At 45.2% G+C, this 72,089-nt stretch overlaps 3 protein-coding genes across 5 annotated transcripts; 2 read left to right on the top strand and 1 right to left on the bottom strand.

Moving 5' to 3' along the window:
• The first annotated feature begins 11,042 nt into the window (after positions 1 to 11,042).
• Positions 11,043 to 11,591, top strand: LOC147979777 (uncharacterized). Its single transcript, XM_087515341.1, has one exon. It carries the CDS (start codon positions 11,043 to 11,045, stop codon positions 11,589 to 11,591), a length of 549 nt encoding a protein of 182 aa, XP_087371467.1.
• An 879-nt stretch (positions 11,592 to 12,470) lies between these two features.
• Positions 12,471 to 14,615, top strand: LOC147979776 (uncharacterized). The gene is made up of 4 exons (XM_087515340.1): positions 12,471 to 13,148; positions 13,229 to 13,528; positions 13,599 to 13,781; positions 13,917 to 14,615. Exons 1-4 carry the CDS (start codon positions 12,471 to 12,473, stop codon positions 14,613 to 14,615), a joined length of 1,860 nt encoding a protein of 619 aa, XP_087371466.1.
• Positions 14,616 to 18,990: 4,375 nt separating this feature from the next.
• LOC125544087 (zinc finger FYVE domain protein) lies at positions 18,991 to 49,191 on the bottom strand. 3 transcript variants are annotated; one of them, XM_048707648.2, is made up of 36 exons: positions 48,287 to 49,191; positions 47,533 to 47,677; positions 46,703 to 46,975; positions 46,416 to 46,583; positions 46,118 to 46,330; positions 45,837 to 45,931; positions 45,074 to 45,248; positions 44,550 to 44,953; positions 44,154 to 44,277; positions 43,487 to 43,582; positions 43,327 to 43,398; positions 42,283 to 42,420; positions 41,760 to 41,910; positions 41,317 to 41,678; positions 36,876 to 37,339; positions 36,500 to 36,802; positions 36,143 to 36,367; positions 35,869 to 35,959; positions 35,321 to 35,398; positions 34,873 to 35,163; positions 34,594 to 34,791; positions 33,956 to 34,435; positions 31,804 to 31,965; positions 31,398 to 31,727; positions 31,231 to 31,313; positions 30,513 to 30,617; positions 29,948 to 30,179; positions 29,322 to 29,666; positions 29,129 to 29,230; positions 25,608 to 25,751; positions 25,323 to 25,411; positions 24,838 to 24,920; positions 24,090 to 24,205; positions 21,317 to 21,402; positions 20,218 to 20,317; positions 18,991 to 19,589 (listed from the first exon to the last, which is right to left on the bottom strand). In XM_048707648.2, the coding sequence occupies exons 1-36, from the start codon at positions 48,988 to 48,990 to the stop codon at positions 19,524 to 19,526; spliced, it is 7,293 nt and encodes a 2,430-aa protein (XP_048563605.2). In that variant the 5' UTR covers positions 48,991 to 49,191; the 3' UTR covers positions 18,991 to 19,523. The 3 variants fall into 3 exon arrangements, with proteins under 3 accessions (XP_048563605.2, XP_048563604.2, XP_087403296.1); XM_048707647.2 differs by having other exon boundaries at positions 41,317 to 41,910; XM_087547170.1 differs by lacking the exon at positions 33,956 to 34,435.
• Between the last annotated feature and the right edge of the window lie 22,898 nt (positions 49,192 to 72,089).

The following is a 72,089-nucleotide window of genomic DNA, read 5'->3' as shown; positions in this document are numbered from 1 at the left end:
TCGCATCATATAGATTTGTTGTTGTCGAGAGGATGAACCCCGGGCAGGCAACGGAACCCGGATCCTTTTCAAAACATCGGGGCCAGCATCGCCCTTCAATCCGGATTGTCCTTGGTCGAGTTCCTCAACCTGGCCAAGTCCCGCAACACGGCCGGGCCCGCTGGCGCATGCCAGCCGACACCGCCAAGTCAATACTTCTTCAACAAGTGAGCACCCTCATAGGACGCTCCTCAACTCGGCCACGGGTCAGCTCCCATCCCATCCAAGGCGTACGGCGGAACAAGTTCCCATGAAGAGATGAGCAATGCAACAGTGGCCCACCAACCCCGCTGACCGGAGCAAGCGTGGCAATAGTGGCCCACCTACTCCACTGACCAGGGCCGGCATGGTACAGTGCATCCCTCGTCCTGCTGATGCAAGCCGACAGTGACTAGGCGACACGCCACTGTAGCCGAGCCGGCACAACCACTCTGTGACGTACGACAAGATGGGGAACAGTGCCCCCTAGCGCACGGGGCCTGCGCCCGGAGAACCCGGCGGGCCCTAGTGTCGGCTTCTCATACACAGACATCCTGGCCCCACGGCCATGTAGCTTTACCATTGTAACCCTGAGGTGTCGACCTATAAAATCCCCCAGGAGCCCTCCATGTACACGGGAAAACACTAGAGAGAGAGAGATCCAATAGAACACAAACACAAGGAGAAGGAGCAGCCTATGCTTTGGCCCGTCTTCCTTCCTCCCCGAAACAGCTCTAGGAGCAAGCTTGTAACATCGCATATAAACCACACTCGGCAGGACTAGGGGTATTATCTCTCCAGAGAGCCCCGAACCTGGGTATGTCTTGCGTCCCCCACTCGCTCATGCCAACCTTGTCTCTGGAGCCCACCAGTGCCCTCGAGCATGTCCCTCTCTTTAGCCATCCTTTGGCATCTGTCGTGCGCCCACCACGACAGTTGGCGCCCACCGTGGGGTGATACATCTCCAACGTATCTATAATTTTTGATCGTTCCATGCTATTATATTATCAATCTTGGATGTTTTATATGCTATTTTATATGATTTTTGGGACTAACCTATTAACCTAGAGCCTAGTCTCAGCTTCTGTTTTTTCCTTGTTTTTGAGTTTTACAGAAAAGACATACCAAACGGAGTCCAATTGACGTGCCAATTTTTGATGATTTTTTATGGACCAAAAGAAGCCCCCGGAGTAAAAGAGTTGGGAAAGAAGAGTCCCGAGCCATCTACGAGGGTGGAGGGCGCGCCCTACCCCCCTAGGCGTGTCCCCCTATCTCATGGACGACTTGGAGACCCCCCCTGACGTGAGACCTACACCAAAAATTCCTATAAATACAGAAACCCTCGAAAAGAAACCTAGATCGGGAGTTCCGCCGTCGCAAGCCTATGTAGCCACCAAAAACCAATCGGGACCCTGTTCCGGCACCCTGCCGGAGGGGGATCCATCACCGGTGGCCATCTTCATCATCCTGGCGCTCTCCATGACGAGGAGGGAGTAGTTCACCCTCGGGGTGAGGGTATGTACCAGTAGCTATGTGTTTGATCTCTCTCTCTCTCTTGTTCTTGATATGGCACAATCTTGATGTACCGCGAGCTTTGCTATTATAGTTGGATCTTATGATGTTTCTCCCTCTCTATCTCTTTGTGATGAATTGAGTTTTCCCTTTGAAGTTATCTTATCGGATTAAGTCTTTAAGGATTTGAGAACACTTGATATATGTCTTGCATGTGCTTATCTGTGGTGACAATGGGATATTCACGTGATCCACTTGATGTATGTTTTGGTGATCAGCTTGCGAGCTCTGTGACCTTGTGAACTTATGCATAGGGGTTGGCACACGTTTTTGTCTTGACTCTCCAGTAGAAACTTTGGGGCACTCTTTGAAGTTCTTTGTGTTGGTTGAATAGATAAAACTGAGATTGTGTGATGCATATCGTATAATCATACCCACGGATACTTGAGGTGACATTGGAGTATCTAGGGGACATTAGGGTTTTGGCTAATTTGTGTCTTAAGGTGTTATTCTAGTATGAACTCTAGGATAGATCGAACGAAAGAATAGCTTCGTGTTATTTTACTACGGACTCTTGAATAGATCGATCAGAAATGATAACTTTGTGGTGGTTTCGTACCCTACAATAATCTCTTTGTTTGTTCTCCGCTATTAGTGACTTTGGAGTGACTCTTTGTTGCATGTTGAGGGATAGTTATATGATCCAATTATGTTATTATTGTTGAGAGAACTTGCACTAGTGAAAGTATGAACCCTAGGCCTTGTTTCAACACATTGCAATACCATTTTCGCTCACTTTTATCATTAGTTACCTTGCTGTTTTTATATTTTCAGATTACAAAAACCTACATCTACCATCCATATTGCACTTGTATCACCATCTCCTCGCCGAACTAGTGCACCTATACAATTTACCATTGTATTGGGTGTGTTGGGGACACAAGAGACTCTTTGTTATTTGGTTGTAGAGTTGTTTGAGAGAGACCATCTTCATCCTACGCCTCCCACGGATTGATAAACCTTAGGTCATCCACTTGAGGGAAATTTGCTACTGTCCTACAAACCTCTGCACTTGGAGGCCCAACAACGTCTACAAGAAGAAGGTTGTGTAGTAGACATCAAGCTCTTTTATGGCGCCGTTGCCGGGGAGGTTAGCGCTTGAAGGTATATCTTTAGATCTTGCAATCGAATCTTTTAGTTTCTTGTTTTATCACTAGTTTAGTCTATAGAAGAAAACTACAAAAATGGAATTAAGGTTGCCTCATATGCTTCATCTTTTTAATGTCTTTCATGAAAATAAGGATTCCGATAATTGCGCCAAAGTGTTAGAAGAAGAATGTATTAAAATGTTTGGATGATGAGCATGATTGCAATGTTGTTAGTATGAATTCTTTGAAAATCCATGATGCTAATGATATGCAAAGCCACAAGCTTGGGGATGCTATGTTTGATGAAGATGATATTTTTCCCCCAAGTTTTGATGAGCAAATTTATTATGATGAAAGCATCCCTCCTATCTATGATGATTATTATGATGACACGTATGCTATAAAGAATAATGATATCTAGGAAACTTATCATCATGATTTTAACTTTCAATTGGATTATGCCTCACATGATAGTTATTTTGTTGAATTTGCTCCCACTATTCCGAATGAGAAGAATTTTGCTTGTGTGGAGAGTAGTAAATTTTCTATGCTTATGAATCATGAAAAGAATGCTTTACTTGATGGTTATATTGTTGAATTCATTCATGATGGCACTGAAAATTATTATGAGAGAGGAACATATGCTTTTACATATTGCAATAATATCAAGTTTCCTCTCTATGTGTTGAAAATCTTGAAGTTATCCTTGTTTTACCTTCCTACGCAAGTTGATTCTTGTTCCCATAAGTTGTTTGCTCACAAAATCCCTATGCATAGGAAGTGGGTGAGACTTAAATGTGCTTGTTTGTCATATGCTTCATGATGCTCCCGTTATGTTTCAATTCTTATCTTTTATGTGAGAATCATTGAAATTATCATGCCTAGCTAGAAAGGCATTAAAGAAAAGTGCTTGTTGGGAGACAACCCAACACCTTTACCTACTGTTTTTGTGTGTTCACATGATTAAGCTACTGTAGTAATCATCTTTTATAGATTTTGTTTCAATAAAGTGCCAAGTAAGACCTTTGGGATGATCTATGGTGATAGTTGATTTGAAGTTGATTTGATCTTGCCGAAAAACACAAACTTTTGCGCTTAGGAAAACAATTCTCATTTTTAACAGAAGCGTGATAAAATACTATTCTTTTGCAGAATATTAATGAACAAATTGCTCAGGTTTTCCTAATTTTTAAGAATTTTTGGAGTTACAGAAGTATTCTAGAGTTACAGATTACTACAGACTGTTCTGTTTTGACAGATTCTGTTTTCGATGCATAGTTTGCTTGTTTTCTAGTTTCTATGGCTTGTATTGCTTAATATAAATTGTAGAAATGGTATGGTACAGTAGGCATCATGTGAGAAAAGTTATGAACCTTGTCTTGACAGTACCTAAGTGGTGATTTGCTTTCTTATACTAACGGAGCTTACGAGTTTTCTGTTAAGTTTTCTGTTGTGAAGTTTTCAAGTTTTGGGTAAAGATTTGATGGACTATGGAATAAGGAGTGGCAAGAACCTAAGCTTGGGGATGCCCAACGCACCCCAAGGTAATATTCAAGGACAACCAAGAGCCTAAGCTTGGGGATGCCCCGGAAGGCATCCCCTCTTTCGTCTTCGTTCATCGGTAACCTTACTTGGAGCTATTTTTTTATTCGCCACATGATATGTGTTTTGCTTGGAGCGTCATTTTATTTTATTAGGATTTTCTTGCTGTTATTTAGAGTAATATTTTGCATCTTTTACTTCAATAAAAAGGTCAAGTATAGCCTTTACCATGCTTATTTTGCAAGTCCCTATGTTGCTGTTTTAAAAACAGAAAGCTTGTTGTTATGTTTTGAATATTTGTGAATAGTCAGAACATGATAAAATCTTGAAATTTTTACACAATGAGTAACAACAAATTATCTAAAGTGTGGTAATTCTTCAGAATTTTTGGAGTTAAAGAAGTATGATTCCTCTTGCATTCTTTACAGACTGTCCTGTTTAGACAGATTGATGTTATGTTTGCATATGTTTGCCTGTTTGATGATTCTATTTGAGGATAGGAGTGTTAAATATGCAGAGGAAATTAGTAGGCAATGTTAAATAATAAATTTTAGTGATTTGCTACAATAGAGAATGATAAGGTTTAGCATGGATTTATACTAACTTATCTCACGAGTTCTTGTTGAGTTTTGTGTGGATGAAGTTTTTAAGATTTAGAGAAACCGCGGTATGAAAGGAATTAAGGAGACACAAAAGCTCAAGCTTGGGGATGCCCAAGGCATCCCTAATTAATATTTCAAGAAGTCTCAAGCATGTAAGCTTGGGGATGCCCTGGTAGGCATCCCACCTTTCTTCTTCAACAACTATTGGTCAGTTTTGGTTGAGCCTAAGTTTTTGCTTCTTCACATGATATGTGCTATCCTTGCAATGTCATTTTATTTTGTTTTTCTTGCTGTTTGAATAAAGTACTTAAGATCTGAAATTTTATTTATGCGAAGGAGTCTTCACATGGTTACATAATTATTCAACTACTCATTATGCTTCGCTTACATCTTTTGGAGTAGTTTGTCGTTTGCTCTAGTGCTTCACTTATATCTTTTTAGAGCACGACGGTGGTTTTATTTTGAAGAAATAGATGAACTCTAATGATTCACTTATATTATTTTAAGATTCTTTTAGAAAGCATGGTAATTTGCTTTGGTTATGAATTTAGTCCTAATATGATAGGCATCCAAGAGGGATATAATAAAAACTTTCATATAAAGTGCGTTGAATACTATGAGAAGTTTGATGCTTGATGATTGTTTTGAAACACGAGGATGGTGATATTAGAGTCATGCTAGTAAATTAATTGTGAATTTGAGAAATACTTGTGTTGAGGTTTGCAAGTCTCGTAGAATGCACGTATGGTAACCGTTGTGTAACAAATTTGAAGCATGAGGTATTTCTTTGATTGTCTACCTTATGAGTGGCGGTCGGGGACGAGCGATGGTATTTTCCTACCAATCTATCCCCCTAGGAGCATGCGCCTAGTGCTTGGTTTTTGATGACTTGCAGATATTTGCAATAAGTATGTGAGTTCTTTATGACTAATGTTGAGTCCATGGATTATACGCACTCTCACCCTTCCACCATTGCTAGCCTCTCTAGTACCGCGCAACTTCGCCGGTACCATAAACCCACCATTTACCTTCCTCAAAACAGCCACCATACCTACCTATCATGGCATTTCCATAGCCATTCCGAGATATATTGCCATGCAATCTTCCACCGTTGCGTTTATTATGACACGCTCCATCATTGTCATGTTGCTTTGCATGATCATGCAGTTGACATCGTATTTGTGGCAAAGCCACCATTCATAATTCTTTCATACATGTCACTCTTGATTCATTGCACATCCCGGTACACCGCCGGAGGCACGCATATAGAGTCATATTTTTGTTCTAAGTATCGAGTTGTAATCTTTGAGTTGTAAATAAATAGAAGTGTGATGATCATCATTATTAGAGCATTGTCCCATGTGAGGAAACAAAAAAAGAGAGAAAATGAGGTCAAAGAAGCAAACAAAATAGAGAGAGAGAAAGAGAGAAGGACAATGCTACTATCCTTTTACCATACTTGTGCTTCAAAGTAGCACCATGATCTTCATGATAGAGAGTCTCCTATGTTCTCACTTTCATATACTAGTGGGAAATTTTTATTATAGAACTTGGCTTGTATATTCCAACAATGGGCTTCCTCAAATGCCCTAGGTCTTTCTGAGCAAGCAAGTTGGATGCACACCCACTTAGTTTCTTTTGTTGGGCTTTCATACATTTATAGCTCTAGTGCATCCATTGCATGGCAATCCCTACTCACTCACATTGATATCTATTGATGGGCATCTCCATAGCGCACCGATACGCCTAGTTGATGTGAGACCATCTTCCTCCTTTTTGTCTTCTTCACAACCATCGCTCTATTACACCTATAGTGCTATGTCCATGGCTCACGCTCATGTATTGCGTGAAAGTTGAAAAAGTTTGAGAATGCTAAAATATGAAACAATTGTTTGGCTTGTCATCGGGGTTGTGCATGATTTGAATACTTTGTGTGACGAAGATGGAGCATAACCAAACTATATGATTTTGTAGGGATGAACCTTCTTTGGCCATATTATTTTGGGAAGACATGATTACTTTATTAGTACGCTTGAAGCATTAGTTTTTATGTCAATATTAAACTTTTGTCTTGAATCTTGCGGATCTGAACATTCATGCGACAATAAAAGAAATTACATTGATAATTATGTTAGGTAGCATTCCACATCAAAAATTCTTTTTTTATCATTTATCTACTCGAGGACGAGCAGGAATTAAGCTTGGGGATGCTTGATACGTCTCCAACGTATCTATAATTTTTTATTGTTCCATGCTATTATATTATCAATCTTTGATGTTTTATATGCTATTTTAAATGATTTTTGGGACTAACCAATTAACCTAGAGCCCAGTGCTAGTTTCTATTTTTTTCCTTGTTTTTGAGTTTTACAGAAAAGGAATACCAAACGGAGTCCAATTAACGTGCCAATTTTTGATGATTTTTTATGGACCAAAAGATGCCCCGGAGTAAAAGAGTTGGGCCAAAAGAGTCCCGAGCCATCCACGAGGGTGGAGGGCGCGCCCTACCCCCTGGGCGCATCCCCCTATCTCGTGGATGACTCGGAGACCCCCCCTGATGTGAGACCTACGCCAAAAATTCCTATAAATACAGAAACCCCCGAAAAGAAACCAAAATCGGGAGTTCCGCCACCGCAAGCCTCTGTAGCCACCAAAAACTAATCGGGACCCTATTCCGTCACCCTGCCAGAGGGGGGATCCATCATCGATGGCCATCTTCATCATCCCGGTGCTCTCCATGACGAGGAGGGAGTAATTCACCCTTGGGGCTGAGGGTATGTACCAGTAGCTATGTGTTTGATCTCTCTCTCTCTCTTGTTCTTGATATGGCACGATCTTGATGTACCGCGAGCTTTGCTATTATAGTTGGATCTTATGATGTTTCTCCCCCTCTATCTCCTTGTGATGAATTGAGTTTTCCCTCTAAAGTTATCTTATCGAATTGAGTCTTTAAGGATTTGAGAACACTTGATGTACGTCTTGCATGTGCTTATCTGTGGTGACAATGGTTCACGTGATCCACTTGATGTATGTTTTGGTGATCAACTTGCGAGTCTGTGACCTTGTGAACTTATGCATAGGGGTTGGCACACGTTTTCGTCTTGACTCTCCGGTAGAAACTTTGGGGCACTCTTTGAAGTTCTTTGTGTTGGTTGAATAGATGAATCTGAGATTGTGTTATGCATATCGTATAATCATACCCACAGATACTTGAGGTGACATTGGAGTATCTAGGTGACATTAGGGTTTTGGTTGATTTGTGTCTTAAGGTGTTATTCTAGTACGAACTCTAGGATAGATCGAATGGAAAGAATAGCTTCGTGTTATTTTACTACGGACTCTTGAATAGATCGATCAGAACGGATAACTTTGAGGTGGTTTCGTACCCTACAATAATCTCTTCGTTTGTTCTCCGCTATTAGTGACTTTGGAGTGACTCTTTGTTGCATGTTAAGGGATAGTTATATGATCCAATTATGTTATTATTGTTGAGAGAACTTGCACTAGTGAAAGTATGAACCCTAGGCCTTGTTTCAACGCATTGCATTACCATTTTCGCTCACTTTTATCATTAGTTACCTTGCTGTTTTTATATTTTCAGATTACAAAAACCTATATCTATCATCCATATTGCACTTGTATCACCATCTCCTCGCCGAACTAGTGCACCTATACAATTTACCATTGTACTGGGTGTGTTGGGGACACAAGAGACTCTTTGTTATTTGGTTGCGGGGTTGCTTGAGAGAGACCATCTTCATCCTACGCCTCCCACGGATTCATAAACCTTAGGTCATCGGCTTGAGGGAAATTTGCTACTGTCCTACAAACCTCTGCACTTGGAGGCCCAGCAACAGCCACAAGAAGAAGGTTGTGTAGTAGACATCATGGGGCAGCTCGAGGTCCCAGCCGGAGACATGTTCCAGACGGGCCCCTTCATCGACTCCGGTGAGCACGCCACGCCCCGCGTGTTCCTCGCGCCCGGCACACCGATGGCCGACGACATCTACTCGCTCATCACCCTCTTTGGCGCGTTGTGCATCTCCGACGCGCCCATGGCCGATGAGTACCCCAGCGGGGTGCTTGACGTCTCTGATTGGCCTGTCCCTCTCGGCGACGACATCTCCGCCGAGGTGGCGGATCTCTGTGTCTGGGTGGAGGTGTTCGCCATCGACTCCGGCTCCACTTCATGTAGCGCTCCGAAGAAGGCCGCTGCCACCAGGGCCGCAGCGGAGCGCGCCAGCACGCCCGACCTGCTGCGCGCCATGATGCAGGAACTCAGCGTTCCCATCACCATCGACATCAATGCCACCAACGCCGCAGAGGCCCTGGCCCAGCTCGAGGAGGGTCGTAAGCGCCTGTTGGACAAGGCCGCGACGCTCGTTGCTATGCAGCTCCGGTTGGAGTCCGCCTAGCGGGAGCGCGATGCTGCGTACGGCTTCACGCCGGTCACGGCCGAGCCCAGCCGGGTGACTGAGGTACGGAACCGCGGCGCCGCCATCGGCCGCACCCTCGGCTCGGTCTCAGCCATCTACGACACCCCCGTCAAGAACATGCGCGTTGCGCAGGCGACAATTGTCGGCCTGAAACAGCTGTTGGGCGAGGAGCTGTAGGAGCGTCTGCAGCGCATGAACGAGCTCCTCGGTGCCATGAACATGCAGCAGGACCGCCTTGACCGTCCCACAGAATCTGACTCACGCCCCACCAAGGACCCCGAACGGGCGAACACGGCGTCCTCCCCGCCGCCCATGGAAGCTCATTCCGGCCGTACCCGAACCCAGTGCAACCGTGCCCTGACGGCTGGAGATGGTTGGGCGACGAGTTGGCTCCTGAAGACCAGCGCCAACCGGACCCTCCAGCGCGATCCAGCCGACGTGCCCGTCCGGCTTCATCCGACCCGGCTCCTTGCGGCACGGTCGCAAGCTGGCTGGGCCGCGCGCCATCGACAACACCGACGCTCGCCACCGCATCGAGCAGCTCTCCATCTCCCTCGAGCTCGAGGAGGACAACACCGTCGGACCGGCTTGTTTCGGCCCGCACATCCATGGTGAGCCCTTCCACAAAGGGTTCACGTTGCCCGGTGATACCCCCAAGTACAACGGCACCGTCAAGCCGGAGGACTGGCTCATCGACTACACCACCGCCATCGGCATCGCGGGCTGTAATCGCCGTCTTGCTGTGTGCTACGCCCGCTCATGCTCCAGGGGTCGGCCCGCATGTGGTTGAACAGTCTGCCGGCCGGCAGCATCAACGCATGGGTCGACTTCGAGCAAGCCTTCATCCTCAACTTCACCGGCACCTACAAGCATCCCGGTCATCCCAGCCAGCTCGCCATGTGCATGCAGGGACCGAACGAGACCGGTCGCGAGTACCTTGCGCCCTGGACTGAGCTCCAGAACAACCGCGGGGGTGTCCATGAAGTCCAGGCCATCCAGTACTTTGTGACCGGCTGCCGGGATGGTACTCTCCTCAAGCACAAGCTTCTACGCTCCGAGCCGACCACCATGTCCATGCTCATGGTCACGGCGGACAAATACGCCACGGCTGATGCCGCCATGAAGATCCAAGTAGTGCTGAATGAAGCCGGCATGGCGTTGCCGGCTCCACCCGCAGGGCCGACCAGCAGGCCCACCGCTACAATAACCGCCTCATCACGGCTGCCGAGCAGGCGCCCGCAATTGAGCCGGCCGGCAAGCCGGAAAGACGCCATGGCAACCCGCCATGAGCATCGAGGAGATGCTCGACGCTCCCTACAAGCACCACATCGGTGCAAGGCTGTCCACGCACACGCTCTGGCTGTGCGCCATCACCAAGTGCATCATGGAGCGGCGACATCCCGCCGCCTCCGGCTCCAACTCCGGGTGCGGGGCAGCCGACTCCGCCTCCTCCACCCTCGCCCCCAGCAAATCGCGTGATGCATGATGAAGTCTACCCCAACCAGAACGCAAGCTACGTCGTCTTCACTAGCCTTGGCGACAAGAGCAGCGAGTGCCTGCTCCGGCAGGAGGTGAACATCGTCGTCCCGGCCAAGCCGGAGTACATGCACTGGTCGAAACGCCCGGTCAACTGGACCTGGGATGACCACCCGGCCGTCATGCCGAACCCGGGTGGCTACGCCCTCGTCCTTGATCCCACCATAGTCGCCACCAGGCGCACCTGCAAGTTCTCATGAATCCTCATTGACGGCGGTGGTAGCATCAACATCCTCTACCGCAACACCATGACCAAGCTCGGCCTCGAGGCCAAGGACCTGGAGCCATCCCAAACAGTGTTCCACGGCATCGTGTCGGGTCTCTCCTGCTCCCCCATCGGCCGGATTCAGCTCAACGTCCTCTTCGGCACGAGCAACCATTTCCGACGCGAGCCGATCTTGTTTGAGGTGGTGGACTTGTCCAGCACGTACCACACACTGTTGGGCCGGCCTGTGCTCGCCAAGTTCATGGAGGTCCCCCACTACGCCTACCTGAAGATGAAGATGCCGGGTCCCAAGGGCCTCATCACTGTCATCGGCGACTACAGGAAATATCTAGAGTGTGCTCAAGCCGTTGCCAGGTTGGCCGAGTCGCTGGTCATAGCCGAGGAGCGGCGCCAGCTCGATCGGATCATCGCACTAGCCAACGAGACGCCGGCTGTGCCGTTTTCAGCCAAGGAGTCAGCCGGCGAGGCCTTGTTCCAACCATCCATGAAGACCAAGAGGGTCAAGCTGAACCTGGAAGACCCGAGTTGCAGCAAGTACGTCATCGTGGGCACCCGCCTCGATGACAAATAGGAAGGCGAGAATCAGGATATCTTTGCATGGTCCTCAAAGGACATGCCGGGAATTTCGAGGGAGTACTCCGAGCACAAACTCCACGTCTGCAAGGACGCCAAGCCTGTCCGTCAACCATTATGTCGCTTTTTAGAAGAGAAGAGAAGAACTATCGGTGAAGAGGTCGCGAAGCTACTCGCGGCCGGTTTCATCATGGAAGTCTTTCAGCCCGAGTGGCTGGCCAACCCAGTCCTCGTCCTGAAGAAGAATAACACCTGTCGCATGTGCATAGACTACACCAGCCTGAACAAGGCCTGCCCCAAGGATCCTTTCGCCCTCCCACGGATAGATCAAGTCATCGACTCCACCGCTGGATGCGAGTTCCTATCCTTCCTGGATTCTTACTCCGGCTATCATCAGATCAAGTTGAACTCGGCCGACGCCCTGAAGACGTCCTTCATCACACCCTTTAGTGTGTACTACTACATCATCATGTCGTTCGGCTTGAAGAATGTCGGCGCCACCTTCCAACGCTGCATGCAGAAATGCCTGCTGACGCAACTCGGCCACAATATCCACGTCTATGTGGACGACATCATGGTGAAGACCAAGCAGCACCTCACGCTCCTTAACGACCTGAAGGAGACCTTTGCCAATCTGCGCGAGTACCAGATCAAGCTCAACCCGGAGAAGTGCGTTTTTGGCGTGCCGGCCGGGAAGCTGATCGGTTTCCTCATCTTAGAGCGTGGCATTAAGGCGAACCCGGAGAAGATCAGGGCCATCGAGCGCATGCGCAAGCCAACCCGTCTGCAGGATGTCTAGAAGTTCACCAGTTGCTTGGCCTCGGTTAGCCGGTTTCTCAGCCGGCTGGGCGAGAAGGCCTTGCCCCTGTATCAGCTGATGAAGAAGATGTCGCCATTCAAATGGAATGACCAGGCGGATGAAGCGTTCCGGGATCTTAAGCGCATGCTCTCCACCGCACCTGTCCTGGCTGTGCCGGCTGACAAGGAGCCGTTGTTGCTATACATCGTCGCCACCTCACGGTTGGTCAACATGGTGCTGGTGGTCAAGCGGACAGAGAAGGGCAAGATTCAGTCTGTCCAGCGCCCGGTCTACTACTTGAGCGATGTGCTTTCCGCCTCCAAACAGAACTACCGGCACTACCAGAAGATGTGTTACGGCGTGTACTTTACGGCCAACAAGCTGAAGCAGTACTTTCAAGAGCATGTCATCACCGTGGTCAGCACGGCTCCCATCGGTGAGATCATGGGCTGCCGGGATGCCTCTGGTCGGGTTGCCAAGTGGGCCATAGAGCTAAACGGCCACATCATCCTCTACGAGCCCCGCACCACGATCAGGTCCCAGGCCCTGGCCGACTTCCTCGTCGACTGGACGGAGACCCAGTACCTACCACCTCCACCGGATTCAACGCATTGGCACATGCACTTTGATGGCTCCAAGATGCGCTTCGGCTTGGGAGTCGGCATCATGTTGTCTTCCTCGAAGGGCGACCGGCTACGGTACGCGCTCCAGATCCACTTCGACGGCTCCAACAACGGCGCCGAGTACGGAGCCATTGTGCACGGCCTCCAGCTTGCCAAAGAACTCGGCGTCCCACGCATTCTGTGCTATGGCAACTCGGATCTGGTGGTCAACAGTGTTCCGGCGAGTGGGACGCCCGGGATGCCAACATGGCCAGCTACCGTTTCCGGGTCCAGCAACTCTCCGGCACCTTCGATGGCTGTGACTTCCTCCACATCCCGCGCGTAGAAAATGAAGCCGCAGACACGCTAGCCAAGATTGGCTCATCCCGGCAGGCCATACCATCTGGCGTCTCCCTCGAGTACTTGTGCAAGCCATCTGTCAAGCCGTCTCCGAATTCCGAGTCCATCTTCATCCCGGACGACCCCGCGGCGCCCCTCCCCAACCCGGACCCAGGGGCTGCCATCGCCAACCTGGTCCCGGGGGCTGCAGAACCCGGCCCAGGGACTGCTGATTCTGGCCCGGGGGCTGCTGAACCCGACCCAGAGGGCCGCCGTGCTCAACCCGGCCGCCATTGTCCTTAACCCGAGGGCTGCCGCCTTCGGCTCGGGGGCTGCCACCCCTGAACCCGTCTTGGTGGCCGTCTTCACCATGGTGATGGCTCCGTCATGGGCCCAGCCAACCCTAGCCTTCCTGGAGAGTGGTGCGCTCCCCATGGACGAGACCGAGGCATGACAAATGCAACGTCGGGCGTCTGCCTACAGCATCATCAACAACGAGCTCGTCAAGCGCAGCGCGACGGGCGTGTTCCAACGATGCAACGAGCAAGACAAGGGCGTGGAGATCCTCCTCGACATACATTAGGGCGAGTGTGGGCACGACGCCGCCTCTAGGCCCCTGGTGGCCAAGGCTTTTCACCATGGTTTCTACTGGCCCACGGCCCTCAAAGATGCTGAGTCATTCATCCTCAAGTGCGAGGGTTGCCAACGCTTCAGCAAGCGCATCCACCAGCCGACTTCAGCCCTGCAAACCATCCCGATCACCTGGCCCTTCGCGGTCTGGGGGCTCAACATGGTGGGACCCTTCAAGACCGCTCGGGGCGGCATGACGCACTTGCTGGTGGCGGTCGACAAGTTCACCAAGTGGATCGAGGCACGGCCGATCAAGAAGCTGGACGGGCCAACGGCCGCTCGGTTCATCAAAGACATCGTGCTGCGCTACGGCGTCCCGCACAGCATCATCACGGACAATGGCACCAACTTTACCAAGGGCGCTCTGGCGCAATATTGCTCCATCTCCAGCATCCGGCTTGACCTGGCCTCCGTAGCCCATCCTCAGTCCAACGGCCAGGTCCAGCGGTCCAACGACGTCATCCTATCCAGCATCAAACCACGGCTCGTCGAGCCCCTCATTCGTTCACCCGGTAGCTGGCTTGACGAACTGTCGGCCGTCCTCTGGAGTCTCCAAACAACGTCAAACCGGTCGAACAGGTTCACCCTGTTCTTCCTCGTCTATGGAGCAGAAGCCGTCATCCTGACCAACATCGAATTCGACTCACCGTGAGTCGCATTGTATACAGAAGCCCAAGCCAATGAAGCCCGCGAAGGCGGAGTCGACCTACACGAAGAAGCACGCCTTTTGGCCCTCAGCCGATCCGCCATCTATCAGCAAGGCATGAGGCATTACCACAGCAAAAGATCAAGCCCCTCGCATTCCGCGAAGGAGACCTCGTCCTCCGGCTTGTCCAGCAGCAAGCCGGCCAACACAAGTTGGCCTCCCCATGGGAGGGCCCCTGCATCGTCAGCAAGGCCTTTTGTGACCGCAACGCCCACTACCTCATCGACGCTTGCAAGCCAAACAAGCGCAAGAGAGATACCGCCGGCGAAGAGACAAGTTGGCCCTGGAACGCAGAGCTCCTCCGCCCGTTTTACAGTTAGCTATATGCACGTATGTATCGCTGCCTTTTGTAATTTTATGAAAGACAATGGGACCCCCGAACGGCACTCGGGGGCTACCTTTTCCTACCAAGCTATTGTGTTTTACACTTCCTTGTGAAATTTTCTTAAGAATTTCCGCCGCCGGGTTGGCCCGTCCAACCTGGGGGCTCCGGGCTGGCCGGCTTGACCGCCACCCGCTGTCCTCCTTGGCACATCCCGGCATGCTTAAGTTGCCAAGGCCTTCCACATCGCCCTACGCCACAGTTCGGCTTCGGCTGTCTATCGGCAGGAACTATGGGCCAAAGCACCTACACGCCGGGAAATACTAAGTTGGATTCACCAGATCGGCTAACCCGGCCTCACCGCACTAAGTTGCTACACGACCGGCTGCTCGCCAGCCGGCCCAGTGGGTGTTCCGCTCGCGCTCAACGTTTGAAGGGCCTAAGTACTGCAAGGACCAAACTCCTTGTCACAGACCGGAACCCGGCTATTCGACTCGCGGGGGGGGGGAGGCCCAAAGAAGGGGCAAGCAAGAAAAAAGGTTTAGAGAACAAAGAGCAAAGGCGTAAACACTCGCAAGAATATTTACATTACTGAAATATGGGCCCAAGGCGAGAGTTCATTACATTCACTGATACACCCCAGTGGGTGGGTGGACCTGCTACTTAACAAAATTATGAAAATAGATAAGCAGGACGGCTTCAGATGGCTCTCGCGTCGGGTCGCGCAACCGTCGGCTCCTCCTTAGTAGCCTCTGGGTTCATCGAGGCGCCGGTATCGGCCAACTCGGCGTCCTCGTCCGCAAATGGGACTGACTCTTCGGAGCTGCCCAACGGGTCGTCAAGCAGCAAGTCGAAGTTGTCAGGCGGCACCACACCGCCGTCTTCAGTCTGCTCTACCTGGAACTCATCATGCAACGTAAATGAGGCCAGGTAGCTGGCCCGTGTGGCGATCCGGCCCGCCTCCGCTTACAGCTGGGCTCCGCGCCGACTCATTGGGCTGCCATCTAGTCCAGCGCCAGATCGGGATACCAGGACATGACAAACCTTAGTGCCAGGTCGGCACCGGCACGGGCGGCAGAAACACGCCATGCGTGAAGCCGCGTTGCCCCGGCTTCCAACCACCGCGCCAGCCGTGTGAAGCTGTTGGGCGCAACGGCACCAGGGCTTCGGCACCAGGGCCGCCGTCATCCCCATGTCGGCTTCGGATACCTGCGCCATCTGCTCGGCCAGGACCTGCAGCCGGGCCTCGGCGTCATGCATGATCTCCAAGAAACTCCAGGCAAGGTTCGGGTCAAGCCCAGCACCCGCGTCCGCCTGGGGCAACCGGTGAACACGCATGGCCTCCTCCGCCGTCTCCTGCGTCTTCGGGAAGTGCTTTGTCAAGAAGAGAAACAAGACGGCCAGCAACAAAAATAAACCAGCTGGCTCTCAACCCCGCGAAATCAGCAAAGGAACACTTACTGGCGAAGGCCTCATCCAAGTGATGCGTTTTTTCTCGAGCAACGTACCATGCCGCTCCAAGTCCCCGACACGGTTGCGCGCTTCGAGTGCCTTCTCCAGCTCGGCGCGCTTGTCGACAGCCGCCTTCAGCTCGTCGTCCTTAGCGGCGGCCGCCTTCTCATTCTCCACCTTGAGGTGGAGGAGCTCCGCCTGGTGGGCCTCCACCGCCTTGGTGGCCTCTGCCTTCAAGCGCTCCACCTCCGCCTGGAGCTAGCTCTTGTCATCGGCAATAGTGGCCCACCTACTCCGCTGATCAGGGCCAGCATGGCTATAGTGCATCCCTTGTCCTGCTGACGCAAGCCGACGGCGACCAGGTGACGCGCCACTGTAGCCGAGCCAGCCCAACCACTCCATGACGCACGACAAGATGGGGAATAGTGCCCCCTGGCGCATGGGGCCTGCGCCCGAAGAACCCAGCGTACCCTGGTACCCGGCGGGCCCTAGCGCCGGCTTCCCAGACGCTGACATCTCAGCCCCATGGCCATGCAGCTCTACCATTGTAACCCTGGGGGGTTGACCTATAAAACCCCCCAGGAGCCCTCCATGTACATGGGCGAACACGGGAGAGAGAAAGATCCAGTAGAACACACACACACAAGGAGAAGGAGCGGCCTATGCTTTGGCCCGTCTTCCTTCCTCCCCGAAACAGCTCTAGAGGCAAGCTTATAACATCCGCATATAAACCATACTTGGCAGGACTAGGGATATTATCTCCCCGGAGAGCCTCGAACCTGGGTATGTCTTGCGTCCCCCGCTCGCTCATGCCGACCTCGCCTCTGGAGCCCACCGGTGCCCTCGAGCCTGCCCCTCTTTTTAGCCATCCTTTGGCATCTGCCGTGCGCCCACCACAACAGTTGTGGTAAATATTTATATTATTTTCTGTAAACTTGATCAAAGTTTACGAAGTTCGACTTCAGTCAACTCTAATATGCAGAATAAATAAAAACGGAGGGAGTAATTTGGATTTTATTTGGTGAGAGTAGAGAGAGGATACACAAAGTTTGGAGCCTAGGCAAGGCCGGTTGCAGACAAAGAGGAAGCGGCGAGACACGATGTCCAGTACCACGTCAAACCACACTATGCTGCTCTGTTTTCATGCGGCCGGCCGTCGGTACGATGCGGCCGCGCGGGCACGGTAAAGAAAAATCGCTTTCTGCTGCTGTGCTCGTTCTAGAAGGCCATATTTGAACGCCTTAGTGATGCTAGAACCGGCTCTTGTTTTCCGTGTTTAGTCTTTTGAGACGAATAGACCAAAGCAGCTTTGCCTTTGCGTTTGCGTTGCGCCGTGGTGATGAGTGCGGTCGCATGGCAGTGAGTGGGTGGCGCACCCACTCTAGCGGCAGGCAAATGGCACCACCCAACGAAACCGCGCTTTTGGCCGTCGCTTGGCACACGCATCAGGTCTCTCCGTCGCTTCCAGAATTCCGTCGGCTCCTTTTGGGGCACGCACGCGCGTCGCACCCCAAATGGAACGCACGCTTGCTTCTTTCCAGCCCAGCCCAGGCCCATGTTCCACAGGCCACAAATACAAGCCGTTGCATGTACAACCATGCCGCAGATGACCTGTGTAAGAGGCATCTCGGGTGCCTTTTTTTCTACTACCTATGTACGAAAATAAAATAAATTTTGGCAGTTTAGGGGCTGTTCGGTAATCCTCCCACTGTGAAATCTCAGGATCTGCCGAGCGCCTCCTTCCCCATTCCGCGAATTTGAACTGCCGCTCCTCCAGCTCCGGAGCGGAGTTGTGGAGAGGGAATCCAAACGGGGCCTTTAATTTAAGCTGAAAAAACGTCCTACATTTTTTTGCAAAGGGATTATATTTCTAGAGAGAGAATTAAGGTATAACCTATTTGAAGTACTCCTAGATTTTGCATTTTTATAAACCCGCTTTGAGAATTCATAGAATAATGAGAGGGAAACGACTAGTTGGGGGTTATACCCCTTGTGGGATGTCCCAACAGACAGTTTTCTGAGCACAGGACGCTCTGATGGTATCCCGGCGACTAGGGGGTCTCTCACCACGTCGATGGTGGGTCAGAATATAAAGATGTGCCTAAACAATTGCTAGTCAAATATGCAATCATATATGATGAACGCAAAGCAAGTGACCAAAGTAAACCGCAAATAGGAGTAGGGTTAGTGATAACTGAAGACGTCGATGTATTCCAATGTACAAGTTAATCACCATTTGCAGGACAGGTGTCATCACAAAGGCACACTAATAACATGAAAGATCACCTTATTCTCCTTGGGATTTCACAGCGAATGTGGTTCCCAATGGTATACCCTGAGGCAGCCTCCAAACCTTCACTCTTTTGGGGTAAATCACAAGTTGATTCTAAGACCTCCTGCCGCATCTCGAACCTCCAAGAGACTGTTCTTAGAGATGCTCTTACTAACTTTCACAAGATACAAGGAACGCGAGTGGCTCCAACCAGAAACAAAACCATCGACAGTACCACCAAACATAATAATACTCCAATTGCACAGGGGAAGCACTAGATGAAAGACTGACCTTTTTCTTCTCATGAGCTAAAAATCAAGAGTTCAAAGCTGCTACTTAAAAAGTGCATGCTGCATGTACAACTACTTTGCTATACAAATGTGCATCTCAAAAAGAGAAACCACAAGATCAGGAATCAAGATCAGCCAAAACTTCTCATAGAAACATTGACTAAAGTAGGCACTAGCATTTCTGAGTTTTGCATCCCTCATGGTAGAATTATCCATCACTGGTGATGGAGGCAATGGAACTGCAAAATTTACAGCACACATCACGCATGCATGCACTCCCCTGTGCAAATGCATCAACACCCAAAAACATGTACACACGGGCATGCACATATGGCACACATGCGAGGAAGGACTGTACGCCTTGGCCTTTTCTTTGGGGGGGGGGGGGGGGGGTCTTGTTCTGAACTTGATCTCTGCATTAACCCGCTTGGCCCAGAGAAGAATTCTGCTCATTGGTGCAAAACCCCTTTTTTTGTACTAATTTAAATTCTCCCTCGGCAGAGTCAGAACACTTACAGTTACATGTACTGGGCCAGCCATTGCTTGCACATATCAAGAACCGGCAATGCATTTGCATGTAATGCCTGTGAAAGGAGAATATGTTAGTCAGAAAAGAGAACAAAACAAATTGCAGATAAGGGGGGCACAGGGCACCGGTTTCACTTCCCTTGATGCATTTATGCATCAGTTATATGTGTGAGATGTCTTCAAAATCAGTCCCTCAAATTTGAGGTAACACCTGCTAAGTGTCATAACTTTCCAAGTATACTATTCGACTTGAAGACAGGTCCAAATCAATACTTCTAAACAGCAGCCAACCGATAGGCCTCGCCTCACTTGCCAATGACTGAGATTTAACAAATCGATGCACTTTTGGAAGTGACTAATGGTACCATTATTAATGTTAATGGACCAAATAACTACATAAGTACTCCCTCCGTTCCAAAATAAGTGTTGTGGTTTTAGTTCAAATTTGATGTACTTATTTTGGAACGGAGGGAGTAACACTGAAAAGTTCAGGGACCAAAACATATCTGACCCAAACATAACATAAAGGAACCAAATCAGTACATTTTTGTTTATTTACTAGAACTAATTTTGGTGCGCATTACATGGCCCCTTGTTGTAATGGATGCAGGTAAAACGGAAAACACATAAATTCATTTGATCATTAAGTGCCAACCATATGTAGATCTGTGGAAGATGGCTGACCTGATGGGCAACATATTGAACATCAGCTACACTTCCACTTCGTGAGGCTATCTGGAATGCACTTTTTAGACGGCCGCAAACAACGCAAGCAAGTACTTTCCTGTAGAAATTAGGAAAAATTCAGAAAGGTGAGAAAGAGGGTGCGGCAAAATGACTCCCTGAAGCATGTGCTCCTGGGACAAACAGTAAATTCTCGCCAAATACTTAGAAGTTCATGCATGTACATGTTAAAGTTTCTATCTGATGGTGGTTTTCATGGGGAAAAAGAGCAACATTTTTGCCAATGAGCAAATTATCTTAATTCAGTGCTCTAATAAAGCAAAATTTTCAAGCACTAAACTTCATTTTTAATACATGACACAAAGCTGATCTTTTTCCATGAAAATGTATGGACACATGTAAATTTTTCCAAACTTTTTGACATTTGCTAAATCTATTTTTCACCCAGGAAGGCGTGCTCTCAGGTGCCTGCCTTCGTATTATCTGGAAACAACTTCCAAGTATAAAGTTAACAAACACATGATGCATAATCATGTGCTTCCATGTCTGAGGTAACACTTAAAGGTGCCCACTGTGCTGCTTGGTGGCAGTGTCTAACAATTCTGGGAATGCAGGTTCAGTGTACAAACTAGCTACAATGACTTTTGGGGATGATTACAGTGGAATAGGTATAATGTGAAGGCATGATATAAAAGTGATCGCACCTATGAACTTCGATCGCTCCTTTTTTCTTTGCATATAAACATATCACTTCTGTAACTATAGAAGTTTCAGTTTGCTGACATGATCCTAAGTTTACAGTGCAAGAAATCCAAACTAAAGAATGTTGTTTGAACCTCCCTTACTGTATCAATTAACTGCCCTACTTGAGGAGCAAATTACATGATAATGCCCAAGAAAGCAAGAAAAGGTAACCAATCACTGATAAGCAATGCATTCACAGTTTAACACTTAAATATAATTTAAAAAAAACACCACGTCACAGGTACCATAAAGAAATTTATAGCACTTTAGCAAGAAAGGCTGAAGTAAAGAGTTATCTTCCACATGAAATGCAGTGGCACAATTGAGTAGTTCTTTTGCTATGAATAAGCGATACCTGTGATTGCTGATTAGCATGTCAATAAGTCGATCTGGCCTTTCTTTATGCTTGTTAGCATAAACATTTATAGCAGCACCCAGAACCTATTAAAAAAAGTGAACAAAAAGATCAGCAGAGCGTTTCACCAAGATCATTCCCATACAGTAATCAACCAAACAAGGATCTTATGTTGAGGCTGCCTTTGGTTTACAGGAATTTCATAGGAATCTTGTAGGATAGGATTGTTGTAAGAAAAAAATCCTTTGAAGGCCTTTGGTTTACAGGAATTGAATTCTATTCCCGTATGGGATTTGTTCCTTTCCTTCAGATTTCACAGGATCAGAAACATTAGGTCCGAGCTGATGGAAAATTTCCTATGGCGAACGACATGCGCGCGGATAACTGTTCCCTGCTTTTTTCGCTCACTCCCGTACAGACAAGGATGGGAAAAGAAATAAAAAAGTTGAATCAAATCTGTGTCCAGTCCTCCCTCCTCGCACAGAACGGCACAGCTCGCCGGGAGCGACGCCGGCGGGCGAGGGACGCGGCCACATCCAGTAGACGGGCAACGACCACCGGCAAGCTGGAAAGCATCTACCGTCGACCGGCAAGCCTACAGTCTCCAGCAGCGCCCTCCGTCTGCCGCAAATTTCTTCAGGTTTGACTCCATCTTGCCTTCTCTCCCTCGATCCATCATAGTATGCTATTGTGTATTTAGACTCCATGCACTAGCAGCCAATTTGTATTTTAATTGCCTGCACTAGCCCGTGTGATGAGTTGATGATTGCCTGCACTAGTTGCTCAGTTCATACTCCAGTTACATGACAATATACTATGCTGGCAGGGTCTATATTTGCACTTTGTATATACTCCCTCCGTAAAGAAATATAAGAGCGTTTCACATTATTAACCATAAACCAAATGACATTATTTCTTTATGTTTCCTATGTGTGTTCCTTGGGCTTTGCTCCTGGAGGAAGTCGCCTCTAGGGACATTGTGTTGTGTGTTATTTGTGGCTTTCCTTGAGCTATTGTACGTCGGGTGTGTCCTTCTTGGGGCTTGTAATGACTCTTCTATGCAATGAAAAGCAAAGCTTTTGTGTTTTCTCAAAAAAAAAGATACAGCATGTCCATTTTTCTACTGCAAAAGAAAATATGGAGCATCATCTACACATTTTGTACTGTGATACTTGAATTTCCTGAATGCCCGATGAAACATGCGGGAACATAGAAATATAACTGGATATACAATGACATTTATAGAGTACTAGCAATAACTCAGATATGACAAAAAATCAGTTTGGTTTCATGCCTGGGAGGTCAACCATGGAAGCCATTTTCTTGGTACGACAACTTATGGAGAGATACAGGGAGCAAAAGAAGGACTTGCATATGGTGTTCATTGACTTGGAGAAGGCCTATGATAAGATACCGCTGAATGTCATGTGATGGGCCTTGGAGAAACACAAAGTCCCAGCAAAGTACATCACCCTCATCAAGGACATGTACGATAATGTTGTGACAAGTGTTCGAACAAGTGATGTTGACACTGACGACTTCCCGATTAAGGTAGGACTGCATCAAGGGTCAGCTTTGGGCCCTTATCTTTTTGCCTTGGTGATGGATGAGGTCACAAGGGATATACAAGGAGATATCTCATCGTGTATTCTCTTTGCGGATGATGTGGTGCTAGTTGACGATAGTCGGACAGGGGTAAATAGGAAGTTAGAGTTATGAAGACAAACCTTGGAATCGAAAGGGTTTAGGCTTAGTAGAACTAAAACCGAGTACATGATGTGCGGTTTCAGTACTAGTAGGTGTGAGGAGGAGGAGGTTAGCCTTGATGGGCAGGTGGTGCCTCAGAAGGACACCTTTTGATATTTGGGGTCAATGCTGCAGGGGGATGGGGGTATTGATGAAGATGTGAACCATCGAATCAAAGCCGGATGGATGAAGTGGCGCCAAGCTTCTGGCATTCTCTGTGATAAGAGAGTGCCACAAAAGCTAAAAGGCAAGTTCTACAGGACGGCAGTTCAACCCGCAATGTTGTATGGCGCTGAGTGTTGGCCGACTAAAAGGCGACATGTTCAACAGTTAGGTGTGGCGGAGATGCGTATGTTGAGATGGATGTGTGGCCACACGAGGAAGGATCGAGTCCGGAATGATGATATACGAGATGGAGTTGGGGTAGCACCAATTGAAGAGAAGCTTGTCCAACATCGTCTGAGATGGTTTGGGCATATTCAGCGCAGGCCTCCAGAAGCTCCAGTGCATAGCGGACGGGTAAAACGTGCGGAGAATGTCAAGAAAGGTCGGGGTAGACCGAATTTGACATGGGAGGAGTCCGTTAAGAGAGACCTGAAGGATTGGAGTATCACCAAAGAACTAGCTATGGACAGGGGTGCGTGGAAGCTTGCTATCCATGTGCAAGAGCCATGAGTTGGTAGCGAGATCTTATGGGTTTCACCTCTAGCCTACCCAACTTGTTTGGGACTAAAGGCTTTGTTGTTGTTGTTGTTGTTGTTGTAGCAATAATTCGGATATGTGACTCTTTGGAAGTTGTGAACTCCAGACACAAATAATGTCATATGACATCGTGTATATCTACATAGGCTACACATTAGTTCCGCATCTGATGAGGTAATTAACAACAAAGCAGAACTCAAACTTCCAAAAGATCCTCCCATGAACAATACAATCTACTACAAGAATATATTATTATTTCTGAGATTGATACCCTATAACTATAAGCAGAGCTGAAGGCTGCACACAAAAAAACAGTACACATCACCTGATCCCATTCATCATCTTCTATGGTTCCTCTAATGTTTTTCAAGAACTCCGTTAACTGGCCACCTTTTTTCCTCTCTGCGAGGGATGCTGCTACACCGGCATAAACATCCACAACTGAAAAGAATTGGTCTGTCAGTAACTCTGAGTATATAGATGCCTACTTCCAAACATTGTTCCCAAATAAGCATCAATTTTTAACATTAATTCTGCAAAATTAAGAGTATAAACTAGATGATACCCCGTGTGTTGCGGTGGGAATTTGTTGCAATATATTTCATTAAGATTTGGTTATATCAAACATTTGGATTAATAATATATGAAAAAAACTAAAGATACATATTATATATTGGATTGGATTATTGTATAGTTGAAAAAAAATATTGAATATAGGTAGTACTCCCTCCGTTCCGAATTACTTGTCTTGGATTTGTCTAGATACGGATGTATCTAGACTCATTTTAGTGCTACATACCTCCGTATCTAGACAAATCTAAGACAAGTAATTCGGAACGGAGGGAGTATAACATAATGGAATTTTTTTCCCATGCATACTGGGTGGGCCTTTGAAGAGGTGATATGTGTGCATGTTGAAATAAAAATAATTAGTGGGGATCAACTAATAATGAAAAATAGTTCTCATGCATGTTGTGGTGGGCCTTTGATGAGGTGGCATGTGTTGCATGTTGAGATAATAGAGATAGTGGGGATGAGCTATTTAGGTATATAGGTTGTGGAATATAAGTAACCTGGAAGATCAAACTCATGAAGCATTCTAAAAGCTAAATCAAAATGTTTTTCAGCCAGAGTTTCAACAACCATGCACCTTCGCCTGCAAATAATATGAGCTTATGTTAAACAAATAAGCACACCAGGCAATAAAAGATGGACTAGTCAAAGTACTGGTGCATAAGGAAAAGCGAAGATCGGTAATGATACCGATCATAAAGATAATAAATTTAAGAGTTATCCCTGCAAGTGTCAGCAAAACTTTCATCTGAATACAACAAGATGGTTATTTATAGTAGATAATTCTTCATTGGCACTTAAAACAGCTCAATAAAGGAAATTTAAAGCTAAATCATGATGCGAAAATGTGAACTGGACATGACCATGCAATAATAGGAATCGTCCAGGAGGGGTGTATCTTTCAGATAACATGTGTAGGAGTGTACCCTCCTTCAAGAGCAGTTAAAAAATATTTAACCTTAAAAAGCAAAGCAGTAGCACAAACCTCAGAGTTTCAGGATCAGTTGGATTTCCAAACAGGGAGGTCTTCCACTGAGGCCCATCTACACTGTTGAGGGCCTTCACAACATCCATCTATGTTTTCAACATATGCAACTCGATTAGCATACCTAGGTCTAAAACTGGGCACCAAATGAGTGCAGAGCTAGAAAAAACTACATGCGCGTCGGTGGGTCCCAGAGAAACAGTCTCAAACATGCACAAAAAAAATTATAGAAGGGAAATAAGCCATGTTCGCCCAGTAATTTATCTTCCTTGACAATTTCCTCACCTGATAGGAAACTCTGGTAGAAAATTTCATTATCATCTCTCGAGTTAGTTTTTCCGATGCACTCTTATTGCGAGCAGTCCGTGATACCAATTTTGTAGCCTCAATTGTTCTATCTCGTACAGATAAGGCTTCCTCAAAATGTGTCTGCACTCATAAGAAGCTGAGTATAAGAAACACACCAAACCATTATTGATTAATTATTATGACGCCACTGTTCAAAATTACAATGTAAGTATGCATAGCCAGGTCCAAAATAACCCAAAAACTTTCTATTTTATAAGTATTTTTTTAATGATTAGACTTGCTTAAATAACATCCACAGTAGTCAAATGTAACACTGTTGGCACTAAAGATGAGGCAAATCAAACTGCATGTATGTCATGGGAATATTTCATTGAAAGTTAGTTGATGCAAGTTGTGCAAAGATATCCAGGAACAATTATTTTTCTAGAGAGCATGGGATTTTTTTACAATGTTTTCTACTATTTAGATTCCTTATGCAGCAGTGCAGACCACATTTAGTCTCCCTGAGATTTACTCTATGAAAAGTAGTTTTGCATAATGTTACTAAATCAGTGCATTAGAAAGCAGCTTTGCTGTCAAATGACTGCAACAGTACAGGGTTCCACCATTCACCTGTAAGTTTACATTTCTATGTGCGGCCTAAGAATATTGCACAAAAAGAAAAACTGCATGTTGTACAAAATCTAGAACTGACTGCTAACGTTTCTAGACCCTCATATGACTAAAGCTGCTGGCTCGGATTGTTACGACAAGATACATAACCCTAGGTCCAAGAAGTGCTTCTTCAAGGTGGCACACTGGAGGTTGAACTATGCATTAAATTAAAGAGTCTAATTTGAGCATAACACTTAAGTACCAAGTTTTTGTTATAGAAAAGAGTCACAAGTAGTATAACTGGATGGTGTCATACTAGTTGACACTTACACCCCATTATTCAAAACCACTTTATGAGTTTCCGTATAATGCTACACAAATTAGTGGATGCAAGCCATGCTATATCATCTGCAGTGTGCCCCTGCAAAGGTTTACAAAAAAATAAGACCTCTTGTGACCTGTACGAAAAAGACAAATTCGTAGATCGGCCCTAAAATTTTATCTACTTTTTACTAGGTCACAAATGGTAAAACTATTTGATGCTCTTTTTGTAAGTGCAAGTGCTTTAGCATGACCTGTATCCATGATTTCTTTTTCAGATTTTGCGAGAACAGGCAACTAGTTGCCAAATTTACTCTCTGTGTAACTGAGTTACTTTTACAGGAATGCTGATTTACAGGGATCCTGTTCAGCTAAGTGGGCTGGATATTATACATGCCCAAAGTCCTAATACGAACAAGAAAAACAAGCCAAACCGGTCAACTCAATTTGATTGTTTTTGGTACTGTATGGAGAAATGTGTATTTTTATGCTTCCACTCTTTTTGGTAAAAAGGAGGAAAAAATTAGTAACAGACAAACTAGCCAGAAAAAAATAACCACTCCAGAGACTCCTGATCAGACCTAGCCCACTACCAAACTGGCGTAGTGCCTCCGAACCTGCTCCTCCACATGCTACACCAACAGCCTAGTTATCCAACCACAGCATTAGCAGCCAAGGTCTGTTCCTTCTGCTGTCCCCTCTGTGACACCGCCTCCGCTTCTCTAGAAGCTCTGCGCCAGACACCTCCCCTCGACATCCCCGTCACGCCCCCGCTTCCGCATCTCTAGAAGCTCTGCGCTAGGTGGCTCCTCTCAATATCCCCGTCATGCCCCCGCAGGCTCCTCTCGCCTTCCAGCCACCTGCACGTGCTGCTCCTCCCTTTGCTGTCTCCAGTGCACATGCTTCTGCTAGCAGGACATCCCCTTCCCACGCCATCGCCGTCAACTCCATACGCTCCGCCTCGCTTCACAGACGATATCCGTATGAGGCTTATCACAACGCTGCACGTGTCCTATGTCAGGTGTTTAATGGAATGATGTGCATGATGTGGTCCTATGAAATCTTTGCTGCTCGCTTTGTACTACTTTCAAGTTAGCTGCTTAGCTGGTTCTGTCGACAGTTGGTTAGTTGTTTGTCTGCGGTTCCAAGCTGGTTGCTGTTCTGTTATAGGCCGAGTATATGAGTGTTTGAGTTGTATATATGTTACCCGTGTAGTATCCCCCTACTGTATAAGGTGATTTCTGCATATTTACCACATGGTATCAGAGCCTTAAAACAATGTAGTACCAATGACCCCCTTTCGTCTTTCCAGGCGAAGGGAGCTGGACCCCAAACAGCTCAATGGGGATATTACATGGCTAACATATATCAACAACACTGAGTTTGGAGAGGTAAAAGCCATGTTGTGCCCTAGTTTGGTAAATGGGGATATTGCACTGTTAACATATCTAGACATGTTTTAGTGTTAGATACATCTCTATCTAGACAAATCTAAGACAAGTAGTTTGGGACGGAGGGAGTACAACTCTAACAATGAGGACTGGAACCATAGATCAAAATTTTCGTTGTCAACTGCCCCTGATAGCTAATGGTGAACATTTAATTAAAATCTACTGGTCAAGCACTGGCAATACATATCGTAGTGTCTATTCTCAGTTTGCAATAGCACGCGACCCACCAATAAACTTGTCATAATTTTTTTTAATATCAAGGATGTCTGACAATACAATGGTAGGTAAAAGCAGAACAAGATAAAAGTTAATCCGTAATAAAAAAAACGCCAGAATTAAGGGGGGAAATCACATTGAATATGTGTGCAGAAGTACATAATGTTAGCAGAATCATTTTGAAGTGGCAACAATTACAAAAAAAATATTGGAGGTACTTCATTTTATAGCATACAAATTCGTCCAAAAATATGATCAGCTGTAAGCTACAAACAGAACAAGAGTTAAGTGAACAATATTGTAGTTAGTGTGTTTAATTTTTATTTTATTTGTGCGGGTCAAATATGATCATAGTTTTGGTTGAAATTTTACAGGTTCATGGGTTATACTATGTGGCAGACCTACACTTCTTTCATAATTTCATAAAATTTTGCTTCTCGCCTCAATTTAGCTTAGTGAATTGAGCCCATCCTTTATTTTCATCCTGGATTCGCCACTGGTGCACTCGATAATTGATGATTCGGTGGTGCTCAAGAAGCCTATTTCTTCGAGAAACCATGATTCAGTGGTTCGTGACTGTTCTCGAGAATTATTTCCTAGTTATCTCACTTGGTTCAGTTGGCACAGCACTAGGCTGGTTGCTGTGTACCATGTATGTGATAGCAGTGTTCTATGTTTAATTCATGACTTCATGTAAATATGTACTCATGTCAAGTGACCTTTTCTAGAGTGGAGATTAGAAGTTGTTGCAATATTAAATTTGGTAAATATGGCAGTTATAGAAACCGTAAGCGAACACTTTGATATTTATCGAGACTGAACTATATTGTCAAAGTGCCATATGTAACGGAGCTGCATAGAGACCAACTAATGAATTATAAGTTTGTAACACATTGATAATGAAAATCATAATACCTTGGCATGTCCCAAATGCTTCAGAGATTCCTCTTGGGACATTGAATTCATGAATAACTGAATACAGCAAAGGCCAGAAGCCACATGGTCACCTTTTAGAACCTGATACACCATGTTTCAATGTAAAAATTAATTAGCGCGAAAGCAGTGGACTCCAAAGGAAGTGACGCAAAGGAAAAATTGATGATAGTACCAGAAAATTGTAAAGATAATTATAGTGCCGATGCATTTCACAGTAGTTACAAATGCGGGTGAGAACAGTGTTCATGTACTGAATCACAGTTGTGTCATGATATGTCGTGGATTGAGTTATTGCTAATATTGTATCCTCCAATACAGACATAGCACCATATCCAAGACATAGATCACACAGGTCATCAATTGTCCCATAATCAGTTGTTAAAGGATCACTCCGAGGAACTGAAGACAAAGATGTTTCCCCTTCTGTGGTTGGTTCACTGGATGGAAAGAATAGAGAGCATGCTTCTGCATAATGGCCATGCCTGAACATGAAAGCCAGCATTTGTGGGCGAGCATACTGCAAGTATCCGAAAGAAACCATTAATCACAAATTCAAAAGGACTTGGCAAACCATACAATCTAGTGGCTGAAATAAATTCAGAAGGACTTGGGCAAACCAAAACCTGAACAGGGTTCAAGTGTGTGGCTTTAATTGCCACTGTAAGAAATGGTCATCACAGTGATTACAAGTACGCAGAGTCTAGAAAGTGTAAAGAAAACTCTAGGGTAAACCTTGTATGCCAAAGTTTGAGCTAATAAAGAAAAATAGGAACACCTTTGAAGGAGGACAAATCTTACTTCCTGCAAGTAATGAATACACTCTGCATATCGGACGCTATCAAGATTGCTGCGAGGACCATCTTCAAGGTATGAGCTAGCAGACGAAAATTGGTTATCTAGAGAATCTCTGGATTGCCTGGACCTCTCAGATCGTGGGAATGTGGATGGCATATATAGAACATTAAGATAAGAATCAGCAGAAAGGGAATCATCGAAGATGGTTGCTGCACTTTTTGCTACATGTTCATACCTGCAATGCCAGTTTGATAGCAGTTACTTAAGAAGAGGAAAACCACATATCTCTTGATTGAAATTAATAATGCCAGGGAACTGGTAAATAAGTTTTCAGTTCAGGGGCACTACTACCAACCAGTTCTTAACCTCAAGCACTAATACCAGAACTAGAGAAAGAAACAATTCTACCAAAAAAAGGTTAACTGCTGAGTTAATAAATACGAAATATACATCATAAATATGATGATTCATTGACCAGAATAACTTGGGCAATTTTACTTTGCTCCGTGCAAAGAACATTTTGTTAGAAGTTTCAAAAGATGAAACACAATTGATGTTAATCCCTTACATAGAGCGAACAGAAGAAACATCAACAGGAGGACCTCCTTCAATTGTGTTAATGATATCAAGGACAACAGGAGGCGCATCACCTTTGAACTGTTGAAGAGCTTGCCTGGAAAAGAAATGCAATAAAAATGAAGATTTGTACAACAGAAAGTATCACCATGGTTAACAAGTTCAAGGATGGAGTCATTGACCAAGCTAAGATAAAGCGGAGACTCAGAGTGCCCAAGGTCAGCTATTGCAACCTCATATCTGACAGTCTGGATGTAAGCAATACCAATTCCTACAAAATTTTCCAATGCTCCATCTGTAGGCAACAATTTTAGACTGCTTATCGCTGTGACAAATTGACGACAATCAACCTATTTCACCATATTTCTAACGAATAATGATAAAAGGACGATTGCAGAAAATAAACGTGCAATTTTATGCAAGAAATTTTACTTTAACCATTAGGTTTCCCATATCCTTAGACAGCTATACTAAGAGAGCATACCACTACATCTGCAACCCTATACACATTTAGCAACCAGTGCGAGATCACTACACATTTAGCAACCAGTTCATCATCCTCTGATGTCTTCTTTTTCCTGAAGGCAGTGTTTTTTTTATCTGTTTGTTTCCTTGATTTCTTTTGTATTTGTAACTAAATCTTCAATTTCTTCTGCAGGCAGGCGCTTATAAGAGAAAGTGAGAAACAACAAAGAAGAGTTTTCTCTTACTTAAATTTCACACGGGCTTGAGCGTAGTGTTCCATTCGAACTAGAGCATGGCCCCAAGCAACCCACACTGGAAAAGCATCAATCTGAAATTGATCACGTCATTAAATTACCTTATCACTGTCATGGAAAAATATGAAGTATAGACAGAAACAAGTTGTAACATTCACCTTGCACTTCTTAGAAGTATATACAGCCATGCTGTATCGCTCATCACTGACCAGCCTGTCACGTAGACTAGTTGAAGACTCTTTGCCAGCAATATCATCAAGTGATGCAATAATACCTGATCCCAGCAGGCTTTGAAGAAGCTCAGCACGCCCTAGCCACATATCTGCTTGAGCAAGGAGATCAGACAGCTCATCTTGATGTTGGACCCCAGTGCTTGAACTGCCAGCGTCCACAGAAACAGCATCAGCATCTCTACTTCTTTCAGAGCCACTTGACAAATCACTACTCCCGGTGAGCTTTTTTAGTAGATTTTTTGCATAAGAGATTGCCTGATGAAATGTCATTGATGTTAATCTACCAAGTTATGATACTCAAAATTACCATGCTGCTAGTTCTTTTTCATACCTGCACATAAGTTTCCGTTGCATGATAAGCCCGGGCAACATTGTCCATAGATGCATTGAGAGGCAACTGTAGGGAGCTTAGTACAACCTTCATCTGAGTAACACATAGTTCAAGTGCACCTTTTCCGGCTACTGACTCATCGGTGCACAGTGAAAGCAATGCCTAGAATTTGGTTCACAAAGAATTACACAAATAGATGACAAAAAATTGACACTATCACTTACGTACACTTCAGAAGTTGCTTCATATTGACACTTCATTCTTTTTTTCAATAATACTAGTAAGATGCCCGTGCTGCGCTTCGGAACCACGAGAAATGAGACACAATATAATTTAATCTAGCTATATATCAAATTAATTCACTTTAATAACTCTGATTATATATTGACCATGGCCCGAAGGCTTATTGGTGTAATTGTATTACATGAAAGGTGATATGTACTGTCTACAGACATGACAAACCTTGGTACTCTAGAGTCTGGAGATATTGGACTAAAAAAGGTCTGCTTGAGCTCATGGGCTTAAATGAGTTTTGTTATGAACAGGTCGACAAATGGAACATACAAGGGTTTTTTTCAAAGCAATGTGGCAGCAAATGGACTCACATAAATACTGGAGAATAAATATAAGGCAGGTTTCTTTTTCGAAACACGTGTTGTCTATTAAAAAAGGATGCGTTTCTCATGTTCTAGAAGAGTCCTACTATTACTATATAAAAATGGATGAATTTCTCATGTTGAAGGAGAAGAGTCCTATAATATACAAGTTATATATTTTTTTAGCGGCGAAAATTTGGGCAACCCACTTGGTCAACATGTGATGATAGTCTGGTAAAAAAATTATTCACATCGAAAGTATCTTCCAATTGTAAACCTTGTACCGTAAGTTCTATGATGACTGTTTTGAAAATTGTTCCTTGGAACATATACAGTTATTTTTGTAAAACCTCGAGTGGTGCAGCATAAAAAAAAAGATTTTTCATGTCCGCTTTGAAATCTGAATTTCCCAACCCAATTTCTGATCACATGTGTACTAACCGTTGGCAGGAAGCCCTAATTTCTCTGTTCTGTAGATAAAACCATACTGTCTAGAACACACCGAACGCAACAAAACTAGTTTTTTGAGCTCTCAAGCAACCAGGAAAGACCTATATGTGTCTGTGCTGCATGCATTAGGTAGAGAACGTCCAAGAAATTCAAACATCGTGCAAGGAAGAGTCACGTGCATACATATTCCACTGCAGCAACAAACTGCAATTGATTAAGCTATAATCTAATGGGTTCAGGAACCAATTAGGCGAATGGGTGTGATTAGACAAGGTATACTTTGTCAAGATGTAAAGGAAGCAGGGAAGAGAAAACTGAAGATGCGGTGCTGCACCTAGATTGCAGCAAACATAGAGGGGCATAGCCCGACCCTCATGAGGAAGGGAGCAGTTCTTGCGCGAGTGCGTCCAACGAGTGTGGGCAAGTAGATTAGCAAGGGGTACTGCCTCCACGCTATGCTCGTGGCGAGTGGGCGCATTGGTCGGGCGTACTACACCTCGGCATTGTTCCGATGACAGCGAGCAAGCGTTGGCAGTGGAGACTGAGCGTGACGGGAAGCCGATGACAAGAACGATACATAAATGAGGGGAATAATCGGCTGAACAAGATTAGAAAGTACTAATAGTGACAGTGCAGATGGATATGGATCGGGAAAGTATGTGGCAGAAGAAAGGAGATTGGGGAAGGCCATGCGGTGCAGACATGCAGCAGCAGGACAGAGAGGATGAGTGAAGGGGGTGTTTTTTAATACAGTATTTTTTAATCCACCTACCTGCCTGCTAGGTCTCTATGCATGGTCCACTTGACAGAGCTGAGAGGAAGAGGTGGGACATAGGAGTGAACGGACGGCCACCAACTGTAAACTTTATAAGTAGGAAAGAGAATTAATCTAAAATCAAGTTCAATTTAGCAGTATTTCCAACTTAACCGCTAAAAAAATGGCACATCAGGAAATAATGTTAGGTCAATAATTCAAAGCTACCAACTAGCTGCCCTTGATGCATAATACGGAAAAGGGGGGACTGCGGATAAGCCAGAATAATGCAGGATAAGAACTTATAAATCAGTAGCATTCGAAGAAAGATAAGCCTGATAAGCAAACACACCTTGAATAGTGCGATATCTGGAGAGGATTCATATCTATGACATGAACGAGTTGTGTTATCCCTATCAGGCTCTCCGGTAAGCACCCACTCCTCAGGAGCAGAAACAAAAGGAAGTCTATCTTGTCCTTCGGAAGGGTAAACAGGTGTCTGCTCCTCCTGTACACCAGGCATCGCTTCCCAAGAGGATCTATCACCTGAGCCTGAACTCTTTCTTTTCCGAGGGATATCTTTCGGGGGGGTTTTGGTGCCACCGTCGCGGGGCACCCATGAGAATGCTTTACGTGCCTCTCTCTGAAAGTTGCCAAAACTCTGCACAAAATTTGTTTTAGCTGGTATGGCAGCCTTTTTTTGTTTTTCTCTTGCCGCAGAGATGGTTTGTCGAGGTTCCCTAAGAGTAGAATCAATATTGACAGAGATTGCTTTCTTAGCGTAAGCAATGATTAACTTGTCATCCCTCAGGGATGGAAATTCTTTCAAAACCTGAAGTCATAAAGAAGAAATCTTCCATTAGCACAGTAGGTTGACATGTTCCTAGTATAGCAGCAGGCCAGCAGCTCCAAGGAGAGAATCATTTCTGTTGTCCCAAAAAGTTCCAAGGATGAGAGTTGACATGCAAAAAATTAGTTGAAACGGAATACCAGAGATGCAGACTCGAGTTGCTTCATCATCAATAGTACTTCCAGAATCAACTGAGGATGTTCATGCAGAGAAGAGCAACGCTGTTGTGATGGCAATGGCAATAAGGAAAGAACACGAAGACCCAGCGCCCATGAATTAAGTCGAGCAATCTCAGCATCTGACAAATTCCCAACTGTACGTTTGAGAAAAAAATGCACCTGAAACAATTAATCAGTATTATTTTAATCCTTGTCAGAAAAGTTTAGTACAATTAACTCTTGTCAGATTTGGCAACATACGAGAAGCTGCTTTGAGCGCAAGTCAGGTAATAACTTCATGGCACCAATGGCAACAGGAAGAGCATCATTGGAATCTCGTAAGGTCGATAGAAATCGTGATGCCGCAGCTGGGCCTCCACCATTAAGTGGATCAGTGGTAAGAAGTTTGACAAGCTGGCGACCTTGCAGTTCCCTCCGCAAATCAATTGACAGAGAGGCACTTTCGGCGACCTGTAAAGCAGCAGATACAGCTCCTTTGGCGGCAAGCCTAAGTGCTAACCCCTCTGGATCATCTTCACAATCAACTTCGACCTAGTAATTTGAATGTCAGTCAAGTTTAAACATGGAAAACTTTGATACAAAAAATGACACATACTTTTAAGGAACAATTCTGAAGCCTATGTTGTCACAAAATTTAAAATAGTGGGACGGAAGATCAAAATCATATGACATTCATTGATTGGCTTACCTCTTGCCATCTGGTGTAATGGTCATCAGCACTCATAATATAACCATACCGCTGCAGAGATTGCTTCATGTGTAGCACCTGTTACAAAATGACACGGAAAATTATAAAAAAATGATGGATACATAGAAGGACCTAGGTATCAATATAATTAAGAATAATAGGCGCCCTAAATTTGAGTTGAAGATGGCCAGGAATGAGTGGTGGGATTGTACAATAACAAACAAGAAATGCTAGACCAGGTCGTAAAAGCTAAATTTTGAGAAACTGAACCTGTTGCGTCAAACTAAACAGGTTGTGTCATAGAATGACACGATCACAGTCAAGCACATATTGTTACGTTTTAAAGTTAGATAGCAAGACAAACCAACAAGAGCTACTTAGTGTTGGCTTGGACAGGAATATCTGTTAGGTGATATGCATAAATGAAATCACAGTTTTTTTAGACTAAGTAAAGCCATGACTTGACCAGGCACACAACAACATATGTCCATATGACCTTTCAAGATAATGTGTGAACTTGAAATGTAAATAAATGCAAATCAAGCTACCTTACTCCGCATAGGATCATTCTCAGGTAATTGGCAGATGCACATAGTTAGAACATTGGTTGCAGCGTCAAGGTTCCAACTGTGCAGGTACCTAGAAATGAAAGTATGCACTCAGTAACTCAATATGCCTATCTGGAGAACAAAAATATAGCAACGGTGATGCATTCAAAATGGACATCTATCAAATATACTAAAACTGAAAGAATGCCTTCACTACACAAAATCAAAAGGTTTATTGTACTAATAAGGCTGGAACGAAAATGACATGACGTACTGAAGAGCAAGCTGAGCTGCAAGTTTTTTATCCCTCAGTCTCAAACAATACTGCCAAGTATTGCTCCCCAAGTTACGGGAACCATATGGGCGGAATTGTCCTGTGCCTAGACTTCTTTCTTCCCTTTGATCAATGAGCAATCGAAGTAATTTATCAGACGCTCCATTGCGCAAACAACGGTCGGATACAGCAAGAGCATCAGTTAGTTTTCCTTCATTAATTAGCCTACAGAGACAAAGCAAGTTTAATTGTCACATAGAAATTATCACAACAAGCAATGGCCAAGTGCAAGTGAGAAACTCTCATTGTGTGTAGAGCAAAAGGCGTGGCCAAGAAAAACTTGTAAAATCCTGCTACCTCTCAACGGCTTTCTCATATGGTCCTTCGTTCTCCCAGTCAAAAGAAATAAATGCTGTTGGCTCTAGTTTAGCATCATCATATTTAGGGGATTCTAGTGTACTTGAAGCGGCATTTCCATTTATGACGACATCGTCAAGCTCTGATTCAGCATCACTGTCAGGTTCACGAGCTCGCTTAATAGAAATTTTTCCTTTTGATTGATGCACGGTGACTTCATTTTCAGTTTTAACTGCCACGGCAGACTCAGATACCCGGTGAAGGTTAGACTGCATCTGTATCCACCGGTTCAAAGTTGGATATCTGCAAGTAACTTAGATACTTACAAAGTGAAAAGTTGATTGGGACATGATGGCATAAAATGACTATTCATTACCTCTCTGATTGTTCAAGAGCGAATTCATAGAATGACCTCTCAACTTCAGTGGTTTGCATTGCATCCTTCACATAAGTAGGAGATGATTCACTGTCACCAGATAGTATGCTACTTCCAAACACACATGCCAGAACTGCTCTTACTGATGATAATTGGGCTAAATGCTTCACTAAATTTAACTGAAGAGGATACAGCGGATCCCGGCGAGAAGACAACAATGAATCATGTGGACTCCATCCTTGATCAGGGGGGAGGGACTTTGGAACTGTTGAACTGTTTTCAGAAATAATATTGGAAACTGTGGTTAAAATAGGAATGCAAGCCCATCCTTGTCCTGTTCGTGGAGGAAGAACTGGTGGCACACAAGCTGATATTATCTCATGCACAAAATCCACACCCATTGTGTCAGCTACCTTCGCAGCTGCGTCAGTGCTTCCATGCTCAAAAACTAAACGAGTTAAAAGCTGCATGGCAAACGAACATTATATTAGTCCAAAATAATTCTCGAACCACTTTGGACTACAATAAAGCAAGACAAAAGAAATTGAATGTAAACAATATTCCATCGTAGTTTCACATTAAAAAATGAATAAGGACACTGAACAGTAATTACCCTGTGTTTCTTAAAAGGCGTTTACTTCATACAAATGACGTTGCACTTTATGTCTTCACCAATATAATGTGTCAGTTAGTCTTTTCTCATTCTTTTTAGGCAATATTTTTAAGGATGTTGAATTAGAAGAGTATACGGCATGATAATTGATATGTATTGTGGTTTGATGCATAGAATTTCAGGTTGGACTCGAAATCATCAAGAATGGAGATCATCCAGGAGGACTGCATGTATGTATATTAAGATAGAAAAGGTTTTACAAAGCCAACGAAACATGGTCTGTAGCGAGCTCGCCTCCGATACCCCCCCCCCCCCTGATACGTATCCATGGAGTATCCATGAATAAATGATTTAAAACAATCCCGATACTTTGCCAATACGTTTTGGGCACGGCCCAGCCCATTTAAGAGCCCACTCAGCCCAGTAAAGAGGGTATCAAACCATTCAATGCGCTATCTCCATCCTCTCATTCATCTCTATACCAGAACAATTAATTAGGCCCAGCCCTTCTATCATCGGCCTTGTTGAACTAATTACTTTCGTCTTTGTGCCACCTCAAAGAAGACATTTGATCTTATAATGCCGGATGAAGCAAGTTACAGCATTGGTTCTTTCGTGATTCCCCCGATGACCCCCATCCATTCCCTCCCAGTTTCTTTCCTCCCTCCCAAGCTCACACCAGGCGGCGCCTCACCCAGCACCAGCGGCGGCGACGGCTACCTGGCGACGAGCTCCTCCTCCTCACCAATGCCCCCTCCCTGCCCAGCCAAGCTCATCTCCTATTCTTTCTCCTCCGAAGATCTCATATTCATCTCCTCCAGATGGCTCCTCCTGCTGAACCTCGTGCTGTACCTGCGAATCTAAGGGCACCATTGTGGAGCCATGTCACGATTATAGAGAAATCACCTGGAGGGGAACACTAAATGGAAATGTAACTAGTGTGGTCATGTTGCTTTGAGTAGCTACTCTAGAGTTTCTGCTCATTTGCTGAAGGCAGAGAGCCATGGAATCCATGCATGTACAAAGGTCACAATTGACATTCTGAATGCACTTATATACTTTATTTTTGAATTAAAAAATAGTAAAACATATCCCCGTATTGGCATTTTTTTCAAAATGGCGAATTTACGTATCCGTATCGGCCCGATACCGATACTTGTATCCGTATCGGTGCTTAGCGCGTGACTGAATAAACATGAAAAAATCAAAGATCTAAAGGTGATACAACGCAACAACCACTGCCATGTGAAGGCCTGAAGCTCCTTCGCTCCAACCATACTCCACATTATGAATGTTGCCTTGCACTGATTGGTGAGGGTCTCTACGCAGTATTAATGTTGTTGAAGAAATTCACATTGAATAGAGCTGACCATTGCCAAGCTAGACTAACGTGGGTTGCAAATATTTTACTACATAAGAGAATCTCTAAACATTCCCCTATATAGGTTAGAGGAGGATAGATTCTGTTTTCCTCCTCTAACTGGCACCTAACCGATCCCTTATAACGGTTAGAGGAGGGTAATTTATCCTCCGTGGCCTCCCCGAGGAGTAAAGATACTCGTCCGCCCACCCGTGGAGTAAAATATTTTTGCCTCCATTCTCGCCCACCGCTCTGCCCTGCTCGGCCGCATCCACTCCAGCGCCGCCCTCCTTGCCTCCGTCGGCCACCGCCGACACCCCGCAGCCCCGTCGACCTTCCGCTGATCTTTTTTTCTTTATTTTTTGTCCTTTCCATCGTCTCCGACCACGGAGACGCGCCTCCTCGTTGTCCCTAGCCCGGCGGTGCTCCTCCCGTAGTCGGAGCCGGCGAAGCCACAGTGGAGGAGGTTGTGTGCGATCTTGTCCCTGGCCTTGGCAGCGGCATCCACGGTCACGGCCACCTACCGGACACACCGGAGCTGGCCTTGACGGCGGCGGCTGCGGCGGATTCACAGTCCGGCCACCGGAGGAAGCGGGGCATGAGGATGGAGCGGATGGCCCCTCCGGGTACCCCAGGCTGCTCCACCACTCGGGCGGCTCGGCGTCCACCCGGGGAGCACAAGCAGCGCGTGCGGCAGTGAGCAACAACACGATGAGGCGGGCAACGTGCGATGTGTGTGATGCGTTCGGCAGCGGACGAGGACTCATGACTCCAGCGTGGTCACCATCGTCGCCGCTCGCCGCGAAGGCGCATAACAACTGTTTGACGAAATGTATGAGCCAAATGTAAGTTTTACTAATCTAAGTTTAGGGGGGCGGTTAGAAACGACACTTTTTTAGAAGAGCAAATGTACTCCTCTAAAGGATACTCGGCCGTTTATTTCTCTAAATTATAGGGGATCGATTAGAGATGCTCTAAGCTCATAGACAAAATCCCACGAATACCTACAGGTGATAACTAATATTTATTTATTATTTGTTCAGCCATGAGGTTCCACGTTCACAGCGGCCAAAGATATATCAAAATACTAGAAGCCATGGGAACTTATTCATCCACTTATGGCTCCCCCATGCTGTAAAAAAAATCTTAAACTGCCCCTAAGTAGTACGTGGACTTATGAATTTGACCACTAAATTCTTATGTATGGCCCCCCTCAATGCTTTAGATGTTTCACTGGCCCCCCTCAAATAAAATTCCTAGCTCTGTCCCTGGTTGAGACCTTGGGTGCAAATCCCCACTCTTGAAGTTAAATATAGGTAGTTCTTCCTGCCAATCCTCCCCTTTTCAATAATATGGGAATATATCTAAATAGCTAGCCCCCACTACTAGGAATTCTCTTGCTTCTTCTTAAGCCACATCACTCAAATTAATTTAGCCATTGGATGTACTAGATGAGTCCACAATAGGCATCCGATCATTAAGAGCTGTTGGACCAATCGCATGTACTAACTGCAACCTAAATAGTGTTTAATCAAAAAATTGACGCATGCATGCACCTGATACTCTAGTAATATATGAAAGGAAAGTGACGCATACATGCACATTTTCTTTTGTTTTCGTCGAATTTTGAACTTATATATAGAGATATACATTTATTAGTAAAATATTGATTAAAAAATTATCTTGCTACAGGAGAAACCGTAAAGACAATACCTAGGTTAATTAGTTCAGCGCAGTTTTTATTTTATACAAACTCCCGCAGCAATGCGCGGGGCATTCGACTAGTGTAAGTGAATTATAGGGTAACTGAATTAATAAACATGTAGGTGGAGGAATCTTCTATATCTAAATAGCTAGCCTCCACTAGCCTATTTCTCTGAACATGCAAGTATGCCACCTCATCATTCAACATGCATGGAGAATGGTCCACCACAACATGCAATCATGCATAATAAAAAGCCACCTCAACATGCAAACATGCATGAGAATTTACATTCTATTATGTTATTTACATTATACAACAATCAAACACCACAAATCATATATTTTTCCCAGCTTTAGTACTCATATTATTATTCTAAATATTCGTGTTTCATACAACGAATTCTAACTGAATATATTGCAAAACGTTCCCGCAACAACGTGCAAGGTATCACCTAGTTTCTTAATAAGTACTCCCTCCATCCCGAATTAGTTGTCTTAGATTTGTCTAGATACGAATGTATCAAGACACATTTTAGTGTTAGATACACCCGTATCTAGACAATCTAAGACAACTAATTTGGGAAGGAGGTGTTAGTTATTTGTTTTAGGTGATTACAAATACAACCAGCATTCCGTTTCCAGTTATTAGTAGTAAATGTCATTCTAAAGAGGACAATTTGCTATGGTCTTTCATGTAATTTTTGGAAGAAGTAAAAGAGAAGGACAAACGGTACATTTTTTACCCAGCGTGTGAAGGAGCTTACATCTTTTGGTCGTTCGTACACCAATGAGAAGTAGTTGAAATCATGAGTCGTGTCAGTTCCATCAACTATGTCACCAATGGTTGCAATATATATTATGAAGTTTGATAAGTATGTCGACGGCTTGGTAGATACATGACCCAAGTATCTGTTTGTAGAACCTTTGTGGTCTGAACTGCTTTCAGGAACACTTGAAGCTGTTGGGTCAGTCTTAGATGCTTGCTTCAGGATTCTAAGTCCATGACCAAGGACTGTACCTTTTTCAGATATCAAAGCATCTTTTTTTTCTGACTTGGTACCGTCTTTCGAGTAAGTTTTATCCGAATCTTCATCAACAATAGCTCTTGCAACATTGTGAAGTTTACCTGAAATAGAAAAGTTCAGAAATGCCTCTAGAACATAATCGCAACAACAATTACAGTTCAACTGAATAAAGTAGGCATTACCATTCAAGAACTGACGCTTTCCTCTGAAGGCATCATCAATCATCTGATGCAGGAGTCCAAGTGGACGTTGCTTTTGTCCAACTCTGCTAGATTCAGTTGACAAAGAGGCACTCACTTCGGTAAAGACTACTTGAAGATATGGACGACCTTCCTAGATGACACCAAAAAGTATGCATTAGGTATTAAAAAAATAACTACATAGTCAAGTCGCTTTGTTAAACATGGGACAGTAGGGCATCATAATCACAGATATCTTTCTTTGGTATGATAATTAAAATCAAAGCCATAAAAATAATCAAATACTGTTTTATAAAGAAAAGGGTACGGCATTAGATTATGCTACTGAACATGTAATGAACTGAGAGAGGCCTTTGATACATCCTCCAATGCTGAAATTGCACGTTAAGACTCGCAAACATCTTGCTCAAGTAAATAAACAAATGGTACACAAGAGGAAGAAAATCAATAATGAAAATGAACCATGCATGATTTACTGATAGGCACAAGAAAATAAAAAACTCACCAGATCTAAAATGCCACTCAGGCGCTGAAGGATGCGCTTTATCACTAATATGATAGCAACTTCTTGAATCTGATCCCAATAAGTTGGACCTATTTTGGGGGAGGTTCCTGGAAATATTTCAGATAACAAACTTGTAGCCTGTACATGAGAAGAAGAAAACGTCAGGTTATACACTTTCTTTACAAGATTGACAGTCTACACACACTATGGCACTATGCTAAAAGCAATATGGTTACCTAACTGATCTTGGCTAGCTTGTGCAACTAGAATTGACATAGATGGCATAAGATAGCATACACACTTTCTTGTAGCAAAAACAGATGCCAAATTAAACAAGACAAAACACAGAGATAGGCAAAGTACGTTCTGGTTAGTCACCAGATACCCAGGTCTGGGAATGGCGTCATGAGGCGTGGGTGGTGGGTAGCTAGGAATGTGGACCAGACGGGTAGTGTTCTTACGGGCACTAGTACAGAATGCAGGACGAGACTCAATCCATGTTTATGACCCAATCAATCACTAAGAAATCCAAAAAATTCAAATTTGGAAGATTGCAACATAATCATACAAGGCAAAAATGAATGGAGAGCCTATCATTCCACCAAAAATAGTTACAGGAAGCTCTCCAAAAATTTATCAGTAAAAACCATCTTTTTGTTAAGGAGTATTAGTATTGGTCTAGGAGTCCTTATTAGTCTATGTTTAGTTTCCTTACACCTCAAGTCATGTGTAATATATATATGCCCCTTGGGCCTTCAATAAAGTTAAGTTGCTTTCCTAACACTTTTCACCAGAAATTGTATAACAGCAGGAGTGAAGATATACACAATGAACTACTCCCTCCATTCAAAAATATAAGATGTTCTAACTTTTTCTGAATCGGATGTATGTAGACACGTTTTAGTGAGTTTGTTCACTCATTTCAATCCGTATGTAGTCCATATTGATATATCCAAAACATCTTATATTTGTGAACGGAGGGAGTAGATACTGTACCAAAAGTGAGTGCCCGAGATGTAGAAATGCATGACAGCCAACGCTTACCTCATCGAGAAGAAATCTACACATATCCCCTGACCTAGCAGAAGTTGCAGCAACATCAATGCAAAGCAGAATCTGACAGTTCAGATTTATTGTCAGGTCAAATGCTACAAATACCTATCATTAACAACATCAAATGCAGATCATGATTTAAAATCCTGACCGTAGTTAAAGGACCAAGCTGAGCACGGAATGACAAAATATCTGATTCGCGTGCAACATTTGGGTTGTCTGTGGCCCGATTTAGAGCATCCTCAACCTGGGCATAAAACACGGAAATAAGAAACATAAAGTTTGGCACAACCTTAAATATTTTGTAACATCAAACGACATTTAATTGTTCTGAAGAAAGCAAAAAAGAAGTGGGGGTACTGCACAGAACCCATTTGTCATTTTTCCTTCGATCCTGCCACAATCAAGTATTCACCTGAGGTAGATTGATAGCAGATCACAAGATTGTATATCTGCCTATCGAAAAATTCTAATATAAGTTCATTGCAAAATGGTTTGATATGCACTCTGTCCAGTCAAAGAATAAAGTGACATCCTAGAATTGCAGTCAAACATTCTCAATTCCTTTACATCTCTTTCCCTCTGCTACTTCTTCTGTGACTGGCACTTATAAGTTATAATCATAAATTTCTGCCACTACCGCACTTCCAATCATTCCCCTTCCATCTCTCCTTCCCTCTACTGAGAGAGAGGGGGGGAGAGGAAGAGCCTATATAAGTGTAAAATTCTATGTGCTACATGTGCATGGACAAAAAAGGGGACCACATCACTTCATCTCAACCAATAAAGAAACAAAAAAAAGGCAAGAAAAGGCATACCAATGCTCTTCTGTATGCACCAGCTACCCATTCGGCTAATTCAAGAGAAGCTTTATCCTCAGCAGGCAAAGAAAATCGTTGTACAGCTTCCTCTCCTATACCATAATTTGCCCTTTGCATGCACCTGTCAAAAATTCCAATGAACTTCACAACCATGTGACACACACACACACACACACACACACACAGGGAGAGAGAACTACAGAAGTTCCACAAGAAGCACAGAGAATAAACAGTGATATTTAACACCATGTGACCTCAATATAGTGAACAAATATGTGAGGTAATTATACTGGGTAATGCGCAAAGAGCCCACATTAAAGCCTGATCTTAGGATGCATAAAGTGAATAAAGTAAAATACAGCAAGAAACCAATGTACAGAACAGAAAACTCACACGTTCAACAATTTGGAAGGAGCGGCACGTAAAACGACTAATGCCTCCTTCCAACTCCATTGTCGTCCAGACAGAGGTGGGAGGCGTTGTAGAACAGATAGACGCCAATCCATGTCTTCAATGGAATGGCTGGCATGTTTGAGTCTCCACTCTAATGCTTGCCTGCCAGCAGGTGACAGACCAGTACTTGGCAACTGGTCCATATCAGGGCCTTTAAATAGGACATTATGTCGAAGTATGTCAAGCAGAAGTCCAACAAAAGATATCACCATGTTCTTCCCTTCAGATTCAGTATTACTATCACAATAATCATGATTGACAGAACACTCTGGGGGGGCAGCTTGCGGCAACTTGATAGTGTCGTCCATATGTAATAATGATAATACAATGCTGACCATGAAAATCTGCAAAGGAAAGTAGCCCAATGAAGCTCAACTGTTCAACAGACGACTTCTCTGAAGCTTTCAAGACTAGCATTCTAGCATGACTCCTCAAAATATCAATATGACAAAGCAGAGCCAAACCTTTCGTGGAGTGCTTTCGATAGCCTCCATAAAATTTTGCATCTCCTTCAAATATGACAAAGCTATGTGATAATGGTGCTCATTCCCATCACCTGCACACTTCTCCATCTCCCCTAAAGAAAGGGCAACTGACTGTAGAGCATATCGCATGTGCATCAGCTCGATGTCATGCATCCTGCCATAGGTACAAGAAGCCCACATGAAATAAACTGCTCACAAGAACAATAGTGTCAATTCATCAGTGAACAATCCCGTGAGTTTTCTTGTCTCTCTCTCCCTCTGCGTGTGTGCTTTTTTGTTGGGGGGCGGGGGTGGGGGGGGGGGGGGGGGGATGTTATACGGCATTTACCAAAGTAGCAGAAGGCACCTCAGGAATGCTCAGGTCAAAAACTAAAGAAGAGGAAATCTTTATGCTTGCAGGAAACATGAAGCATAATGATAGAAGTAAAGAAGATGATATTTACGATGTTAATACAGCATAGCAGTTAAAAATGTGATGTCATAAATGGTTGTGAAGGACACTTTCATATCGTCGAGTAGTGCAACACACTTCAAATCCTGAAGCTTGACTGGGGCTAGCGAGATGAGCGGCTTTAGCTGTAGGAGGTTATTTTTTTCCTGTTGAGTGTACAGTGTGTTTTTGTTCTACTTTTTCAAACTTATTATCGGTCACTCCCCTTGTGCGTGTAAGACCTTTTTTCATAACCTAATATATTTACATGCAGCACTCCTGCACTGTCTCAAAAAAAAGTTGGTTGTGAACCTTTTCGAAGCTGCAGTTGTTGAAGAAAGTGGCTGCATACCAACAAGCTCAATTGCATCTTGAAACTTTATTCCTGGGACCACGTCAAACAGCACCTGCAAGTAAAAAAATAAATCAGAAGAGCATCAAACTATCAACTAGGAAACCAAATGTTTTGCAACCAACATGGGAGACCAAAATGTACACGAGGCAATCATAGAAGGTGTGAAGGACTGATAAACATATGGCCACATGTAGAATCATAAAAAAATGAGATCACAAATTCAGATAAGAGAACTCACTCTCATGGGAGTCTGAACAGCTAACCGCTCAAGTATCATGTTCTCAACAAAAGGGTCTAATGTTTCTGCATTAACAACTGAATCTTGCTCTTGTTGGGAGAACAACAATGAATTCCTCAAATTCCAAGGGTGCCCAGAATTCACACTGGAAACGAAGGATGCAAGATCCAGATGAAAGCACAACAGGTCACATAGGTACTCCTCACAGGATGTCTGCCAATAGAAAACTCGTAATCCTTCACATATTTTTGCTAAACAATATCATAGAGGCAAGATGATTCAAGAGAAAAGGAAGTACCTCGTCCGTCTGTGCACGGTAATGTGAATATTCTTGTAGACGCAGAGCTTGGGATTTGCTTGTCCAGAACAACTGCATTAACTTTCTCCGCAGTTCTGTCTTACCCTTCAGAATATCCCAACCCAATACAGCAACTAATGGCTGAAGAAGGGGAAATGAAGTAACAACCTGCAGAAAGCAACTTGCCAGAAGTTAATGCGGCAGAAAACTAGCAGAATCAGTTCTGCAGTGCTCATAGCAGATCCACAAATAAATAAATGGCAGTATCCCACTGAAAACTAGCATACATTAACAGCTTCTTGAAGCTGTTCTCTCTTAATTAATGATAGAGCAGTTTCCATGATAACTTCAAGGACATGCTTTCCAGAAAGTCGAGAATAGTGGAATAGATCTTTCTTGCAGGATACTATAGCTTCGGTCAAAATGGTCCTGTCATCTGAATCAGCATCCCTCTCCAACCACAATGTTTCCAGAAACTTCTTGAAAGGAAGAGGCATCCAATGAGCATCAGAGATACTGTGGTCTTCAAATTCTTCAGAAAGAATGTCATCCAGAATGATCTGGTATCGGTAGCCAAAAAAAAAGATATTAGCATCAGCCATCTAAAACCAAGTATGTATAATCATTCCAAAAGCTAAATACTGGCAATATGCTAGAGCGTCCGCATCACATGATCCTGGGTAGAATCTAAAGGGGAGATAGATAAGGTAGCATCAGCGCCACAAATGCGAGGGTAGAGGCTAAATTATTATTACAGAGAGAGCTGATGTGTCCATCTTAGCACCTAAATTAGGTGATAAGAGATGTGGATGTTCTTAGGTACAATGGAGAAGGAAGTAACACAGGAAGGTACAACTGGCCACCGGCATTAATTTATTGTTCAACTAAAGCACAGAATAATGATGAAGGAATAAAGCTCGGAATCTGGGATTCAGAGTGTTCAATGATCTTGAATTTCTGTGAGCTACAATAGTAAATCAAATTTCCCTTCTTGTAGATGATCACATGTCATCAACGGGTAATGGAAGTCTGATAAAAAATGAACAGGCAACCAAATTCGTGGTAACCTACTTCAATGGAAGAACCATACCAGTAAGAATGAAAATTTTGCATTTACCTGAATTAGTTGAACAAGCTGGGGACTGCTTGACTGAAGTGCTTCTCCATAAATTTTAATGATTCTATTACGCGATTCAAACCATTTTCCAAAATAATTTGATGATTTTTCCCAACCCTTTTTCACAACATCACCTAGGACAACCCTGCACAAAGAAATTATATTAAAAAATATTGAACATTTGATCATATCCAAATCTATCACCACACACTTGAACATGTTAATCTGAAATGACAAACGCAAATATGGTGATGCTACATTAAAATTTGACAACATTGCTTTGGATAACACCTGGTGGTTAGCAGTTCACTAGTCACTGTAAGAGTATATCATCTTACTTCCTGGTCTATATTTACTGTGCCCATTGAACTATTATCATGATGACTGATGGTAAACAAGCATGTCTAAAACTTGTAATTTGCAAATTCCAGTACCAACATAGCTAACCACAAGAGTACAGGGGCTCACTGTTTTCATCGAGACATTGATATGGAATGGGACTACGAAAGATCATCCATGACATACACATGGACCTTAACTCAAGGCTGTAATTTAGCTCGAATGTTTCACGGATTCTTAATGGGCAATCACACAAATACAGATTGTACCTAAAGCTACAATCAACCGCACCATTCCAGATGTCCGTTAAATTCTTAGCTTGCAACTTTATCGAACATATGTCGAGATGTTCCACAGGAAATGATGACCGGATTCGTATTTGGAAATTAACAAAAGGTGCTGCAATAGAGCTTACTTATAACTGTCCTCCTCTACGCCATTCTCCAAACAGAGGAACCGTATATGCCCAGTAGCACTTTCGACGTCACCAGCCATGACAAGCGCCTTCATGGCATCCAAGTGGGCGAGCTGCACGCTACGTCGCAACCACAGAAGCACATTTACACCAAAACCCGAGTCCAGTCCGATCTGCCTCGAAACGCCCGCACACAGGGCGTCAAACAGCTCGGCATTGTCGAGGACGACCCCCCACAACCCCCTCAGATCCTCCTCGGTGACCGGGACCTCCTCGACAGGTTCCCCATAGCCGTCGACCTCGCGTTTCAGCCTCGCCACCCCCAAATCCAGCAGCTTCACGAGCGTTCCCCGAGCATCGACGCCGGTGGCAGGGTCATCAGCTATGGGCTGGAGAAGAATGAGAAACTCAGCCTTGAGGCGGAGCAACTCGGGGTTGGGAGTGGAAGGGAGGGCAGCGAGCTCAAGCGCGGCGAGCCAGGCGAGGTGGGAGGAGGAGGGGCAGGCGGGCAGCGCCGACCAGAGCACGCCAGGGACGCGGCCCCCCGAGGCGACCACCGCGCGGAGGAAGTCTGCAGCGAGATCGGGATCGGTGCGGCGGCGGAGGCTGAGTAGAGCCGCGCGCATGGGCTCGAATTGAGCGAGGAAGAGGTGGTTCGCGGCCACGCGGGCGAGGAGGCCGGCCTCCCGCTCCGACGCCGCCATGGCGAATTTTGGGTGCGGGCTCGGGGAGTAGGAATCACGAGGTGGCGATGAGCATGGTGCTGCGGGCGGGAACTGGAGCGCGGTGCGGGCGAGAGCGGAGAGTTCTGTTTGGAGAAGGGTTTGCTGATGTCTCGCGGTTTGGGGGAGGACGGAGGAAGGAGAAGACGAAGACAAACAACGTAAGGGGAAAATAAAGCCTGGATTATTCACTCACCCCCGTTCGGACTAGACGCTGGATGAACGGATGGATGCGAGTGGAACTGATATTTTTAGAGTATCTACACCCGGACTAAACAAATCAGATGACCGATTCGAGCAACTCCGACGCGCCAACGTTTATAGGGACGAAACGTTTTCCCCTCACGATGACTAGCGATTGCAAGGCGATTTAGGGCTTGACCACGGCAGTGGCTGCCTGTCCAACCTCTTCCTCGTTGGGGTCATGGGCCTCTCTTGATCGGAACTGCGAGCTTGATGTCCTGATGAGAGAAGAAGAGTAGGTTTCAGCCTGGTCGTTGTTTTTGTGGTCTGCTACCTTGCGGCTTTGAAGTTCAGTCGCCTACACAGTTTCTCTTCCCGGCGCGCGTCTCGCGAAGCTAGTAGTCTGTCTCGGCATAACTCCTTTGCCCAGCTAGGTGTTGTGATCGGTTTTTGTCCTTCCGTATCATTCTGATTACAGTAGGTTTTCTTGTGTTTGTTCATCTACTGAATCAACTAGTTCGAGAGTTGATCGGATGCTATGAAAATTCTAAGCTAGAATTGTCGCGACTTTTCCGGGGCGGCGACGCCCGGGCTCTGCTCAATATTCAGAAGAAAAGTGGTCCAGATGTGTTGTTCCTATCCAAGACGCATCTTGATGAGTGGCTGGCAAAATGCCTGCGTCGTCGTCTCAAAATGGATTTGAAAGAGGTGGTGCGCAGTTGTAACGCCCTCGATGCGGCTATATCTCCTACGTGTCGAAGCACGACTTAGAGGCATAACCGCATTGAAAGCAATGTCGCAAGTGAGGTAATCTTCACACAACCCATGTAATACATAAGGGAAAAAGATACATAGTTGGCTTACAATCGCCACTTCACACAATTACATGAATAAAACATTATATCAACCAGATACAATCAAGGTCCGACTACGGAACCCAAAATAAAAGAAGACTACCCCAAATGCTACACAGATCCCCGATCGTCCCGACTGGGCTCCACTACTGATCAACTAGAACGAAACAACACAAAGGACAAGATCTTCATCGAACTCCTCCTTGAGCTTGGTTGCGTCACCTGCTCGGGAACATCGGCACCTGCAAACTGGTTTTGAAAGTATCTGTGAGTCACGGGGACTCAGCAATCTCACACCCTCGCGATCAAGACTATTTAAGCTTATAGGTAAGGCAAGGTATATATGTGGAGCTGCTGCAAGCGACTAGCATATATGGTGGCTAACATACGCAAAAAAGAGCGAGAAGAGAAGGCAAAGCACGTTCGAGAAATCTATGATCAAGAAGTGATCCTAAAACAACCTACGTCAAGCATAACTCCAATACCGTGTTCACTTTCCGGACTCCGCCAGAAAGAGGCCATCACGGTTACACACGCGGTTGATGCATTTTAATTAAGGTCAACTTCAGATTTTCTACATCCGGACGTTAACAAATTCCCATCTGCCCATAACCGCGGGCACGGCTTTCGAAAGTTCAAATCCCTGCAGGGGTGTCCCAACTTAGCCCATAACAAGCTCTCACGGTCAACGAAGGATATTCCTTCTAGCGGGAAGACCCGATCAGACTCGGAATCCCGGTTACAAGACATTTCGACAAGGTAAAACTAAACCAGCAACACCGCCCGAATGTGCCGACAAATCCCGATAGGAGCTGCACATATCTCTTTCTCAGGGCACACTCAGATTGTCCAAGGTATGGGTAGGCCAGCCCAGAGTTGCCCCTGGTGGCCACCGGCAGCTGACAGGTTGGACCAACACTCAGAGGAGCACTGGCCCGGGGGGGTAAAATAATGATGACCCTCAGGAGCACGACTCCCAAGGAAAAAGAAAAGTCTAGGTGGCGAATGGTAAAACCGATGTTGGGCATTGCTGGAAGAGTTTTATTCAAGGCGAACTGTCAAGGGGTTCCCATTATACCCAACCGCGTAAGGAACGCAAAATCCGGGAACATAACACCGATATGACGGAAACTAGGGCGGCAAGAGTGGAACAAAACACCAGGCATAAGGCCGAGCCTTCCACCCTTTACCAAGTATATAGATGCATTAATTAAATAAGATATATTGTGATATCCCAACAAGTGAACATGTTCCAACAAGGAACAACATCTCCATGTTCCAACAAGGAACAAATTTCAATCTTCACCTGCAACTAACAACGCTATAAGAGGGGCTGAGCAAAGCAGTAACATAGCCAATCAACGGTTTGCTAGGACAAGGTGGGTTAGAGTCTTGGTTCAACAATATGGGAGGCATGATAAGCAAGTGGTAGGTATCGCAGCATAGGCATAGCAAAAGAGCGAGCAACTAGCAAGCAAAGATAGAAGTGATTTCGAGGGTATGGTCATCTTGCGTGAGATCCCGCAAGGAAGAAGAACGAGTCCATGAAGAAGACAAACGGACGTAGTCGAACAGATCCTCACAACACGACGTTATCGAAACTAACCCGAAGAAGCAACACCGGAAAGAAGCAAACAACATAGTAAACAACCAACAAATAAGCATGGCACGATGCGCAAACAAGTATGATGCATGTCCGGTTTAAATATGCATGGCATGGCAAAGGGCACAAACAAAACTACAAGTTAAGTGGAGCTCAATATGCAACGAGTTGCATATTGACGGAACACCACATCAATTATTTAGTTCACTCTCGGTTAGATACTCAACAATATTAAATGTTGGTTAACATGGCAAGAGGTGAAGCATAACAAAACTATACCATTTAAACAATTTAAATGGGGCCGGATATAACAAACAACAAATCCGGTAAATCCCCATATGCATTAGCAATTTAATGCAACAACAATTTTAAGCATTTTAATTGTTGTTATCATGATGCAGATGACATGTGCAAGTTTATGCAATTCTTATGAATATGTTGATATGAGCATATTAAGAAGCATTTGTCATCGTGGCGGAAAAGAAAAGGGGTGCCACGACACGATAACAATAACGGTGCCATGACAATGTTCCGGTTCCTTGATTGAGATACCGATGCAAAGGAGAAGTGTACGGATGCGTGCAAAAGATGGTGGGGCGCCCCCGGATACCGGGTGTCCCACGAGTTGACGACAAGGAAACGAGTGCCAAAACGGACACGGTGCAAACACGAGCATCTTAGACATCACACATGCATTAGTTCACGGGCGGTTGTCTCGGCTGTTATACCTTCGGAGCGTGCAAAGGGGACGATTCTCATCGTAGAGGGAAGTAGGCATTCTCGCGACGGCGGTAGTGGAAGTAGTCGATCTCGCATGCTCTAGGGTCGACGGTAGAGGTTCTTGCGATCTCGGCGACGGTAGTGGTACATGTTTATCGGTAGTCGAAAATGACGATCCGGAGAGGGTACTTGGCAACATGCACGTCGTCGGTAGTTGTACACAAATGTAGTCGGACTTGACGGGTTCGAGGTCTCCGGACATAGTGGTACCCGGGACATGTTTTTCGGACAGGTACTTGGAGTTCTTCGGTCATAGGTACTTGACGTTTTGCTACCCGGGTCTTCGGCGACGATCGTTGTACACCTGACGTTGGGGTACTTGCCGGTCCATGAAGTCGATCTCAGAGGTCTTGTCGGATCCACAACGACGGTTGTTGTTCACTCGACGGCCTTCGGCGATGGTAGTCGTACACGGTTTGTAGAGGTACTTGACGTCTTCGGACTTATCGGTCTCGATTCTTGCGACGGTAGATGAACTTGACGTATTCGAGGGTACTTGACGAATGCCGTGGTACTTGTCGGTCCGGGTCTTCGTATTTGGGGCTTGGGATTGCTTCCAGGGTTCCATGCGTCCATGGCAACATATCGCGGGTGAAAAGAGGCATTGACTTGGCGCGATTCTGGCCAAGGTCTCGGCAGCTTGTGTAGGAGCTCGATGGAATGGCCGAGCTTGGCTCGTACGACGCATAAGCGGACGCTCAGGAGGAGAGCAAGCCGCGGGTGTGACAGGGACGAGACGGATCTGGGCAACAGGCACGATGGCGCTGGGAACTAGGCGGATGCAAGCAGGTCCGGACGGCGTCAACAGCAGAGTTGGCCGGAGAGAGAGCCTCGTGCAAGAGTTCGTCAGCACGGGGAGGAGACTGGCGGAGAACGGCGAGGTGAAGACACAGGAAGGCGGGGCCACAGGCATCCATGGCGGTCTCCTGCCTCATGGTCGCCGGCGGCAGCCCCGGTACTCAAACGACGAGGCGAGGTGAAAGAGCACGGGGAGGCGGCTCCATGGTCTTGTTATTTGACGAACCGGCCGGATTTGAGGTAGAGGAGCAGCGGGCCGAAGGAGAGGCCGCTGGTGAAGGTCGGGGCCGGAGCTCCTGCTGGCAGCAAGGTCGAGGCGGGTTGGTGCTCTGCGAGGAGAAGCAAGAGGAGAGGCAGCGCGGGAGGCAGGCACTCCGGCGTGGACGAGCGCTGGTCGGAGAGGGGGGGCGCTGGGAGGACGGTGCTGTTGGGGAGGAAGGCGAGGCGACGGAACAGGCGAGCGGTGCAGCGCGAGGAAGGAGAGGTGAGGAGCGGGCGCCATGGCCCGAGAGAGAGGTAGCAGGGGAGAGGAGAGCAGCGCGCATGGGGAGGAGATGGGATCGGGATCCCTGGTGCGATGCGTGTGTGTGGCGGCACAGGGAGAACGAGGGAGAAGGAGATGGGATCGGGCGATGCTCTCTGCCGGCGCGAGCAGGGAGACGAGAGGAGAGAGGAGTCGGGCTCCCTGGTGCTAGGTTAAAGAGGAGGTGGGCCGGTCTAGTGGGCTGCAGATGGGCCAGCCAGCTGGGCTCTTTCTCTCTCCCTCATATATCTTCTCTTATCTCCCCAAATCAGGAAAAAAAATCAAAGAAAAGGAGAATAAAGGAAGTGTTAGGGATAGAATATGTGCGGGAGGTTAATTTCCTTGGACTCATAAAAATGAGCTTGTTCCGAGAAAATAGGAAAGAGCACACGTGTGAAGTTTGAATTCAAACTCATTTGAATTTAATTCAAATGAGTATGAGAAGGAAGTCGGTATTCGATAGGTCCAAAAATGTTGGGAATTTAGGTAGAGCTCTGGAAACTGACGAAAGAAATAACAAGACAAGTTTGGGGACCAAACTTGAAGCGGAAAAGGGCATGTGATAAATTGCAAGTGTGTTATAGGTGATTCCGAAAATGGAATATTTAATATAGCTCCCTAATATCGGGAGGATATGCTATAAAGAGAATCACCATGTGAATTCCCTTGGTTTAAATGGATCGAAGATCCATATGGTTTATTTAGTTGAGTTAAGAAAAAGAAATGACATGATGGCATGATGACATGATGCAATGCACATGATGCAATGACGAATGCAATGAACCAAACAAAACACACGACAAAACCCGGAAACCATGGAAGGCATCTGAAGCTCCGGTCTTGGGGCGTCACAACACTCCACCACTACGAAAGGATCTCGTCCCGAGATCTAGAATGGCACCGGAGGGACAACGGAAGAGAAAGGTAAAACTAAGTTGCTTCTTTGACAAACGAGTGAGACCAAAGAACCTTGAAAGGTTAAGCCATTTCTGAGAATAGAATAAACGGAGATGAACGAAGTTGAAGACACTCCGTTAAAAAAAAGGAACAAGGAAGAACAAATTCGAACAACACTCCGGTTGGAAATGGAGGTACAGAATATGAGCTTTGCAAAATGAAAGCACTTGGATGAGACTCCGGTTAGAAGAGGAATAGTAGAGACAACACTCCGGTTAAAACAAGATAGAGAAGGAATAAGACTGATATAATTTGGACAACACTTCAACTGATAAGGGATGCAAAATTTGATAAGATGAGAGAGCTCAAAAGAAAACACGACACTCCGGTTGAATGGATAAGCAAAGAAAAGAACACTATCATGACAAAACAAGAAGATGGGTAGAAGAGAGCAACATCACAATGCCTCCGAAACGAAAGAATAGAAGATAGGTAATTGAGAGAAAAGAATGGAGAAGAAAATGCCAAGTTCTGTCACAAAAGAGCTTGACAAGGCATCTTTTAGGAGAAGGGTCGAACAGAATTGTTGGAAAACCAACAACGAAAAGAGTAAGCTGGTAGTGGGCTTATGAAAAAAAACTTCTCAAAACTATGAGGTGAAACTCTGCCACTAACAGAACAATAGATTGACTTGATATCAAGAAGGAGACGATAAACTTACTCACCGGAAGGATAAAAGAACTTGGGTTAATTATAAGCACCATAATAGCAACAATCCTTAGGGGAAGCTTTAGGTGAAATACAACCCAAGATAACTCGAACGAAGAGGATGATGGATTTAAAATATCTCACTCTTAACAACATGTGAATCATGAAGCATGAACTCAAATTATCAAGAATGACATAATACCACCTCCAATGATATGGAAGAAAGAATTGCACTCCGGATTGCAAGATGAAGAAACTTAAGCTCCTTAGAAAAGAATCTTGATGAACGCTTCGAGAAGGAAATAAATCCTTGATGAACCATCATGTAGAACCTCCATGAAGAACTCCGGTAACAAAAGGATAACGAAAAGAAAGAGAAGTTGGAAACACAAGGTGAAACCTTGTAATGATTTAGATGGATCTCCGTGGTGATATAATTGCGAGAGGTAGGAACTCCGGGAAAAAGATAAGATGAACAATTGAGATCAAGAATTTTGATGAACCTCCGGAATAGGGAATTGAGTTCACTCAATGAAACAAGAATAAGAATTAAATTCTGCTTATCCTTCATCAATTAAATTGATGAAAAACAACAGATTTGGCATATTACTTATTCTCATAGAAAAGATTAAGAGAGATATAACATAAGCTTGAGAATGTCTTCCACGAACCACCGTTAGGATTTGGAAGAACGAATGAATTGATACGATGAACGAAGGAAGACAAAATCTTGGAAGAACCACCGTAAGAATTGAGAATGAACGAAAATACATGAGAGAGTTTAGATACAAGAGAACAAAGAGATCATGAACTGATTAGAGAATATACTTGAATGATGCACCGGTTAGATTTGGAGAATAAGAGCTGAAAGCTGGAATGAATAATCCTGAATTGATGGCCTTCAGATAAACAATCTGAAAAGACTCCTAAATTACTCCGGATGGGTGAAAAGAATTCTCATAATCAAAACAATTATGAGGGGATGGCAACAAGCTAGAATCATGAATCTTGAAGAGAATGGAGCAGGATTGAGAGAAAATCTTCTTCGGTCTTCAAATTTTGAATTACGACGAGAAATACCACCATGAATTGTTTAGACACTCCGGAAGAATCAAAACAAAGAGGTTGAGCCAATGATGAAAAGAATTTGAAAGATCTTGGAGAAACCCTCTGACTGATGAAAATTCATTCTTACGTCACACTTCGAAAAGAAATTTGGATAGCTCCAGAAAAATATGAAGAGTCAGGTAAGATCCTGGAAAAAGACCTGTGGGTTAGGGCCCACTGAAAAGATACACCGTTGAAAAGATTACTTGAAAAGGAGAATGCACCGGTTGAATTAAATGGTTTGAATGAGAGAACATCCTCGAAAGATCTTGAATGAATGCAGAGTGGAAACACGAATCTTCGAGATATCTTGAGCACTCCGGAACAATTGAATAGCGAGAAATGACTGAATATGAGGTGCACCGGCATGAGAAGGTATTTGCAACGAGGAAAGGATATAATTGGCAAAGCTTGAATTTAATTCATCGGATAAAAGAGAACGAAGAATGATGAACTAGAAGCTCCGTTAGCATCTTCCTGAGAATCACTGGATAAGAACATTGATGGAAAAGAATGGAGAGACTTCATATTAATAAAAGGATACTTGATTAAGAATTCCGAGTCCTTGAAGAAAACAAGGGAGGGTGGGTGGGAAAAACAAAGGCAACTTGGAACGGATGAAACAAACAACGTTGAGAGGACTTGAGTTGATCTTGCGGATGTTGAAAAAGATCGGATCCACTTGAAGAGACACACACTAGTTGAAAAGGATTGGCATGACAATCTTGATTATCATGAAGGATTAGTATTCACATAGAACTATGAGAACACCACTTAGATAAGGGATGGAATCAACATTTGACTCCGAAGCAACTCGAATACCACAACTCAAAACAAAACAAAGGATTGGCTTGCAGAATAAGCCGGAACAAACATATGATAGAGATTTAGTCCGAAGTTTTCGTGGTGGGGCCTACACGGGCTCGATCGTACAGCACCATCATGTACAAGGCAGTGCACATGACATACGAAGCATCCCCGAGTCGGCATAGCCAAGGACTCTTTAAGACACAACGAGACCACTGTAAAACCAACCGTGGATAGGCGGACCACTAGACGTCGAACCCCAATTTCATATCATACATATGTCGGAAAGATATCCTAAGAGCTACTGGAATTCCCACTTATAAATGTAGGGGAACGTAGCAATAATTCAAAATTTTCCTACGTGTCACCAAGATCTATCTATGGAGTCATCTAGCAACGAGGGAGGAGTGGATCTACATACCCTTGTAGATCGCGTGCGGAAGCGTTCAAGAGAACAGGGTTGATGGAGTCGTACTCGTCGTGATCCAAATCACCGATGATCCTAGCGCCGAACAGACGGCACCTCCGCGTTCAACACACGTACGGAGCAGCGACGTCTCCTCCTTCTTGATCCAGCAAGGGGGGAGGAGAGGTTGATGGAGATCCAACAGCACGACGGCATGGTGGTGGAAGTAGCGGGATTCCAACAGGGCTTCGCCAAGCGCTGCGGGAGGAGGGAGATGTGTCATGGGAGGGAGAGGGAGGCGCCAGGCCTTAGGTATGGTTGCCCTCCCTTCCCCCTACTATATATAGGGCCAAGGGAGAGGGGGAGGGCGCAGCCTTGCCCCTTCCTCCAAGGAAGGGTGCGGCCAAGGGGGGGAGGAGTCCATCCTCCCCAAGGCACCTCGGAGGTGCCTTCCCCCTTTAGGACTCTCCCCTTTTCCTCTTCTCTTGGCGCATGGGCCTCTTGGGGCTGGTGCCCTTGGCCCATATAGGCCAAGGCGCACCCCCTACAGCCCATGTGGCCCCCCGGGGCAGGTGGCCCCACCCGGTGGACCCCCGGGACCCTTCCGGTGGTCCCGGTACAATACCGATGACCCCGAAACTTGTCCCGATGGCCGAAATAGCACTTCCTATATATAATTCTTTACCTCCGGACCATTCTGGAACTCCTCGTGACGCCCGGGATCTCATCCGGGACTCCGAACAACTTTCGGGTTACCGCATACTAATATCTCTATAACCCTAGCATCACCGAACCTTAAGTGTGTAGACCCTACGGGTTTGGGAACCATGCAGACATGACCGAGATAACTCTCCGGTCAATAACCAACAGCGGGATCTGGATACCCATGTTGGCTCCCACATGTTCCACGATGATCTCATCGGATGAACCACGATGTCAAGGACTTAATCAATCCCGTATACAATTCCCTTTGTCTAGCGGTACGATACTTGCCCGAGATTCGATCATCGGTATCCGATACCTTGTTCAATCTCGTTACCGGCAAGTCTCTTTACTTGTTCCGTAACACATCATCCCGTGATCAACTCCTTGATCACATTGTGCACATTATGATGATGTCCTACCGAGTGGGCCCAGAGATACCTCTCCGTTTACACGGAGTGACAAATCCCAGTCTTGATTCGTGCCAACCCAACAGACACTTTCGGAGATACCCGTAGTGCACCTTTATAGTCACCCAGTTACGTTGTGACGTTTGGTACACCCAAAGCACTCCTACGGTATCCGGGAGTTGCACAATCTCATGGTCTAAGGAAATGATACTTGACATTAGAAAAGCTTTAGCATACGAACTACACGATCTAGTGCTATGCTTAGGATTGGGTCTTGTCCATCACATCATTCTCCTAATGATGTGATCCCGTTATCAACGACATCCAATGTCCATGGTCAGGAAACCGTAACCATCTATTGATCAACGAGCTAGTCAACTAGAGGCTTACTAGGGACATGGTGTTGTCTATGTATCCACACATGTATCTGAGTTTCCTATCAATACAATTCTAGCATGGATAATAAACGATTATCATGAACAAGGAAATATAATAATAACCAATTTATTATTGCCTCTAGGGCATATTTCCAACAGTCTCCCACTTGCACTAGAGTCAATAATCCAGTTCACATCGATATGTGATTAACACTCAAGGTCACATCCCCATGTGACTAACACCCAAAGAGTTTGCTAGAGTCAATAATCTAGTTCACATCACTATGTGATTAACACTCAATGAGTTCTGGGTTTGATCATGTTGCTTGTGAGAGAGGTTTTAGTCAACGGGTCTGAACCTTTCAGATCCGTGTGTGCTTTACAAATCTTTATGTCATCTCCTAGATGCAGCTACCACGCTCTATTTGGAGCCATTTCAAATAACTGTTCTACTTGGAGTTATTCTAAATTGTTGCTCCATTATACGTATCCGGTATCTCTACTCAGAGCTATCCGGATAGGTGTTAAGCTTGCATCGTCGTAACTCTTTACGTCGAACTCTTCATCACCTCCATAACCGAGAAAATTCCTTAGTACACTAGTTACTAAGGATAACTTTGACCGCTGTACTGTGATCCATTCTTGGATCACTCTTGTACCCCTTGACTGACTCATGGCAAGGCACACTTCAGGTGCGGTACACAACATAGCATACTGTAGAGCCTATGTCTTAAGCATAGGGGACGACCTTCGTCCTTTCTCTCTATTCTGCCGTGGTCGAGCTTTAAGTCTTAACTTCATACCTTACAACTCAGGCAAGAACTCCTTCTTTGACTGATCCATCTTGAACACCTTCAAGATCATGTCAAGGTATGTGCTCATTTGAAAGTACCATTAAGCGTTTTGATCTATCCTTATAGATCTTGATGCTCAATGTTCAAGTAGCTTAATCCAGGCTTTCCATTGAAAAACACTTTCCAAATAACCCTATATGCTTTCCAGAAATTCTACGTCATTTCTGATCCATAATATGTCAACAACATATACTCATCAGAAATTCTATAGTGCTCCCACTCACTTCTTTGGAAATACAAGTTTCTCATAAACTTTGTATACACCCAAAATCTTTGATCATCTCATCAAAGCATACATTCCAACTCCGAGATGCCTACTCCAGTCCTTAGAAGGATTGCTGGAGCTTTGCATACTTATTAGCATCTTTCAGGTTTGACAAAACCTTCCGGTTGTATCACATACAACCTTTCCTCAAGAAAATCGTCGAGGAAACAATGTTTTGACATCCTATCTGCAAGATTTCATAAATAATGCAGTAATCGCTAATATAATTCCAACAGACTCTTAGCATCGCTACGAGTGAGAAAGTCTCATCGAGTCAACTCCTTGAACTTGTCGGAAAACATCTCAACAACAAGTCGAGCTTTCTTAATGGTGACATTTACCATCATTGTCCGTCTTCCTTTTAAAATCCATATGTACCTAACAGCCTTACGACCATCAAGTAGTTCTTCCAAAGTCTACACTTTGTTTTCATATATGGATCCTCTCTCGGATTATATGGCCTCGAGCCATCTATCGGAATCCGGGCCCACCACCACTTCTCCATGGCTCGTAGGTTCATTGTTGTCTAGCAACATGACTTCCAAGACAGGATTACGTACCAGTCTGAAGTAGTACGCATCCTTGTCATCCCACGAGGTTTGGTAGTGACTTGATCTGAAGTCTCATGATCACTATCATAAGCTTCCACTTCAATTGGTGTAGGTGCCACAGGAACAACTTCCTGTGCCCTGCCACACACTAGTTGAAGTGACGGTTCAATAACCTCATCAAGTCTCCACCATCCTCCCACTCAATTCTTTCTAGAGAAACTTTTCCTCGAGAAAGGACCCGATTCTAGAAACAATCCATTATTGCTTTCGGATCTGAGATAGGAGGTATACCCAACTGTTTTGGGTGTCCTATGAAGATGCATTTATCCGCTTTGGGTTCGAGCTTATCAACCTGAAACTTTTTCACATAAGCGTCGCAGCCCCAAACTTTTAAGAAATGACAGCTTAGGTTTCTCTAAACCATAGTTCATACGGTGTCATCTCATCGGAATTACGTGGTGCCCTATTTAAAGTGAATGTGGTTGTCTCCAATGCCTAACCCATAAACTATCGTGGTAATTCGATAAGAGACATCATGGTATGCATCATATCCAATAGGGTGCAGTTATGATGTTCGGACACACCATCACACTATGGTGTTCCAGGCTGTATCAGTTGTGAAACAATTTCCACAATGTCTTAATTCTGTGCCAAACTCGTAATTCAGATATTCATCTCTATGATCATATCATAGATATTTTATCCTCTTGTCACGACGATCTTTCAACTTCACCCTGAAATTACTTGAACCTTTCAATAATTCAGACTCATGATTCATCAAGTAAATATACTCAACATCTACTCAAATCATCTGTGAAGTAAGAACATAACGATATCCACTACACGCCTCAGCACTCATTGGACTGCATACATCAAAATGTATTACTTCCAGCAAGTTGCTTTCTGGTTCCATTTTACAGAAACCCAGGCTTTCAGTCATCTTGCCCATGTGGTATGATTTGCATGTCTCAAGTGATTCAAAAATCAAGTGAGTCCAAACGGTCCATTTGCATGGAGTTTCTTCATGCATATATACCAATAGGCATGGTTCGCATGTCTCAAGTGATTCAAAATCAAGTGAGTCCAAAGATCCATCAACATGGAGCTTCTTCATGCGTTTTATACCGATATGACTTATGTGGCAGTGCCACAAGTAGGTGGTACTATCATTACTATCCTATATCTTTTGGCATGAACATGTGTATCACTATGATCGAGATTCAATAAACCATTCATTTTAGGTGTAAGGCCATTGAAGGTATTATTCAAATAAACAGAGTAACCATTATTCTCCTTAAATGAATAACCGTATTGCGATAGACATAATCCAATCATGTCTATGCTCAACGCAAACACCAATCTCGATGGTAGAGGGAGCGTACGATATTTGATCAACCTTGGAAATACTTCCAACACATATCGTCATCTCACCTTTAGCTAGTCTCCGTTTATTCCGTAGCTTTTATTTCGAGTTACTAACACTTAGCAACCGAACCGGTATCTAATGCCCTGGTGCTACTAGGAGTACTAGTAAAGTACACATCAACACAATGTATATCCAATATACTTCTATCGACCTTGCCAGCCTTCTAATCTACCAAGTATCTAGGGTAATTCTGCTCCAGTGGTTGTTCCCTTTATTACAGAAGCACTTAGTCTCGTGTTTGGGTTCAACCTTGGGTTTCTTCACTAGAGCAGCAGCTGATTTGCCGTTTCATGAAGTATCCCTTTTTGCCCTTGCCCTTCTTGAAACTAGTGGTTTCACCAACCATCAACAATTGATGCTCCTTCTTGATTTCTACTTTCGCGGTGTCAAACATTGCAAATATTTCAAGGATCATCATATATGTCCCAGATACATTATAGTTCATCACGAAGCCCTAGCAGCTTGGTGGTAATGACTTCGGAGAAACATCATTATCTCATCTGGAAGATCAACTCCCACTCGATTCAAATGATTGTTGTACTCAGACAATCTGAGCACTAGCTCAACAATTGAGCTTTTCTCCTTAGTTTGCAGGATGAGAAAATCGTCGGAGGTCTTATACCTCTTGACGTGGGCACGAGCCTGAAATCCCAATTTCAGCCCTCAAAACATCTCATATGTTTTGCGACGTTTCAAAAACGTCTTCGGTGCCTCAACTCTAAACCGTTTAACTGAACTATCACGTAGTTATCAAAACGTGTATGTCAGATGTTCGCAACATCCACAGACGACGTTCGAGGTTCAGCACACTGAGCGGTGCATAAAGGACATAAGCCTTCTATGAAGCAATGAGGACAATCCTCAGTTTACGGACCTAGTCCGCATAATTGCTACTATCAACTTTCAACTAAATTTTCTCTAGGAACATATCTAAACAGTAGAACTAAAGCGCGAGCTACGACATAATTTGCGAAGACCTTTTGACTATGTTCAGGATAATTAAGTTCATCTTATGAACTCCCACTTAGATAGACATCCCTCTAGTCATCTAAGTGATTACATGATCCGAGTCAACTAGGCCGTGTCCGATCATCACGTGAGACGGACTAGTCAACATCGGTGAACATCTTCATGTTGATCGTATCTACCATATGACTCATGCTCGACCTTTCAGTCTTCTGTGTTCCGAGGCCATGTCTATGCACATGCTAGGCTCGTCAAGTTAACCCTAAGTGTTTTGCATGTGTAAAACTGTCTTACACCCGTTGTATGTGAACGTAAGGATCTATCACACCCGATCATCACGTGGTGCTTCGAAACGACGAACTTTAGCAACGGTGCACAGTTAGGGGAGAACACTTCTTGAAATTTTAATGAGGGATCATCTTATTTACTACCGTCGTTCTAAGTAAACAAGATGCATAAACATGATAAACATCACATGCAATCAAATAATAGTGACATGATATGGCCAATATCATATAGCTCCTTTGATCTCCATCTTGGGGCTCCATGATCATCTATTACAAGAACATGATCAATCTCATACATCACATATATCATTCATCACATCCTTTTGGCCATATCACATCACATAGCATACCCTGCAAAAACAAGTTAGACGTCCTCTAATTGTTGTTTGCATGTTTTACGTGGCTGCTATGGGTTTCTAGCAAGAACGTTTCTTACCTACGCAAAACCACAACGTGATATGCCAATTGCTATTTACCCTTCATAAGGACCCTTTTCATCGAATCCGATCCGACTAAAGTAGGAGAGACAGACACCCGCTAGCCACCTTATGCAACTAGTGCATGTCAGTCGGTGGAACCAGTCTCACGTAAGAGTACGTGTAAGGTCGGTCCGGGCCGCTTCATCCCACGATGCCGCCGAATCAAGATAAGACTAGTAACGGCAAGCATATTGAACAAAATCAACGCCCACAACTACTTTGTGTTCTACTCGTGCATAGTAACTACGCATAGACCTAGCTCATGATGCCACTGTTGGGGAACGTAGCAATAATTCAAAATTTTCCTACGTGTCACCAAGATCTATCTATGGAGTCATCTAGCAACGAGGGAGGAGTGGATCTACATACCCTTGTAGATCGCGCGCGGAAGCGTTCAAGAGAACGGGGTTGATGGAGTCGTACTCGTCGTGATCCAAATCACCGATGATCCTAGCGCCGAACAGACGGCACCTCCGCGTTCAACACACGTACGGAGCAGCGACATCTCCTCCTTCTTGATCCAGCAAGGGGGGAGGAGAGGTTGATGGAGATCCAACAGCACGATGGCGTGGTGGTGGAAGTAGCGGGATTCCAACAGGGCTTCGCCAAGCGCTGCGGGAGGAGGGAGATGTGTCATGGGAGGGAGATGGAGGCGCCAGGCCTTAGGTATGGTTGCCCTCCCTTCCCCCCACTATATATAGGGCCAAGGGAGAGGGGGAGGGCGCAGCCTTGCCCCTTCCTCCAAGGAAGGGTGCGGCCAAGGGGGGGAGGAGTCCATCCTCCCCAAGGCACCTCGGAGGTGCCTTCCCCCTTTAGGACTCTCCCCTTTTCCTCTTCTCTTGGCGCATGGGCCTCTTGGGGCTGGTGCCCTTGGCCCATATAGGCCAAGGCGCACCCCCTACAGCCCATGTGGCCCCCCGGGGCAGGTGGCCCCACCCGGTGGACCCCCGGGACCCTTCCGGTGGTCCCGGTATAATACCGATGACCCTGAAACTTGTCCCGATGGCCGAAATAGCACTTCCTATATATAATTCTTTACCTCCGGACCATTCCGGAACTCCTCGTGACGTCCGGGATCTCATCCGGGACTCCGAACAACTTTCGGGTTACCGCATACTAATATCTCTATAACCCTAGCGTCACCGAACCTTAAGTGTGTAGACCCTACGGGTTTGGGAACCATGCAGACATGACCGAGATAACTCTCCGGTCAATAACCAACAGCGGGATCTGGATACCCATGTTGGCTCCCACATGTTCCACGATGATCTCATTGGATGAACCACGATGTCAAGGACTTAATCAATCCCGTATACAATTCCCTTTGTCTAGCGGTACGATACTTGCCCGAGATTCGATCATCGGTATACGATACCTTGTTCAATCTCGTTACCGGCAAGTCTCTTTACTCGTTCCGTAACACATCATCCCGTGATCAACTCCTTGATCACATTGTGCACATTATGATGATGTCCTACCGAGTGGGCCCAGAGATACCTCTCCGTTTACACGGAGTGACAAATCCCAGTCTTGATTCGTGCCAACCCAACAGACACTTTCGGAGATACCCGTAGTGCACCTTTATAGTCACCCAGTTACGTTGTGACGTTTGGTACACCCAAAGCACTCCTACGGTATCCGGGAGTTGCACAATCTCATGGTCTAAGGAAATGATACTTGACATTAGAAAAGCTTTAGCATACGAACTACACGATCTAGTGCTATGCTTAGGATTGGGTCTTGTCCATCACATCATTCTCCTAATGATGTGATCCCGTTATCAACGACATCCAATGTCCATGGTCAGGAAACCGTAACCATCTATTGATCAACGAGCTAGTCAACTAGAGGCTTACTAGGGACATGGTGTTGTCTATGTATCCACACATGTATCTGAGTTTCCTATCAATACAATTCTAGCATGGATAATAAACGATTATCATGACAAGGAAATATAATAATAACCAATTTATTATTGCCTCTAGGGCATATTTCCAACAATAAACTCCCGAAACTTTCCGGTTATGCAATCAGGTGTTGGGGATACAGGGGAAGCATAATATCTCACCCAAAACTAGCAAATCCTACATCTAGCTGTATCCATCCTTCAACACATAACCAAGAAACCTTCGGAAATCGTCTACCTCAACCTTCGAAAAGTATCCGTTATACGAGTTATGGCAATACTCCCGAACTCCCGCCCCAGTACTGGGTGGCATCGAGGTTATCTCACCAACAGATGCATAAAAGAGATTTTCGATGTCGGCGAAACTAAACTCAGGTATTCCAGAACTGCAACGATAAAATTGTGACGACAACACCTCGGAGCTCAACTCCCCGGGACACTGCCAAAACCCCTAAATGTCAGGAGGCACCAAGAACAATGTTCTCGTCACAAATCGATCAGAACGATTCCAAGATACCCGCGTGATCCTAAATTTTTTTAGTGAAATTTTAGAAGAGAAGAGTCAAAACTCTACATCAGGATGCCTTACCAGAGCGATGAAGGGACTGGGCAGTAAAAAGAATTCCTAAACTCTCCGATATATATAATCCTAAATGACTCAAAACATTTTTCTAGACTCAATAACGCCAGCTAATTCGATCAAGCAGTGGGGGCTCCTAAGGTCGGGGAAGGCTCTGATTACCAACTTGTAACGCCCTCGATGCGGCTATATCTCCTACGTGTCGAAGCATGACTTAGAGGCATAACCGCATTGAAAGCAATGTCGCAAGTGAGGTAATCTTCACACAACCCATGTAATACATAAGGGAAAAAAATACATAGTTGGCTTACAATAGCCACTTCACACAATTACATGAATAAAGCATTACATCAACCAGATACAATCAAGGTCCGACTACGGAACCCAAAATAAAAGAAGACTACCCCAAATGCTACACAGATCCCCGATCGTCCCGACTGGGCTCCACTACTGATCAACTAGAACGAAACAACACAAAGGACAAGATCTTCATCGAACTCCTCCTTGAGCTTGGTTGCGTCACCTGCTCGGGAACATCGGCACCTACAAACTGGTTTTGGAAGTATCTGTGAGTCACGGGGACTCAGCAATCTCACACCCTCGCGATCAAGACTATTTAAGCTTATAGGTAAGGCAAGGTATATATGTGGAGCTGCTGCAAGCGACTAGCATATATGGTGGCTAACATACGCAAAAAAGAGCGAGAAGAGAAGGCAAAGCACGTTCGAGAAATCTATGATCAAGAAGTGATCCTAAAACAACCTACGTCAAGCATAACTCCAATACCGTGTTCACTTCCCGGACTCCGCCGGAAAGAGGCCATCACGGTTACACACACGGTTGATGCATTTTAATTAAGGTCAACTTCAGATTTTCTACATCCGGACGTTAACAAATTCCCATCTGCCCATAACCATGGGCACGGCTTTCGAAAGTTCAAATCCCTGCAGGGGTGTCCCAACTTAGCCCATAACAAGCTCTCACGGTCAACGAAGGATATTCCTTCTAGCGGGAAGACCCGATCAGACTCGGAATCCCGGTTACAAGACATTTCGACAAGGTAAAACTAAACCAGCAACACCGCCCGAATGTGCCGACAAATCCCGATAGGAGCTGCACATATCTCTTTCTCAGGGCACACTCAGATTGTCCAAGGTATGGGTAGGCCAGCCCAGAGTTGCCCCTGGTGGCCACCGGCAGCTGACAGGTTGGACCAACACTCAGAGGAGCACTGGCCCGGGGGGGGGGGGGGGGAAATAATGATGACCCTCAGGAGCGCGACTCCCAAGGAAAAAGAAAAGGCTAGGTGGCGAATGGTAAAACCGATGTTGGGCATTGCTGGAAGAGTTTTATTCAAGGCGAACTGTCAAGGGGTTCCCATTATACCCAACCGCGTAAGGAACGCAAAATCCGGGAACATAACACCGATATGACGGAAACTAGGGCGGCAAGAGTGGAACAAAACACCAGGCATAAGGCCGAGCCTTCCACCCTTTACCAAGTATATAGATGCATTAATTAAATAAGATATATTGTGATATCCCAACAAGTGAACATGTTCCAACAAGGAACAACATCTCCATGTTCCAACAAGGAACAAACTTCAATCTTCACCTGCAACTAACAACGCTATAAGAGGGGCTGAGCAAAGCAGTAACATAGCCAATCAACGGTTTGCTAGGACAAGGTGGGTTAGAGGCTTGGTTCAACAATATGGGAGGCATGATAAGCAAGTGGTAGGTATCGCAGCATAGGCATAGCAAAAGAGCGAGCAACTAGCAAGCAAAGATAGAAGTGATTTCGAGGGTATGGTCATCTTGCGTGAGATCCCGCAAGGAAGAAGAACGAGTCCATGAAGAAGACAAACGGACGTAGTCGAACAGATCCTCACAACACGACGTTATCGAAACTAACCCGAAGAAGCAACACCGGAAAGAAGCAAACAACATAGTAAACAACCAACAAATAAGCATGGCACGATGCGCAAACAAGTATGATGCATGTCCGGTTTAAATATGCATGGCATGGCAAAGGGCACAAACAAAACTACAAGTTAAGTGGAGCCCAATATGCAACGAGTTGCATATTGACGGAACACCACATCAATTATTTAGTTCACTCTCGGTTAGGTACTCAACAATATTAAATGTTGGTTAACATGGCAAGAGGTGAAGCATAACAAAACTATACCATTTAAATAATTTAAATGGGGCCGGATATAACAAACAACAAATCCGATAAATCCCCATATGCATTAGCAATTTAATGCAACAACAATTTTAAGCATTTTAATTGTTGTTATCATGATGCAGATGACATGTGCAAGTTTATGCAATTCTTATGAATATGTTGATATGAGCATATTAAGAAGCATTTGTCATCGTGGCGGAAAAGAAAAGGGGTGCCACGACACGATAACAATAACGGTGCCATGACAATGTTCCGGTTCCTTGATTGAGATACCGATGCAAAGGAGAAGTGTACGGATGCGTGCAAAAGATGGTGGGGCGCCCCCGGATACCGGGTGTCCCACGAGTTGACGACAAGGAAACGAGTGCCAAAAAGGACACGGTGCAAACACGAGCATCTCAGACATCACACATGCATTAGTTCACGGGCGGTTGTCTCGGCTGTTATACCTTCGGAGCGTGCAAAGGGGACGATTCTCGTTCGTAGAGGGAAGTAGGCATTCTCGCGACGGCGGTAGTGGAAGTAGTCGATCTCGCATGCTCTAGGGTCGAGGTAGAGGTTCTCGTGATCTCGGCGACGGTAGTGGTACATGTTTATCAGTAGTCGAAAATGACGATCCGGAGAGGGTACTTGGCAACATGCACGTCGTCGGTAGTTGTACACAAACGTAGTCGGACTTGACGGGTTCGAGGTCTCCGGACATAGTGGTACATGTTCGTTTTTTGGACAGGTACTTGGCGTTCTTCGGTCATAGGTACTTGACATTTTGCTACCCGGGTCTTCGGCGACGGTCGTTGTACACCTGACGTTGGGGTACTTGCCGGTCCATGAAGTCGATCTCAGAGGTCTTGTCGGATCCACAACGACGGTTGTTGTTCACTCGACGGCCTTCGGCGATGGTAGTCGTACACGGTTTGTAGAGGTACTTGACGTCTTCGGACTTATCGGTCTCGATTCTTGCGACGGTAGATGAACTTGACGTATCCAAGGGTACTTGACGAATGCCGTGGTACTTGTTGGTCCGGGTCTTCGTATTTGGGGCTTGGGATTGCTTCCAGGGTTCCATGCGTCTATGGCAACATATCGCGGGTGAAAAGAGGCATTCACTTGGCGCGATTCTGGCCAAGGTCTCGGCAGCTTGTGTAGGAGCTCGATGGAATGGCCGAGCTTGGCTCATGCGACGCATAAGCGGACGCTCAGGAGGAGAGCAAGCCGCAGGTGTGACAGGGACGAGACGGATCTGGGCAACAGGCACGATGGCGCTGGGAACTAGGCGGATGCAAGCAGGTCCGGACGGCGTCAGCAGCAGAGTTGGCCGGAGAGAGAGCCTCAGGCAAGAGTTCGTCAGCACGGGGAGGAGGCTGGCGGAGAACGGCGAGGTGAAGACACAGGAAGGCGGGGCCACGGGCATCCATGGCGGTCTCTTGAGTCGTGGTCGCCGGCGGCGGCGCCGGTACTCAAACGACGAGGCGAGGTGAAGGAGCACGGGGAGGCGGCTCCATGGTCTTGTTATTTGACGAACCGGCCGGAGTTGAGGCAGAGGAGCAGCGGGGCGAAGGAGAGGCCGCTGGTGATGGTCGGGGCCGGAGCTCCTGCTGGCAGCAAGGTCGAGGCGGGTTGGTGCTCTGCAAGGAGAAGCAAGAGGAGAGGCAGCGCGGGAGGCAGGCACTCCGGCGTGGACGAGCGCTGGTCGGAGAGAGAGGGGGCGCTGGGAGGACGGTGCTGTTGGGGACGAAGGCGAGGCGACGGAACAGGCGAGCGGTGCAGCGCGAGGAAGGAGAGGTGAGGAGCGGGCGCCATGGCCCGAGAGAGAGGTAGCAGGGGAGAGGAGAGCAGCGCGCGTGGGGAGGAGATGGGATCGGGATCCCTGGTGCGATGCGTGTTTGTGGCGGCACAGGGAGAACGAGGGAGGAGATGGGATCGGGCGATGCTCTCTGCCGGCGCGAGCAGGGAGACGAGAGGAGAGAGGAGTCGGGCTCCCTGGTGCTAGGTTAAAGAGGAGGTGGGCCGGTCTAGTGGGCTGCAGATGGGCTAGCCAGCTGGGCTCTTTCTCTCTCCCTCATATATCTTCTCTTATCTCCCCAAATCAGGAAAAAAAAATCAAAGAAAAGGAGAATAAAGGAAGTGTTAGGGATAGAATTTGTGCGGGAGGTTAATTTCCTTGGACTCATAAAAATGAGCTTGTTCCGAGAAAATAGGAAAGAGCACACGTGTGAAGTTTGAATTCAAACTCATTTGAATTTAATTCAAATGAGTATGAGAAGGAAGTCGGTATTCGATAGGTCCAAAAATGTTGGGAATTTAGGTAGAGCTCCGGAAACTGACGAAAGAAATAACAAGACAAGTTTGGGGACCAAACTTGAAGCGGAAAAGGGCATGTGATAAATTGCAAGTGTGTTATAGGTGATTCCGAAAATGGAATATTTAATATAGCTCCCTAATATCGGGAGGATATGCTATAAAGAGAATCACCATGTGAATTCCCTCGGTTTAAATGGATCGAAGATCCATACGGTTTATTTAGTTGAGTTAAGAAAAAGAAATGACATGATGGCATGATGACATGATGCAATGACGAATGCAATGAACCAAACAAAACACACGACAAAACCCGGAAACCACGGAAGGCATCTGAAGCTCCGGTCTTGGGGCGTCACAACACTCCACCACTACGAAAGGATCTCGTCCCGAGATCTAGAATGGCACCGGAGGGACAACGGAAGAGAAAGGTAAAACTAAGTTGCTTCTTTGACAAACGAGTGAGACCAAAGAACCTTGAAAGGTTAAGCCATTTCCGAGAATAGAATAAACGGAGATGAATGAAGTTGAAGACACTCCGTTAAAAAAAAGGAACAAGGAAGAACAAATTCGAACAACACTCCGGTTGGAAATGGAGGTACAGAATATGAGCTTTGCAAAATGAAAGCACTTGGATGAGACTCCGGTTAGAAGAGGAATAGTAGAGACAACACTCCGGTTAAAACAAGATAGAGAAGGAATAAGACTGATATAATTTGGACAGCACTTCGACTGATAAGGGATGCAAAATTTGATAAGATGAGAGAGCTCGAAAGAAAACACGACACTCCGGTTGAATGGATAAGCAGTGACGGCCGAAGTGGAGGTCTAGTACTACTATGGAAGAAAGAAGTGGATATCTCATTGCGGTACAAAGCAGATAACTTCATTTATGTAAATGTTGGCACTGGACAAGATAATGTCTGGCGTTTTACCGGGATGTATGGCGAATCTCGGTGGCAGGACAAACACTTAACATGGCAGCAATTGAGAGACCTGCATGCTATTGCTGATATGCCATGGTTGGTTATGGGTGATCTCAATGAGATTCTTTATCCTTTTGAGAAAGAACGGGGCAGTCTACGTCCTAGTCATTTTATGCAAGCATTTAGAAAAGTCCTGAC

Source organism: Triticum urartu, chromosome 3A (genome assembly GCF_056163025.1).
Source record: "Triticum urartu cultivar PI428250 chromosome 3A, HENAU_Tu73, whole genome shotgun sequence".
NCBI lineage: Eukaryota > Viridiplantae > Streptophyta > Magnoliopsida > Poales > Poaceae > Triticum > Triticum urartu.
Note: the sequence above shows the minus strand (reverse complement) of the source record. Positions and strands in the feature narration are given on the sequence as shown.

Bases quoted from the DNA above. Each gene is read 5' to 3' on its own strand.
- LOC147979777 (XM_087515341.1), top strand. From the start codon at position 11,043: ATGACCAAGCTCGGCCTCGAGGCCAAGGACCTGGAGCCATCCCAAACA.
- LOC125544087 (XM_048707647.2), bottom strand. From the start codon at position 48,990: ATGGCGGCGTCGGAGCGGGAGGCCGGCCTCCTCGCCCGCGTGGCCGCG. The intron at 41,911-42,282 runs GTGAGTTTTTTA...GGTGTCATCTAG, and splicing joins TGAGTGGCATTTTAGATCTG to GAAGGTCGTCCATATCTTCA. The intron at 21,403-24,089 runs GTGATGTGTACT...TTTTTTTAATAG, and splicing joins AAGATGATGAATGGGATCAG to GTTCTGGGTGCTGCTATAAA.
- LOC147979776 (XM_087515340.1), top strand. From the start codon at position 12,471: ATGAAGAAGATGTCGCCATTCAAATGGAATGACCAGGCGGATGAAGCG. The intron at 13,149-13,228 runs GTGCACGGCCTC...GGTGGTCAACAG, and splicing joins GCGCCGAGTACGGAGCCATT to TGTTCCGGCGAGTGGGACGC. The intron at 13,529-13,598 runs GTCCCGGGGGCT...AACCCGACCCAG, and splicing joins GGGCTGCCATCGCCAACCTG to AGGGCCGCCGTGCTCAACCC.